We start from the raw sequence: 55,216 nt of genomic DNA, 5'->3' as shown, positions 1-55,216 counted from the left end.
CGTGAATCGTGTGAAATGGTTTGTCGCCTTTTGGTATGGGATACAACTGGCCTTGCTTTTGTTTAGCAGAACTATCTTTGTTATACGCGCAAGATATACAGTTATCCACGTATTTTTTTATAAAACGACGAAGTTTTGGGAACCAGTATTGCCCCTGAACTCTCTCAATAGTCTTAGTTACGCCAAGGTGTCCGATATCGTCATGGTTCGCGTGACAAATTTGAAACCGCGCGCTTCGTGGCACTACCAAACGCAAATTATCGTCTACTCTCCTATAAAGCTTATGATCTTTGAACACATAGTTTTTCTTAATGTCCCTAGCCTCCTCGTCATTTTCCGGCTCAAGAATCTTCACGATACGTGCTACATCAGGATCGGACAGCTGTAGGGTCAAAAGCCAATCATCTTTTTCTATGTTATAAACAGAGTACGTGTGTGAGTCGTTGTCGTTATCTGTCAACCTAGTATTACGACTAAGAGCGTCAGCATGGGTCATTTGTGTACCAGGCCTGTACTCTATATCGAAGGTGAACTCGCTAATTTGGAGCCACCATCTGGCGATTCGAGGTACTAAGTCGCGCTTGGTCAACGTTGTCCTGATGGCGTTACAGTCTGTCACAACCTTAAAGTTAATTCCTAATAGGTACACTCTAAACTTTTTTAAAGAGTTCACTATCGCCAAAGTTTCTAGCTCATACGAATGCAAGTGACGCTCTTCCGGAGTGGTCTGCCTACTAAAATAGGCTACTGGTTTCAACACACGAGGATTCTCTTGCCACTGTAGCAGTATTCCAGCCACTCCAAGAGAACTTGCATCCGTATGAAGCTCGGTGTCAAGTTTAGGGTCGTATAAAGCTAATATTGGACGATCGATCAACATACTTTTCAACGTGGTGAAAGCATGAAGCTCTACTTCAGACCATTTGAATGCCACATCTTTCTTCAGTAGATTTGTGAGTGGTCTAGCAATCTCGCCAAAACCTTTCACAAATCTCCGGAAATACCCAGCCAGGCCTAAAAACTGCCTAACCTCGTGCACTGTCTGAGGGATAGGAAATGTCTTGACTGCCAATATTTTATCTTCATTGGGCCGAATCCCATCAGCCGAGATTTCATAGCCAAGGTAATTAATCGTGTTGTCAAAGAAGCGACATTTTGACAGTTTAAGTGTAAGACCATTCTGCCTGATGAGTTTCAAGACATCTTCTAATCTCTCAATACCTTGCTCTAAATCACCAGATGGCACAAGGATGTCGTCCAGGTATGCTAATGCAGATTCAAATCGCTTTGATCCAAGCATTCGGTTAATAAGTCTCTGAAAGACTGCCGGCGCATTAGCAAGGCCGAACGGCATCCTCTTAAACTCATAGTGCCCATCTGGTGTTACAAAGCCTGTGAGACGTCGACTATCTTCCGCCATGGGCACCTGATAATAGCCAGACGCGAGATCTAGAGTGGTGAAAAAGCGGTTACCACTTAAGTTTGACAACTGGTCTTCGATCAGAGGGAGCGGGAAGCAATCTTTTTTTGTTTTATTGTTCAAAGCCCGGAAGTCGACACATAATCGTTGTTCACCCGTTTTTTTCTTTACCATTAGGATGGGACTAGCATAGTCCGAGTTCGACTCTTGAATAATATCATTGCTCAAAAGTTCTTCAATAGTGTTGCGTACCTGCTCCCTCTCAACATGCGACAGTCTATAAGGCCTGTAGACTACTGGCCGGTCATCTAGTAAGTCTATTGTCATTTCAACATCCTTAGCCGACCCTATTTCGCTCAGATTTAACGCAAAACAATCACGGTAGGACTGAAGAAGCGCATGTAACCTATCGACAAACTCTGTACTGACGTCCTTGCCTACCTTGATATCGTTCTTTTCAATTGGCTCTAATGACGAGATGTCGCAGGAAATCCTATTTACATGGCGAACTTTCTTTTCTACAAATGGTGAAGCCCTGGCCAAAAGAACCTTGGAGTCCAATGTCAACACATCTTTAGCTAAATTGGTCAACACTAAATGACCCCTCCCATCCTTGATACTATAGGCACCATGATGTAGATGATATTCCTTCCCAGGTTCACCGCAACTATGCCCTTCGACATAAACATCACCGGAAAAAGAGGAATCTTCTGAATACACTTCGACAAGGTTCACCCCCTGTATCTTGGTAGAGTTAAGGGTCAATAACTTCACAGAATTATCCTGTTGCATTTCATTTATTGGGCTCTTATAAAAAAACAACTTAAGGCTGTCCTTCAAAACCGTTACGAAAGGTAACTCTGTGAAATTCTGCCCAATCAATAAGGGCGCCTGTAACAACTCATCACTAACCACCAGTACTTCAATAGAAGCTTCGACTTCGTCAATTTTTACAGTCACAAAGCTCTTATAGACAGGAAACACTAACGACTCTCCAAATCCTTTTATTGCAGGTAGTTCCGAATAACATTTTGTCAAATTAAGTTTCTGGCCCTCGGATTCTCGTATCAAGCTACACTCACTACCAAAGTCTACGTACGCTACATAATCGCCGCCATTGACACCAATCTTTCTAAAAAACTTATCATTGGTATTGCGGAATGTGTAGATCCTAAGAACTTTGCGCTCTTCACCACCCGTGCTCTTTTTGCTATCATTCCTAAGTTGTAAAGGACTAAGCTTGCAAGATGCAGTATCGTGACCTACCCGTTGGCATTTTTGGCATTTTACTATGGGTTGAGGACATTTACTAAAAGAATGCCCCTTCCCACGACAATTGAAGCAAGTCATAGAGGTAGAGGTTTCGCCCGAAGGACCCGAAGAGTTCTGCTTGGGCCCAGCTTCACTACGTTTCCTATTAAAAGACACGTCAGGAGGTCGTTGCGAATTGAGATAATCCAATAAATCTTCTGGTTCCTCACAATTTAAAGTTTGAGCACCGTTCCTAACGGACTTATCTAATATGCCGTGTACTATACACTGTACCGCTTTCTTTGCTCGGATCTCACATCTGTTTAGTAAAGTTAGCTTATCGTAGAAATACTCGCGATAATGCTCACCAGCACGCGTGGTCCGAGCTAGCATTTCTTCGAGAAGCCGACCATAATTTTGCTCGTTTGGGAAAGCCTTTTTAAGTTTCGTTTGCCACTCCTCCCAGCTATATACTACGGATGATAAGGACTCGAACCATTTCTTAGCAAGTCCCGCGAGTTTTTGAAGTGCAAAATGTATGGTCTGCTTCTCGTTCCAGTCATATATTTTAACACATTCATTGACTTTATGAATCCAGCTATCTATACTTTGTGCTTTACTGGAGGGATCAAATTCTGGCACCACATTATTTAATTGACTATTATTCAATTGATGTGCCTTGTCTTTGTTCCCTCCTTGCAAAGAACTGATAAGCTGTAGTACCTCATTGAACGTGACTCCTTGTGGTGGGACTACCTCAACTGGTGGAGCTGGCTGTCCTTCTGGCACCTCAGTATGTTGCTCAAGTACCGGCGTAGCGGCATCGGCTGTGGAGACATCCTCGACAGTCCAATCTGCCGGTGGAACAGTCCTGCGGGTCTTCTTCCTTGGTCCTTGGCACGAAGACAGCATCTCTAGTCTCCGCTTCTTCCGTGTAGCTTTTGTGTGCTCGCGTCGTTGACCATCTGATGTCTCATCTTCGGTATCGGATGCCATAACCTCAGGATAAAATTTAAAATAAGTTACAGTTCAATATCCAGCTTTCAAAACTCATGCTTCTAAGGTACCAGATTTCCGTTTCAAACTAAAGACTAGATTCCAAAATGAAACCCCCTTATTTAGTCTATCGTCGAGTCTACCATCGAGTCTACCATCGAGTCTACCATCGAGTCTACCATCGAGTCTACCATCGAGTCTACCATCGAGTCTACCATCGAGTCTACCATCGAGTCTACCATCGAGTCTGCCATCGAGTCTGCCATCGAGTCTGCCATCGAGTCTGCCATCGAGTCTGCCATCGAGTCTGCCATCGAGTCTGCCATCGAGTCTGCCATCGAGTCTGCCATCGAGTCTGCCATCGAGTCTGCCATCGAGTCTGCCATCGAGTCTGCCATCGAGTCTGCCATCGAGTCTGCCATCGAGTCTGCCATCGAGTCTGCCATCGAGTCTGCCATCGAGTCTGCCATCGAGTCTGCCATCGAGTCTGCCATCGAGTCTGCCATCGAGTCTGCCATCGAGTCTACCATCGAGTCTACCATCGAGTCTACCATCGAGTCTACCATCGAGTCTACCATCGAGTCTAAACTCGGAAGTCCAAGTCGAACAATTTCAACTAACTACCCACGCACCCTGCAACACACGTGGTCGCGTCTTAGCAGTCTATCCAAAAAAATTCAAGACACTAACTATTACGAAATATACTATAGGCACACATGGCCTTCCAGCAGCAACACACATGGTCGCGTACTAGCTAACTATTCATTGTTATACTACAGGCACACTTGGCCCTCTAGTAGCCACGCACATGGTCACGTCCTAGCTAACTATTCATTGTTATACTACAGGCACACTTGGCCCTCTAGCAGCAACACACATGGTCGCATACTAGCTAACTATTCATTGTTATACTACAAGCACATATGGCTCTTTAGCAGCAACACACATGGTCACGTACTAGCTAACTATTCATTGTTATACTACAGGCACACTTGGCCCTCTAGCAGCAACGCACATGGTCGCATACTAGCTAACTATTCATTGTTACACTACAAGCACACATGGCTCTTTAGCAGCAACACACATGGTCACGTGCTAGCTAACTATTCATTGTTATACTACAGGCACACATGGCTCTTTAGCAGCAACACACATGGTCACGTACTATCCATATACTCGTATCTATTCCAATGATCAGCAGAAACATACTAACATCACTACACACATGGTTACTGGATTATGGTTAGCGACTCTAATCAGCTAAACCACTTAATGGTAAGGTTCACTTTCACAATTATTATCAATTTTAAGAAAAACAAAACTAAATGTCTCAATTTCAACGTAACGTACCTTGCTCACTTGTTGTTCGTCCCCTCTTCTGAGATTTTAAGAATTCAAACTCAATTATAATAGTAACCGATTTATTTAAATTAAAGATAACAAATATCGCTATTCACTTTGCAATACAAGTGCACTCGTCAAGCGCTGTCACCATAATGACCGCCTTTTGCGATCATCATGGCGCCCAGAAACCGGACCGGAAACGAGTCGGATTGGCGCCTCATAATACTCTTCTGTGATTGGCTGGTTAGAAGCGGGCTGTCAAAACTGACATTAGTGTTGCTAGCCATAATAATTGTGACATTAAGGTCGTAAAATGTTAAATTATCATTAAAAATCATACCAATATTACATTATCAATTAAAAATCATAACACTCCTTTCCTTCTCATATCCTCTTTCACACAATCCATCCATCATTTTTTGGGTCTACCATACGCTCTCCGTCCATCAACATTCATCCCTAACATTATTTTGCCTATATGGCATTCATCCCTCCTCATTACATGCCCATACCACGACAACCTAGCACTCCTCATTTTCTCCGTTACTGGAGCTACTTTCAAACTTCCTACAAATACAGTATAATACCCTATAAGCGTTTTCATAGATGACATTATTTCTAATTTCCAGCAAATATGTCAAGCGTGTGGGTGACGCCTGCCAGTTACACCGACGATGGCAGATCAGTGACGGAGTTCACATGCCACGCATACCTGCAAGCTACTGATATATTATCATGGTTTCAAGTTATAGGTAAGTTAGGTAAACTTAGTAATAGGTACCCCAAACACAATTAGGTTTCGTTGTTTTATCACAGAGTTCCTATGGCCACCTCCTGTCTCCATCATCAGATGAGCTCGATGACACCATAATATTGCGTTGTCACCCGACTCACGTATGTATGCAAAATTTCAGCTCAATCGGAAACCGGGAAGTGGATCAAATTTAACTTGCAAGATTTGATTACAGACAACGGTCAGGTGAAACTAAATAAAAGCTTGTCATAATACCTTCAATTATAATACTCTCATTTTTAGGGTTCCGTACCCAAAAGGTAAAACGGGACCCTATTACTAAGATTCCACTGTCCGTCTGTCTGTCTGTCTGTTACCAGGCTGTATCCCATGAATCGTGATAGCTAAACAGTTTCTGCATTTAACAACAAATACTAAAAAGTATTCCCTCGGTGGGAGAGTACGAATCGCACTTGTTCAGTTTTTTATTATTTATTTATTCAGAGTCCACTGTGTCCCACTGCTGGGCAAAAGCCTCCCCCCTCTTCATCCACTCGCCTCTATTTAGTGCAATATCTGGCCAGCCTCTCAAGAAGGAGTCCAAGTTATACCGCCATCGCCGACGAGGCCTGCCGGCTCCCCGGTTAGACTCGTGGGGCTCCCACTCTGTGGTTAACTTGGCCCACAAGTCGTCCAGATTTTTAAATCTCTCTATTTATTTTAGATTCAAATAAAACAGAAAGGCTTGTAGCAATTCAGCAAGACGAGAAGCTAGGATATAAAGATCTCAAGCTGCTAAAAGATCTGGGACTATCAGACAACAATACCCTAATATACTGCGCCAAAGAAACCGTGACGTCAAGTGGCATCTTGAAGGAAGGACCAAGAAGTGATAGGATTCCGATTTTGTTTCGAAGAGGTAATGAAATATATTAACGGTGCTAGTTAATTTTTCTTTTTGAATAAGCTGGTGGCCTAGCGGTAAGAGCGTGCGACTTTCAATCCGGAAGTCGCGGGTTCAAACCCCGGCCCGTACCAATAAGTTTACGGAACTTATGTACGAAATATCTGATATTTACCAGTTGCTTTTCGGTGAAGGAAAACATCGTGAGGAAACCGGACTAATCTCAATTAGGCCTAGTTTCTCCTCCGGGTTGGAAGGTCAGTTGGCAGTCGCTTTCGTAAATACTAGTGCCTACGTTAAATCATGGGATTAGTTATGTGGACCCCAGGCTTCCATGAACCGTGGCCAAATTGCCGGGACAATGCGAGGAAGATAAGAGAGGCCTAACCTCTAACGTCAAACCTTGCCAAGCAAAATGTAATTTTATTTTCTTAACACAAAGTTCAAATTAGAATGGAACATGTGACCTTTTTATAGGTCTCTGGGCGGCTATAAGCTAAACGTATATTTTTCTTTTTTTTCTTTCTATTTGCAGAAAAACCATACGTCGCCATAACACCAAGCAAAGACATTATTATATTTAAAGAGAAAGAAGTAAAGTCATTGGTTTGTAGTGGAAGTAAGCCTGTCAACAATAGAACATACACATGGTATATAGAAGGTAAGCTCCAGACATATGGCTCGATTTATAAAATAGTAGGTAGCACATGCAGTAGTACATCAAGTAAAGTCCTGATAAGCTAATTGTTACTTATCTGACGAATAAAGTCATCGTTGGCGTTTCCAAACTTAAAATAAGCTTACAAACTAAAATACATTTATCTACAACTTAAAGTAGTTTTATCTGGTAAGTAGTTATTTGTAACTCCATTTTGGATTTCACGGACCTATAAATCCCGGTCTTTTGATAGATTTGTGTGGGGATATCCGACACGTAGAGGCCCCTTGGAGAGCTTTAATGTCATGTAGAACGCCTGCTGGAACCCGTTCACACCGTTTACCGAAAATTTATTATTAAGAAAGTTCGCTAACATATTTCAATCAAAACTGTGATTTTTTTTAGGTCCTCATTCCCCCAAATTCGAACTTAAGAATCAATATTTCGAAGAACATGAAAATCAAAACCACCTACAACTGATCGGAGATAAATCCTACCACGAAGATCGACTCTATTGTGTTCAGGAATATAAATTATATCTGAAACTTACGGGAAATGGTCACAAAACTATTAATTATGGTGAACTGGTGAGATCAAACATGATCACATTGCTATACGAAGGACTAGGAAACTTGAAAGGTAATTATTTAGTTAAATTAATATTGCATTAAGTGGAAAAAATGAGAAATGGATAAAATCGCTGTATTTTTTGTTTTGCACTATTAGATACCTATTAATATTTAAATTCACTGTTGCATTTTGACAAAATGTTTTTTATTTTTCGTTTTTTATTTCATAACTTTATAAATTTACCCCCTTATTCATAAAAGTTTACTAAAGTTGACAAGCCGATAATAATCGTTTGTCCCTTTCCGACGTATTGGTATGATGGAAAGGGACAAACGATTATTATCGGCTAGTCAACTTTAGTAAACGTTTAAGAATAAGGGGGTTAAGATTTAATTTTGAGTTTAAAATAAAATGATATTATCGTTGTCTAAGTACCCACAACACAAGCCTTCTTGAGCTTGCCGTCAATTTGTGTAAAAATGTACTATAATATTGTATTTAAATTTTTATTTAAAATGGCCCATGCGAAGTAACGAAAGGAAAAACTACATTAATTATTACTTTCCTTAACTGCAAAATATTTCAACTATTTCAAAGTAACGGCTAAGTTAAAAAGATACACAATACTTACAATACGTTTATTATACCACGTCGATGACAAACAAGCATACTGCCAACCTGATGATAAGCGGTTTCCATAGCTTATGGACGCTTGCAACTCCAAAGAAACCCTTTCCGACCCATTAAAAACCTGTACCTACACTCCTTAATTATATGTACAGTTTTCTTTTAATATATTTTTGTGGTTACTTTACAGATAAGCCGCAAGTGTCCCCAAAAAGTTTTGTGGACAAACGCATACCTTACATGGAGTTCACTTGCTTCGCTTTTGCAGAGCCAGGAGAGGTGTTATCTTGGTACCGGTCTAAAGGTGATAATTCCTATTATATTTGTGACGTTATCTATGAAAAGGGACCTTACTGTCGATGGCGTTTATGCCATTATTAACGATGCTCCGATATAAATACAATGCCGCGCGACGCTGTGGGGCGTGAGCGCCATCGACAATAAGGTCCCTTTTCATAATGCCCCATTTATGTGAAAATAACATTATTTGTCTGTCTAACTGTTATTTGTTCACGTTTAAACCACTGAACCGATTTCGATATTTTGGTATGGAGATAATGGAGATACTTTTAGGCCCGAAGAAGAACTTACTGCCCTATTCGAACTTTAAGATACGTCAATTAATAGATCTAGAAACGATATGGATTAGATGTGTCAGTGTCAAAAGTGACGTATTTGTTTGAAAAATAACGTCACATTTGACACTGAACTGACACATCTAACCCATAGCGTTTCTACTGTTTCTAGATTTTTGTTTTTTTTTTTATTATGAATGGGCTTACTCATGGCCACAGACTAGCCGAGGCGTAGACGTGGCCTACGATGGAGCGAGCTCGCCCAGGTGCCTGTTCACTCTTAATTTGAAGGTTGCCGGGTTATTAGACCACGGAAATATAGACGCCGGCAAGGAATTCCATTCCTTGGCAGTGCGCATAAGGAAAGTAGAAGCAAAGCGCTGGTGGAATATCTACCAAGTAAGGATGGAAACCGGCCGTGCGTCTAAAAGTCCGATGGTAGAATGGGGACGGTGGAATGAGCTCGTGTAGCTCTTGGGCACACTCCCCGAAGTGCAGAAAGTCGCCAGCCTGTCGGTATTCTACAGGTTGCAACCTGTAGAATACCGACAGGCTGGCGACTTTCCGATCGACCGATTCTAGATCTATTAATTGACGTACCTTAAAGTTCGAATAGGGCCGTTAGGATAGTTTTTAACAATCATCATCTATATACTATTCTGTATTCTTGTTTGGTTATTAATTTCTCACAGACAATGGATGGTTATTTGCTTATACCAAACTTATACATAATTAAGTGTGATGATGGTACTACATCCTGCTGATATTGTAAAATAGTGTTTTGAAATGTAATGCTGTGTTCAAATTTATTTCTTTTTTCTTCAGGATCAGATCAATCAGAAGACACATTACTAAAAATGGTTCAGCTTCAAAACAGTGAATACACAGGACAGTGGATGGAGCTCACTCTGAATAAGACCCTCGAGGAATCAGACAATAACAGGGAAGTATACTGTGAAAAGCAAAAAGTGTCGGAAGACGGAAAATTTTCAAAGGGATTGGAGAGTCAACGGATTTCAATTAGAGTTCAACAAGAGATTAAACCCTTAGGTAAAGCTTTTTACTGCTATCTTCCTCGCAATACCGGCATTTTGCCACGGCTCATGAGAGCCTGGGGTCCGCTTGGCAACTATTCCCAAGAATCGACGTAGTTTTTACGAAAGCGACTGCCATCTGGCCTTCCAACTCAGAAGGGAAGGCCTTATTGGGATTAGTCCGGTTTCCTCACGATGTTTTCCTTCACCGAAAAGCAACTGGTAAATATCAAATGATATTTCGTACAGTTCCGATAAACTCATTGGTACGAGCCGGGGTTTGAACCCGCGTCCTCCGAATTGAAAGTCGCACGTTCTTACTGCTAGGCCACCAGCGCATATTACATGAATAAATAAGTTTGAAATTTTGTTCTCACAGCGCCCTCTATCAGCATAGAGCCAAACACAGATGTATTCTACGAAGCCAATGCCTCTCTACTCTTCAAATGCAACGGAAGCGACCCTGTAGATGGCAGGAATTATACGTGGTTCAGGATTGGTAAGATTTTGTAACCTACCTCATTGAACCAGGATCTTAATTCGTCTTCTTTCCTTGCCGTATCCGGCAATAGCGACTCCATCAACAATTCTTATCCGGATTATGAAATGCCCTATTGGCTCGCAAAACCAAACTTTGTCTTGAAGATGCGGTCACACGATGCGCAATGGAGTTGTCCAGTCGAGTTGCGGGTGTATGTGTAGGAGGGCTTAGGTCGCGTCTTGCGGATATGACGCTTAGCATCTAGGTCTTCCAGACGCTGCTGCTCAAATTGTAGTAGTAAGAGACTCACAGTAACTCTGGAGTACCAAGTGGCCGAAGGCCCTCTGAACGTCCTAGGTACCGCTGGAGAGACGAAGTGCAGAAAGACCTTAGCGAACTCGGCGCCGTCGACTGGACATAAACGGCTTTGGACCTCTGTCACCACCATGCTACTCTTAGCATCGCCGTCTTAAACTATGCTGGGGCCCATTGGGCACATAAGAATTTGGCGCCCTTTTGGAAAGTAAAGAAAGCGAATTAGAATTATTATACCTAATCAAATATACTGTTACTGTCTGTCCTTCGGGGCCTCTCGAGGATGGGGGCCCGGGGCACGGGCCCCGTGTGTCCTTATGGTAAAGACGGTACTGACTCTTAGCATGGCGGTCTTTGGTGTCGGAGGGTAAGATCCACTTCGGGTCGTTGCGCCACAGCAGTAAGTAAGGTTCTTAATTAATTGGGATTTTTTTTATGAAGTCTGCTGAGATTTAAGAGTATAGTAGATAGCCGCTGCTCCATACAAACCCAGTCCCCACTTTTTTCCCTGGATATATTTTTCATAAGTAATTAATTACGAACGAAGGAAAAGCTACTCTTTCCAAATCATTGCGAAAACTTATAGCCTTCTAAGGCCCAGCCATATAAATGAAACATCCTAAATTTGCCACTAAATTTTGGACCTATAGTGTAGGAAATAGAGTTGATTTTGCGTTGTTGGAAAATTGAACGAAACAAAGCAAAAGCGACTCTGTTGCACTTATACAGGTGTTAAATTTCCTCTAAATGAAAAGGTGCTATAGGTAGGACCTTGGGTTTTAGAAGGATAGTTGGAAAAGGGAAATTGTTACCTTTTTAGGGTTCCGTACCCAAAGGGTAAAACGGGACCCTATTACTAAGACTCTGTCCGTCCGTCCGTCCGTCTGTCACCAGGCTGTATCTCACGAACCGTGATAGTTGAAATTTTCACAGATGATGTATTTCTGTTGCCGCTAAAACAACACATACTAAAAAGTACGGAACCCTCGGTGGGCGAGTCCGACTCGCACTTGTCCGGTTTTTTAAGGTTTTTCAGGAATTAGAGTACCTCTAAAGAAAATAACGCTAGCTACTTCGATAACGGAGGGGCTTCGATAGCTAAGAGTGGAAATTAATAACACAAGCAGTTGACTTGTTACTACTAGATTTTATTGTTGTCAATGCGTTAGAGTGCGTGTTCAGATATTGTGAACACCTTGGCCGCTCCGTTATATCTGATGGCGACTGGACAAATACACCAACAACTTCATTTTCAGATTCAGATTCCAAACTTACAGTACCCGAAGGTCAAATCGTGTCAACAAACCAGAACATTTTGGAGGTGCCCCTCAACGAGTCATATCACCGCAACCAGCTGTTCTGCGCTCAAGTATTCGTCACGAACATTCGTCACGAGGGTGATTCGTTAACGAAGCATTATGGCGAGCTGGTGGCTTCGGAAAAGATCACTTTGTTTTTACGTCAGGAAGAAGGTGTGGATGAGAAAGGGGATAGAGTTATAAATCTGCAATGATTTTGATAGCACACGCAGTGCAAGTGTTATTTATATGTCATAATTTCATAAAATTTTGAAGTTTAAAAATAACACTTGCACTGCTATCAAAATCGTTGCAGGTTTATCTTGGTCTAACTTTATATATGTTAAGTCGTAGATGGGCATTTTCACTTAAAAGTGTACCGTTTACTTTTTTCGAAAAGCCATTAATTTTTGGGTTATTTACTTATTTCTACTCAGTAAGTTCTCGACTTTCGATTTAAGGTGGTTCGCCTAGGTTACTCAAAACTCCTGGGGAGGGGTTGTAGCGTTACACAATCCCTCCTCCTTCGGCGCGAGGGTACCCCCGGTAAATTTGCTGGGGCAGCCGGGGGAGCATCGTGGTAGAATACTCGTGATCTCACGATGCTCCCCAAAAACGGCAGAGAGGGTAACGCCGCAGGGGAAGTTAGTGGGTATTCTCCTCCCCTCCCTCTGAGTAACAGAGGGAATACGGGAGGAGCGAGTCCCACATACCACCCCGTCCCCAACGGGCCTCACAGCCCGGGGGTGAGATACGTAAATGTATTTACCCCTGCGAAAAAAAATAAAAAAAATAAAAAAGGTTACTCAAAACTTAACTCTCGCTAGATGGCACCACTTTTGCAAAATTTCAGATTTAATTTTTTTGTGAAATGGTCTTGGTATTTGTATACTTAAAAGTATGTTTCGCGCACTCTTTAAGTAAATATTGAACTATTAAAATAAACATTGAATACTTCATTGTGCAAAAACCACCTTTTTAATTCGACGGAATGTTGCTGTCACGTTTTTTCCTACTATTACTCACACATGCAAACAGTGTTTCCGTGATCCTTGTAGTAGACAATTTCACACAACGTAAGTATGTTGCAATGCAATAGCGTAACGGTATGTTCGTGGAAATACGTGCAAGAGGATTGGGGTTCAAGACTGGTGCGAGTAGGTAGTTTCTTTTTGTTTCTCCTTTGTGTTATCTTACCTTTAAACGAGCAATTATTAGATATATAATTATTTATTTATATATTTGGATGGTATCAGAAACGGCTCTAACGATTTCGATGAAATTTGCTATAAGGGGTTTGATCTCTTAGCTAGGTCTATGAGAAAACGCGCATTTTTGAGTTTTTATGTTTTGTAAGCTTTGGTCGGTCTCCCAGATATTCAATCTCCGCTTGGCAACTAATCCCAGAATTGGCATGCGCACTAGTTTTTACGAAAGCGACTGCCCTGACCTTCCAACCCAGAGAGTAAACTTATTTGGATTAGTCCGGTTTCCTCACATTGTTTTCTTTCACCGAAAAATAGGTATCGGTGTATAAATAGGTAGGTATCAAATGCTATTTCGTACAAAAGTTCGAAAAATCATTGGTACGAGCCGGGGTTAGAACCCGCGACCTCCGAATTGCTTTCCGCTAGGCCAGCAGCGCTTCCCCCACATACTCAGTGTTATCAGGTTTTTTAAAAATCAAAAACGATTACTTATGAAAGCAGAAGAATATAAATGATCGTATTAGATTTATAATTGTTACATATTTGCCGTAACTTATTTTTAAAATGTGTTTTTCAATTAAAAGACACGTCAAGATTGTTTACCTTATTTCTAATGCTAAAAAAACAAACTATAGTAATAATTGTGTTTTTCATTCATAGACAAAATCCATTATTTTTAACCACAGGAAATTTTATACATTTCTTTTTAGGGTTCCGTACCCAAAGGGTAAAACGGGACCCTATTACTAAGACTTCGCTGTCCGTCCGTCCGTCCGTCTGTCACCAGGCTGTATCTCACGAACCGTAACAAACAACAAACGTGATTTTTGACCAAAGTTAAGCAACGTCGGGAGTGGTCAATACTTGGATGGGTGACCGTTTTTTTTTGGTTTTTTTTGTTTTTTTTTTTGCATTATGGCACGGAACCCTTCGTGCGCGAGTCCGACTCGCACTTGCCCGGTTTTTATTGCAGTGAGGATGTCCTGATTGTAAAAATCAGAGAGATTAGGTAGAGTATAATTTCTAATTATCTTTGTAAAAATAAAAGAATACGTAGCCCATACTTAATAATCGATTTATGATAATAAGAAAAATTAAATAAAAATAAAAAAACAATACGAAATTTAGGTGTAACAAAAATACAAAAAGTTATGTTCCAGCATACAATATGACTGGGGATCGAACCGGGAATCTTCCGTTTGCAAGCAAAAAAGCGACTGTTTGCATAACACGCCATGATAGTTCTTAGCTAAGCTGACGAACTTCTCGCTTAGGTCAATTAACTACCTGTCAAGTATCAGTGTCAACAAAATTGCACTAAACATGACGGCACTCCAAATTCGAGCCGTGGTCAGCCCGGCAACGTCGGAAATGGTATGGCAACGTCGCATATGTATCTGTACACGACATTTGTGACACACACATACGTAAAATTGATGAAAAGTTAACTATGATTTTTGCATGATTTCTGTATGAAACATTGTTTTCCTGTTAATTTCGCGCAAACGAATATTCGAAAGAAGATAAATGCGGAAATATTTGTGTACTAATAGTGTGTAGTTACTTAATGAGCTTTGATTGAATTTTGTATGAAAAGCGAACCACCTTAAAAAGAGAAAAAATGTGTCCTTAAAAATGTCATTTTTTAACGCAATTTCACATACATTGTGTATGGACCGTTACAAAGCTGACACCCAAAATTTGTATGAAAAACTGGGGACACTTTTTTTCTTTGTCTCATTCAATAGTACTCATGATTCTGAGTCTAAATAACCCAAAAGTTGATGATTTTTCATAAAAAAGTAAATAGTACCATTTTTTCTGAAAACCCCCAGTATGATGGAAAGGGACAAACGATTATTATCGGCTTGCTAACTTTAGTCAACGTTTATAAATAAGGGGGACAGACTATATATACTTTGTAAGATGCATATGTCTATAGTTTTTTTTTAGCATTAGAAAGAACTTGAAAGAAGGTAAGCGATCTTAACATGTCTTTTAATTGAAAAACGGTTTTTAAAAATCAAAAACTATTACTTATGAAAGCAGAAGAATATAAATGATCGTATTAGATTCATAATTGTTACATATTTGCCGTAACTTATTTTTAAAATCTGTTTTTCAATTAAAAGACACATCAAGATTGTTTACCTTATTTCTAATGCTAAAAAAACAAACTATAAATCCGACATACAGCTAGATTCCAAAAACTTTCAGGCGTACCCCTCGTCACCATACTGGCCACCGCTGTATCGCTGGTGCTAGTGGTGGTAGTGGTGGTCGCGATCGCGGTGGCCGTCTGTGTGGTGCGCAAGCGCCGTGCCCCGCGCCCCGCGCCCCACGCCCCGCCCGCCAAGGAGGAACACTTATATGCCAACGTGTCCAGAGATATGGTAGGCTCCATTGCTTTTATTTAATTCCTTTTAGGGTTTTGTAGCTCATCATCATCATCTCAGCCATAAGACGTCCACTGCTGAACATATAGGCCTCCCCCTTCATCATCATCATCATTTCAGCCATACGACGTCCACTGATGAACATAGGCCACCCCCTTATGGGGGGTGAATGCCATAATCGCCACGCTTGGCAGGCGGGTTGGCGATCGCAGTCGAGTACACCTAATTTGAGGGACGCTGCTGCCCGTCCACCGGTGGTCTTGGACATGGTTTAAGGACATACCCGGGTCTGTAGCTCAAAAGGAAATAAAACCGAACAAGTGCGAGTTGGACTAGCCCACCGAGGGTTCCGTACTTTTAGTATTTGTTGTTATAGCGGCAATAGAAATACATCATCTGTGAAAATTTCAACTGTCTAGCTATCACGGTTATCACGGACAGCGGAGTCTTAGTAATAGGGCTCCGTTTTACCCTTTGGGTACGGAACCCTAAAAACGGAACCCTTATAGTATCCGTCCTTCTGTCCGTCCGTCTGCCTATCAAGGCCCTTTATCTCAGGAACGCGTGAAGGTATTGAGTTGAAATTTAAATCATACACCCAGGTCTGCGGTCCCTTGAAGCTGTGAAAAAATCAAACTTCTAAGTTTCTTTCAACTTTTAAGTGAAAATGCTCTAATACGACCTTCAATTTCGCCCATCTGAAAGGCCAGCAACGCACTTACAACCCCTCTGGTCTTGCCTCGAGTGTCCACGGGCGACTGTAATCGCTTACTATCTTTTAGTGAAAGCCTTTGTTTTATCCTTTTGTGTAAAATACTGTGTCTTTTTCTTTAAGAAATTAATAGGTATATCGAATCTAGTAATCTAGAGATGCCCCGAATAGTGAATTTGGCCGAATACCGAATAGTCGGCCCTCCTCTAGGCCGAATACCGAATATTCGGCATGACATGCTCGAACATTTTGAATCACAATTATTACGAAAACTGTTCGCCAACAGAGCACAACCTTTGCTAAGATATATTTTTATGTTGAACATAATTAATGAATGTAGTTAGAGTCAATCATATCAGACCCATGATGAAAATAAAATATTTAGGAATCAACAAATGCTCTAAAACGTGTCTTCGTATTTAACCAAATACATTTTAAATATTAAATATACCTAGTCTTTGGTTATTTTTTTGTGATTTTTTTGCTCGTTTCATTCCTATATCATAAAACAACATGATTTTTCAGGCTTCGACGGAGGTAACATACGCTGAGCTGCAATTCTCGAAGCCTGGACCTAGGACCAATACAGACAGACCTAAAGTAGATGAAACGTGTGAATATGCTACTATCGTGCCTAGGGCGGAGCGCTAACCTAAACCTTGAGCTCGATTCTAATTTTAATAATTTGTTTTGGATTTGATACGACCTTGGGGTCATTGCTGGAAAATCTCATTCCCCTGGCAATACCTATTCGCGAATTACCAGGAGGTTCCGCTTTATTAGAAGCTCATTTTTAGGGTTCCGTACCCAAAGGGTAAAACGGGACCCTATTACTAAGACTTCGCTGTCCGTGTCCGTCCGTCCGTCCGTCTGTCACCAGGCTGTATCTCACGAACCGTGATAGCTAGACAGTTGAAATTTTCACAGATGATGTATTTCTGTTGCCGCTATAACAACAAATACTAAAAACAGAATAAAATAAAGATTTAAATGGGGCTCCCATACAACAAACGTGATTTTTGACCAAAGTTAAGCAACGTCGGGAGTGGTCAGTACTTGGATGGGTGACCGTTTTTTTTTGTTTTTTTTTTGCATTATGGTACGGAACCCTTCGTGCGCGAGTCCGACTCGCACTTGCCCGGTTTTTGGTGACTGTGTAACTCGTGCCAAGTTCCATCTTCAACTAAAACTGCTTTGCGGAATCTCCTAGGTACAGTCGCCATCAGATATATCGGAGCGGCTAAGGTGGTCACAATATCTGAACGCGCACTCTAACGCCTTGACAATAGAGGCGTGTTCAGATATTTGTGAGCGCCTTGGCCGCTCCGATATATCTGATGGCGATTGTACCTTTTTGTGAATAGGTATAGCCAGGGGAATGAGATTCTTGAGGAATGACTTGACGATTGTATTGCTCATGCTTAAATAAAAAATCTTTCAATTAGTATGAAAATTACATCAGTATGAAATTATTTTTAGTTTAATACTTAGCTGGTAGTTGCCAGGAAACTCTGTATATTTATTTTAAGATTATAAGGAAATGTTTGCACATGTAGGTATTTTATTATTATATTATAAGTGTTGTTTTGTGTCGTATCGTGTCACTATACGAGTATTATGTATTATTATGATGTTACTGTAAATTAAAGATAAAATTTATTTCATTGAAAAAAGTTGAAGTTATTGAAAGACTGTTACTGTTTTGTATCGTATCGTGTCACTATACGTATTATGTATTATTATGATGTTATTGTAAATTAAAGATAAAAAATATAAAGATAAAATTTATTTCATTGAAAAGAGTTGAAGTTATTGAAAGACTGTTACGGCTTATTCGGGTCAATTTCTGAACACGATTTTTTTTCTGTCCGTGATGAAAATCGCGGGTTAGCATCAGATAATACTTACCATTTTTTTTTACATAAAGAAGCCACACTTTCACACCGGGTTCCATATGAATTCACTGATTAATTGGTTTTTAGAGTACACTTAAAAATACCTAAAGGCTCAAATTACTACTCCCGTGCCTTGTCCGGAATCTACTTTTGAGCATAATGAAAAATCCTACGAAAAATTCTACATTAGTATCACTAATTTAGTGTCAAATGTCAAATACTTAAACTAGATGACATTTACTATCACTGAGCACATACACTATTAACTTCATTGTGGTAAATAACTCGTGATCGAAGTTTAAATTTTGTCCGAGCGCGCGAGTAAAATTTCGTCGGCAAAACTCAAAGGGCTCTGACAGCCGACGTCTGTATCTGAACCGCCTCGTGTCCCGCCTCACCTGTACTGGCAGTATTCGGCTGTTTCTCAAAGCAAGCGGATGTAAGCCAAGCCGCGGCGTGTTCGAGCAAATCGCATGAGTATTTCGGAATCCGGGTGGGCGACAATTTTTTTCTAATTTCGATGCCCCTTATAAATTTTATTTCCCACATAGCTTTTCAATAACAATTGTCTTATTTTGGAGCCCTTTATGTATCTTTATGTAAGCGATAACATAACAGTTTGGTTAAACACGATTTAAATTTTTGGCGAATTTTTTTATTACGAATGCTAATTTCCGTGCCCTAATTCCCATGGAATATTTACCTAAAACAGCTGATTAAGTGGCACGGGAATTAGAAAGTATTACATTTATCGTCAACAAATTTTTAATTGGGGGCACTGTAAGTTAATTGGCAATGTTTACGTCATATTATTATTACATATATATATATATATTGGCATTGAATATATATTATATGTAATAATAATATGACGTATATCTTTCTATTTTACATTTAAGGAAATCTCAAAGAATGCACAAAAATCTATGAACGGTTTTTTAGTATAAGTACTATAGTACATACTTACAGGGTGGACCCGAATAACCCGGGCAATTTTAATATGTAAGGTAAGGTGGGGTAAGACGACACTGGGGTAAGACTATCACTTGTATGGAATCCTCGTACTGTTAGTCTTGCGCCACCTTACCTTATTCATTGTCTCATTGATCATATTATAACATTAAAATATTATATAAACATAAAACTATTTTTGGAATTATTACATATTATAATACCCGTACCTAAGGTTGCATGAAACAAAATGAATCAAATTTACAATGGTTTTTCTTTGTAAATTTGACAGCTGACAGCGTAAGCCGTAATAAGTTTAAATATCTGGGAGACCGAGCTTTGCTCGAAAAACCTACCTAAAAACTCAAAAATGCGCGTTTTCCCAGAGACACCTAGCTAGATCGATTTTTCATCCCAGAAAACGCCCATATATGATCAAATTTCATCGAAATCGTTAGAGCTGTTTCCGAGATCCCCGAAATATATACCAGAATTGCTCGTTTAATAGATTAGTTGTTATAAATTAGCTTTTCTAATAGGTACAAGAAAAATTTAATATATCCTATTCTTACTATATTATAAATGCGAAAGTATCTCTGTCTGTCTGTCTGTTATCTTGTCACGCTTAAGCCGCTGAAACAATATCATCTTGATAATACATATTTGGTATGGAGATAGTTCGAGGCCTGAAGAAGGACAAAGGATCTGGGGGCACGGCAGTGCCGCCGCCAAGTCGAGCAAAACAAAGTGGCAAGGCCGTGCCATCAAATCTCAATAACATTCTATCTAAATAACATTTAATTTGAGTATGTAGTCTAAGAATTAATACACTTTAAAATCCCTTAGTTTTGTCACTGGCACAATCACTCTCAATCAATATTATTTTAAGGTACTTCTAGCATACCCACAAGTTCCAAATTAGAAACGTAATTAGGTTTTAGCTTTTTAAGCCAATAAAAATCTAATAATACTGCAATATTAGTCACGTTCTAAAGATAACTGCATAATTAAGTTTGTAATCCTATAGAAATATATGCGATAACAACGTTACCTTTTAGTTCTTACAATTAGTAGGGAAAGTAAAGGTACACTACGATGGACGATGTGAGTATGAATAAAGATGTATTATGATATGTATATACATAGTATCAGTATGGTATGGGTATGATTACCCGAAAAGAAGGACAGCCTACAAAAAGAGATGGGATCCTATCAAAAAGAATTCATGTAAAAAGATGCAAATCTCGCAACGCAGTTCTTCTACTCTACTACAAAAAAGTTTTGGGATGTAATGTGAAACCAAGTCGGTTATTTTAGTCAGTGCCAGGGGGTATTTTTTAGCTTTTTTTTTAGGAAGATTATGATATTTTTGAGAAATTACTTAACCAACCTACACCTTGAAGATTTTCCCGCAGGGCAGGGACACCCCGTATACCTATGTGTAAAGTAAGGCGGGGTAAGACTAACTTAGTTTATTTTGATCGGAGCAAGACTAACAGTATGAAGATTCCATACAAGTGATAGTCTTACCCCACCTTACCTCATATGTGTTCAAACAATTTTTTGGGTTATTAATTTATGAATGCAGCATATTCGATTTCTTCAGATTAACTTACACAATAACTTCTTCTCACTGTGCCCCTATTTATTTCTTAGTATCATTTCCTATAAGACCATATACCAGATCATACACCTTGTACCTATCTACATGCAGATACATAATGACACTTTTTAATGGATAGTTTTGTATGTAAAGGCGGACAAGTTTACGAAACTACTCAAAGTATTGTTTTGAAATATGTACATTTTACTAAGAAAGAGAGATTAGTTGCCATTAAAATAAAGGAAAGGATTATTCAAATACGTAGTTTTTAGTGTAAAATACTTTCGTAGATTTGTCGTTCGAAACTAAAATTAAAGAAGGTAAATATGTCCGATGCCACTTCAGTATGGTTGCAGTATATTATTGTAGATTAAAATATACATAAATAATAGTTTTAAGTACCAAAATAAGTTAAGAAAACAATTCCCGTGCCGTGTTCTAATTTCCGTCCTAGTAAAATCTAATTTCCATGGACACACTAATTCCCGTGCCCTGGCCAAAATTTTAAATTTAAATAACTTTTATAGTTTTATGAATATTTATCCCATAAGAAAATTAATATTTATTATATTTTTTATCAAATTCTCAGCATTTTTTTTTTGTGTAATGTTGGTATTTCAAAATTCCATGGGAATTAGACAAAAATGCTCGTTTGGTGAAATTGACCCATTCGACCCAGAATCAATTGGAACCCCTCAGGCACTGGTCCCACCGCGAGCTAGTAAGCTATGAGCTATCGGCTATAAACACTAACAAAAGATAAGCACTCCCGTGTAAATAAAAGAGACACGGCGATATTTATAGTTACTCGCCCAGCGGTGAGCTATAAATATCGCCGTGTCTCTTATAGCTCATAGCTTACTAGCTCGCGGTGGGACCAGTGCCTTAAGGTGACAGTCCATTTCCAACGACAGCTGCATTACTGTTCATTTTACTATGGAAATTGACAATAACAGCGACGCGTTCAGTACTAGGAGTGCAGCTGCGGTTAGAAATGGAATGTTACCATTAGTTACATAATAAAGGCCGAGCCACACCGGCTTGCGTGTGCGTGACGTGCGCGTGTGCGTGCGCTAAAATGTTGGAGTGCACACGTCACGCAAGCGGTGTGCCGTCTCTCATAAGGATCTGTATGCTACAACGCCGCACGCACCCGTGCACGTCACGCACACGCAGCCGCTGTGCACAGGCCTTTAAAGTCCAAAATAGATTTTGGAATATGCACAAAAAATTGTACGCAGGGTCTTAGGAGGTTAAATATTATGTTGAACTAAATTGTCAGATTAGTGTACGAAAGAAAAGAAAAACAACTTGTTTGATTATAAAAAAAAACTTTTATTCTTATCTTTACGTATATTTTACTAATGGTAACCATAATTTTCCACGTACACTTATTTATGGTCTAGAAGTGCACTTATACTTATATTAAAACTTACTTATAAACACAGGTACCTATTAATATGTAATATTATACAGGGTGACTAAAAAATTACCGCACTCCCGTTGCCAGGGAGGTTTTGGGATTATACTGAGCTTCTTTTACTACGGGACCAACCCCGAAATAGAGAAAATTTACCCTCCCATAGAAAATGGACCAGCCAAAATGTATAAAAAGGCCAAATTTTAGGGTTCCGTACCCAAAAGGTAAAACGGGACCCTATTACTAAGACTTCGCTGTCCGTCCGTCCGTCCGTCTGTCACCAGGCTGTATCTCACGAACCGTGATAGCTAGACAGTTGAAATTTTCACAGATGATGTATTTCTGTTGCCGCTATAACAACAAATACTAAAAACAGAATAAAATAAAGATTTAAATGGGGCTCCCATACAACAAACGTGATTTTTGACCAAAGTTAAGCAACGTCGGGCGTGGCCAGTACTTGGATGGGTGACCGTTATTTTTTGCATTTTTTTTCCGTTTTTTTTTTCATTATGGTACGGAACCCTTCGTGCGCGAGTCCGACTCGAACTTACCCGGTTTTATTTAATGCGATTCCGGGGTTGCATCTTTATTTAGCCACCATGTACTGTCGACGTCAAATATATGTTTACACTTTTGCACCTTACTCCTTTGTAATAAGGCGAAAAATGTAAACATATCTTTAAAGTCGACTAAAACACAGGTACCTAATTTATTGTATAGGCAATTTATACATCATCATCATCATCATCATCATCTCAGCCATAAGACGTCCACTGCTGAACATAGGCCTCCCCCTTTTGGGGGGTGTATGCCATAATCGCCACGCTTGGCAGGCGGGTTGGCGATCGCAGTCGAGTACACCGAATTTGAGGGACGCTGCTGCCCGTCCACCGGTGGTCTTGGACGTAGTTTAAGGACATACAATTTATACAGCTTAAGATAAATTAAAAAGCCCATTGATTGGCACCATAATACCAGTCAATGGCACTCAAAATTTTGCAGAGAATTCACTGGGCTAAAATAATATTTTTCACACTCAATAAAAGGCCCTGATTTTATAATCATCATCTCAGCCGTAATACGTCCACTGCTGAACATAGGCCTCCCCCTTGGACCTCCATACGTGCCGGTTGGAAGAGACCCGCATCCAGCGTCTTCCGGCGGCCTTAACAAGGTCGTCCGTCCATCTTGTGGTGGACGTCCTACGCTGCGCTTGCTAGTCCGTGGTCTCCACTTGAGCACTTTTCGACCCCATCGGCCATCTTCTCTGCGAGCAATGTGGCCTGCCCATTGCCACTTCAGCTTGCTAATTTTATAATACCCTTAAAGTATTTTTCACCTCAGCAGCTCGAACAAGGGTACTTTGCTTCTTAAAAACAGTGTGCAAAATGCGATTTTGCTCACTGAGTCATTTTGTCTCACTCAGTGAGCAAAATCGCATTCTGCTCACTGAGTGTGTGTCACTGAGTGAGACAAAATGACATTCAAGTGACCTTTATAGTCACATGTCATTTCAACATGCGGGGTCTAATACAAGTTCGATATACTTGGGTTCTGTTAACTCTGTCCCTCTAGGTATGTTCTCACTGCATAGGGTGAAAAATTTACGAGATCAAAGTTAGTTACATCTCGTGTGCTTTTGAATCCCTTACTACGCTCAAGATTCTAAATTAGATTCACTCGCTACGCTCGTGAATCTATTATAGAATCTTTCGCTTGCACGGGACTCAAAATAAGCAGTCGAAGAAATATCAAACTTTGATCTCTTGTTGTACAAATAACTATATAATACTCCGTAGTTTTTTGCCTTTAAGTTAAGTGGGATATGTCATAAGGCACTGTTTTTTTTTAAATATACTTAATGTCATGCATATTTTATTATTCTATAATATAATTATTTTCTAAAATAGATTGCTTTAAATTTTAAATAATACTTAATTAAGGACGGATAATACAGACTTTTCAAGTATAATTAATAATTAAGAGAAAATACATGGGATCCTATTCATTCATTCGATCTATAGAGAATATTGTTAGGTAGTCGTTTTTGATTTATTTTAAACCATTTATAACTGAAACAGAATGATCGTGTTATGTAACACGATCATTGATTTAGACAACATCAAAATGATTTAGACAAAATGATAATTAACCATAAGGGGTCATCCATTAATTACGTCACACGAATTTCAAGGTTTTTTTACCCCTCCCCCCCTTGTCACACTTGGTCACATTTGGCAAACCCCTCCCCCCTGGTGTGACGTCACATTGTGTCAACGAAATCGGCAAATCTAATTAAGTATTATTATTTTTTTGTCAAAATATTAATAAATTTATAACCCAAAACTGATTATGAAAAAAAAATTAAAGTAATAAAAACGATTAACTCCACTTGAGCACTTTTCGACCCCATCGGCCATCTTCTCTGCGAGCAATGTGGCCTGCCCATTGCCACTTCAGCTTGCTAATTTTATAATACCCTTAAAGTATTTTTCACCTCAGCAGCTCGAACAAGGGTACTTTGCTTCTTAAAAACAGTGTGCAAAATGCGATTTTGCTCACTGAGTCATTTTGTCTCACTCAGTGAGCAAAATCGCATTCTGCTCACTGAGTGTGTGTCACTGAGTGAGACAAAATGACATTCAAGTGACCTTTATAGTCACATGTCATTTCAACATGCGGGGTCTAATACAAGTTCGATATACTTGGGTTCTGTTAACTCTGTCCCTCTAGGTATGTTCTCACTGCATAGGGTGAAAAATTTACGAGATCAAAGTTAGTTACATCTCGTGTGCTTTTGAATCCCTTACTACGCTCAAGATTCTAAATTAGATTCACTCGCTACGCTCGTGAATCTATTATAGAATCTTTCGCTTGCACGGGACTCAAAATAAGCAGTCGAAGAAATATCAAACTTTGATCTCTTGTTGTACAAATAACTATATAATACTCCGTAGTTTTTTGCCTTTAAGTTAAGTGGGATATGTCATAAGGCACTGTTTTTTTTTAAATATACTTAATGTCATGCATATTTTATTATTCTATAATATAATTATTTTCTAAAATAGATTGCTTTAAATTTTAAATAATACTTAATTAAGGACGGATAATACAGACTTTTCAAGTATAATTAATAATTAAGAGAAAATACATGGGATCCTATTCATTCATTCGATCTATAGAGAATATTGTTAGGTAGTCGTTTTTGATTTATTTTAAACCATTTATAACTGAAACAGAATGATCGTGTTATGTAACACGATCATTGATTTAGACAACATCAAAATGATTTAGACAAAATGATAATTAACCATAAGGGGTCATCCATTAATTACGTCACACGAATTTCAAGGTTTTTTTACCCCTCCCCCCCTTGTCACACTTGGTCACATTTGGCAAACCCCTCCCCCCTGGTGTGACGTCACATTGTGTCAACGAAATCGGCAAATCTAATTAAGTATTATTATTTTTTTGTCAAAATATTAATAAATTTATAACCCAAAACTGATTATGAAAAAAAAATTAAAGTAATAAAAACGATTATCGTTCTAAAAACTTGTTTTTGAACTGTACAGTAAATAAAATTATTAAAATAGAATTTTGGTTACTGATGAAGTTAAAGTGACGTCACAAAGTTTGTGACTCCCCTCTCCCCCTTGTCACAACATGTCACATTTTCTTGACCCCCCCCCCCTAAACGTGTGATGTAATTAATGGATGACCCCTAATAACCAATATGATAATTAATCGTAATGATTTTTTGTCATTTTGCCTGTCTGACAGGACATAATAGCAGTAAGAAATAGTTGATCCACCTATATTTTTTGTGTTGAGCATTGGGTTATTTAGATACATTACATACAGGGTGTTACTGACCATGGGGCTTTAAATCCAGGGCTCGATTCTGCTCGCTAAACTAAGCTACTTTTATTATGGCACCAACCCCGAAATCCCGATTTTTTTTTTACTTTTTCATACATGTTGGCTGATCAGATGTCGACGTTTTCTATGGAAAAGCCAAATAATTTTTCCCGATTTTAGGGTTCGTCCCATAGTAAAAGTAACTCAGTTTAGCGAGTAAAATCAAGCCCTGGAATTAAAGCCCCATGGTTAGACACATACTGTATAGTTATGAGTTCTACCGCAATCGCCCTGCCAGTGCCCTGAAGAAGTAATACCCGGTAGCTGCTTGTAGTATCTTGTAAACCCAGTAAAGCCTGAAACAAACATAAATACATAATAAATAAATCAGCAGTTTTTAAATGCGAAGGCCGAAGGCCGAGCGTCGGGGAGAGGCGCGCTTACACGCGAGGCCTAAGGCCGAACTGCACGAGGTTAGTGCTTTAACACAGAACAAGTAGCACAGTAAGTGCCCCAAGTATGTGAAGTATGTAAGTAAGTGTACCGAAGGCCGCTCCGCTCCGCGTAGAGCCGCAGGCCTGGAGCATTCGACAGGTGCGAGGTTTCTCCAACTTCCCCAAGTAACTATCTTAACTGCGAAGGCCGAAGGCCGAGCTCCGATTAGGGCCGAAATCCCGAAGCGTCCGAAAGAGGCCCGTCTTTGGTATTCAAACACAGAACAATAGTAAAAGTTCTGCCCATTTGTCTCTCAGACAGACTATCTGTTATTTTTTCGCTGAAACTAATTTAGATATCCATAGAATATTGACTTTTATGGTGACACCTTCACACCTTATCATTGCAAAGTCTGTGTAAGTACTTAGGATTAGCTTGGTCTGAATCTATATTTGTCTCACCTGTTTAGCTTGGTCCTGGCGTGTTGAAGCGAGTCAGCACTATCCTTCAATATAAATTTCCTAATCCCCATCATATAGGTCGCTATATATTGGTCCCAGTCTATCTCAGGCCAATGAGGAAAGTTGTCTCCGTCCGCCGCGGCGCTAGCGTCGCGATGTAAAGCGGTTAGTTGTTCGATGGCGAACTGCCATTCGTGGTTCGCGAAGTATTCGCCCGTGGCAGCGGCCATTTGGAAACGGCGGGCTAGCTTCATCATTCTGGAAAGTAAATATAACCATATTTATTTATTATACTAATGCTAGAGTCTGTGCGGAACACAGACAAAACATCCTCCAGACTGAGCATAGTCGCGCTACCCCCCTCTGCCACGCATACGGTAAATTTACTCCATGTTCGAGTCGAAAGTATCTTTCTGTGACGTCCGTGTCTTTGAACGGACCAATCACGGCACGGGATCTAGCTCACCTCGTCCCGCGCACCCCCGTATTTTTTACATCATCGGCTACATGAAATAATTGCTCTAAACTCGGTCTAGAGGACTCCTAGTCTATAGACTAAACCTAGCTGGACGGGTCACGTCTGCTGCATGCTCTGTCTGGGCTAGTATAGCCACCAAGTGGATGCCGCATTAGAAGCCCGGACGTGGCAGGCCCAGACGGAGATGGCGGGACGACTTAGATATAGACAAAAAGAATAGATTGTATAGAGGGGTCCTGTCATTGTAAATTTTGTAGTCACAGTACGTTTAATGCCATCTATCGACACACGACTAAAACTCAAAATGAAATCGTATAAAATTATCAAAAAATCTATATACATGGATAAATGATTTTATTATTTTTATATCATTTTGATCCATGTTCATTCACTGATATCTATGTGTTAAAATTGTTAAATATGAAACGGTGTCGTCACGCCATCTAGCCGAGGATAGGCTAAAGGTGTGTGCAGCATCTATACGAGAATGACTTTTTCTTGATTTCCGAGGCAAGTTTTTTCCTTAAAGTGACATTCCATTTCCAACTGCAGCTGCAATACTGTTCATTTTCTATGGAAATTGACAATGACAGCGACGCGTTTCCATAGTAAAATGAACAGTATTGCAGCTGCAGTTGGAAATGGAATGTCACTCTTAGACTTTATTCATCTTATACGAAGTTACATATGTCTTTGACAAGACACCATCAGTAACTGGCCGGAAAAAGTACAACAACGGGAGTTAAGCATTAAAAGGGAGAAGTCTTAGCCCAGCAGTGGGACACTATAATAACGGGCTAAATAAAAATAAAACAGGTCCTAAAACTCCTAAATAATCTGATTTGATTGTTTTACAGTTTTACAAATTTTCTTCGCGTTGGTGTGGCTGAAGCAAATAGCTCTCGAGCCTTGAAACCCTCGCAGCGCTCAAGATTAAAAATGTTAAACCACTGATGGCTACGCTTGTCGTTCAATTTTGCAAATTTTGTATCTTGTTACTGAGTTGTGGCGATAAATGGTATTCTCTCTATCTCTATCTATCACTTAAACCATTAACCCAGTGTCAAATTGTGCTGGTAACTATGGTAAATTCAGGTTTAACCTGTTATCCCCAGGTTAGTGGAATGGCGAGCGTGTATGAGGAATGTTATGAATGTGAAGGAAGCGAAAGAGGTATGTCAGGATCGTAGCAAGTGGAAATCCGTGGTCTCTGCCTACCCCTCCGGGAAATAGGCGTGATTATATGTATGTATGTATGTAGTGGAATGGTGCAAGCGCTTACATAGCCTTCCGCCCCTGCGCGCGCAGCAGCACATCGTAGAGGAACGCAGGCAGCAGGTGACAGGTCACCTCCCAGAAGGTGTTCAGGAACCGGGACTCCGTGAATGAGAAATTGGGGTACCACATCACATATCTGTCAAAAAGAAGTTTGAAACTCATTATTAATAATAGTCGAGAAATTGGGGTAGGTACCACATAACGTATCTGTCAAAAAGAAGTTGGAAAACTCATTATTAATAATGGTCGAAAAATTGGGGTACCACATCAAGTTATCTGTCAAAAAAAGTGGAAAACTCATTATTATTATTTATTTAAGTTCGCCTTTGTACTAATGACGAATGTTATTTTTCCTGTTTTGTTTTGTTTTTTGTAGAATAAAGTGTTTTACTACTACTACTACTACTTAATAATAGTCGAGAAATTGAGGTATCACATCACGTATCTGTCAAAAAGAAGGTGGAAAACTCATTATTAATAATAGTCGAGTAATTGGGTACCACATCGCGTATCTGTCAAAAGAAGGCAGAAAACTCTCATTATTAATAATAGTCGACAAATTGGGGTACCACATCACGGGTGTGTAATGATCGATATAAAAATAATTAATATATTTTCTGTAGATATAACAACATTTAATATAATTTCAGAAAATATAATAACTCATTTTGTATAATATACATTTGGTATATTATTAAAATGTTTCATATTTTGTATAATTATATTTTGATATAACACTCATTTATTATAACGATCATGTGATATAATGCTCATTTATTATACAAGTATTATTATATAAGCATTATTCGGTATAATATGTACTATACTAAAGGTATTTCTATGACGACATATGTAAATGTTTAACGCAGATTAGGTAGTGGTTTGTTTTGTGTAATGGACGCAATTCTAACCTAACCTAACCTACTTTTCTGGTAGCGGTTCGTTTAGTGTAGGGGTCGCAGTTCTTAACCTAACCTAACCTACTACTCTGGTAGCGGTTGGTTTTGTGTAGGGGTCGCAGTTCTTAACCTTACCTACCTAGTTATAAATAGCAGTTCGTTATATGTAGAAATAGTCGTTTTTTGTAGTGTGTAATAGAAAATGCGGAATTATATATCTAATACATTATATCAACCATTCTACTTTAGATGAAATAACTTTATATCATAAATTCAGTATAGAAAATATGCATTATACTTGAAAAATGTTATGCTAAATGTTATTAGATCAATTAATCTTTATATAAAATGATAATTTATATCATATGAAAATATATTAAGTGTTGTTATATCATTTAATAATTATACTAAATAAGCGTTATTACAACTGATATTATAATAAAAATGTTTATAGCCATCGATATGCACCCCCACATCACGTACTTGTCAATAAGTTTTTGGCAAAAAAATAATTTTTGGTATAAGCTTTTATCGCCGACTGTACTTTTTTTTCCACAGGCAACTAATACTCATCGAGACAATTCTAAAAACCCCAAACACAATTAGGTTTCGTTGTTTCATCACAGAGTTCTTATGGCCGCCTCCGGTCTCCATCATAAGATCAGCTCGGTGACACCATAATATTGCATTGTCACCTGACTTACGTATGTATCCAAAATTTCAGCTCAATCGGAAACCGGGAAGTGGATCAAATTTAACTTGCAAGATTTGATTACAGACAGACAGACAACGGTCAGGTGAAAGTAAATAAAAGCTTGTAAAAAGTGTGGAAAACTCATTATTACTAATAGTCGAGTAATTGAGTACCACATCATGTATCTGTCAAAAAAGTGGAAAACTCATTATTACTAATAGTCGAGTAATTGAGTACCACATCATGTATCTGTCAAAAAAGTGGAAAACTCATTATTACTAATAGTCGAGTAATTGAGTACCACATCATGTATCTGTCAAAAAAGTGGAAAACTCATTATTACTAATAGTCGAGTAATTGGGTACCACATCATGTATCTGTCAAAAAAGTGGAAAACTCATTATTACTAATAGTCGAGTAATTGAGTACCACATCATGTATCTGTCAAAAAAGTGGAAAACTCATTATTACTAATAGTCGAGTAATTGAGTACCACATCATGTATCTGTCAAAAAAGTGGAAAACTCATTATTACTAATAGTCGAGTAATTGAGTACCACATCATGTATCTGTAAAAAAAGTGGAAAACTCATTATTACTAATAGTCGAGTAATTGAGTACCACATCATGTATCTGTCAAAAAAGTGGAAAACTCATTATTACTAATAGTCGAGTAATTGGGTACCACATCATGTATCTGTCAAAAAAGTGGAAAACTCATTATTACTAATAGTCGAGTAATTGGGTACCACATCATGTATCTGTCAAAAAAGTGGAAAACTCATTATTACTAATAGTCGAGTAATTGGGTACCACATCATGTATCTGTCAAAAAAGTGGAAAACTCATTATTACTAATAGTCGAGTAATTGGGTACCACATCATGTATCTGTCAAAAAAGTGGAAAACTCATTATTACTAATAGTCGAGTAATTGGGGTACCACATCACGTATATGTGGGAAATTTTATGTTAATCATTTTAGCAATCATGGTTCTTTAGGTGACATTTGGACAAAGACTGCACCATTAAATTACAGTATCAGTACTAAAATGAAGTCATCCGTCAGAGAACTAAAGTCGTCGACATAGCCCACCGGATTAGCAAGCTGAAGTGGCAGTGGATCGGTCATATTAGCCGTAGAACCGATAACCGTTGGGGTAGACGAGTTCTCGAGTGGAGACCGCGCATCGGCAAACGTAGCGTAGGACGCCCTCAGACTAGATGAAGCGATGACCTTCGCAAGGAGGCTGGCAAGAGCTGAATCAGAGTTGCCGCAAATCGTGCTCAATGGCGTGCAATAGGAGAGGCCTATGTCCAGCAGTGGACGAGAGTAGGCTGATGATGATGATGCTGATGACTATAAGTAGTGTTTTGTTTATCTTTCTGGCCCACCCACTTCAGAGACTACTTAAAAATACAAAAAAACCGGGCAAGTGCGAGACGGACTCGCGCACGAAGAGTTCCGTACCATAATGCAAAAAAAAAACAAAAAAAAGCAAAAACAAAAACGGTCACCCATCCAAATACTGACCACTCCCGACGTTGCTTAACTTTGGTCAAAAATCACGTTTGTTGTATGGGAGCCCCATTTAAATCTTTATTTTATTCTGTTTTTAGTATTTGTTGTTATAGCGGCAACAGAAATACATCATCTGTGAAAATTTCAACTATCTAGCTATCACGGTTCGTGAGATACAGCCTGGTGACAGACGGACGGACAGCGAAGTCTTAGTAATAGGGTCCCGTTTTACCCTTTGGGTACGAAACCCTAAAAACAAGTTACCTGAAAGAAAAATATGAGCTAGAAGTAAAAATAATAATTACTTGGTGGGGTTCTCTCTCGCCCATTTGACACATAGCCGTGTGAAGGCGCCCCATTGTAGCGGGCTGATTGAGCCTGAAGTCACGTTGTATACTGGACAGCGTCCCGCCCTAGAACACAAAATAATAACATAAATACGCATTACAATGATATTTTCTCTTCACAAAATTCATAGTAAACAAAGACATCCTACAAATGGAACGAATGGAACAATTTCGCACGAGCCTGGCGGTAAGTGCTTCCTAGCTGAAAACTGACGCAGTAAACATATGTGGTTGGGGGTCATCCATTAATTACGTCACACCAATTTCTAGGTTTTTTGACCCCTCCCCCCCTTGTCACACTTGGTCACATTTGGCAAACCCCTCCCCCCCTAGTGTGACGTCACATTTTTTCTACGAAATCGCCAAATCGAATTAAGTAAGTACCTAAGTATTATTAATATTTTATCAAAATATTTTTGACGATATAAATATTAGTAATTTTATAACCCAAAACTGCTTAGGAAAGAAAATTAAACGAATAAAAACTGTTTTCGTTTTAAAAACTTGTTATTTAAATGTACAGCGAACTAAATCTATACATATAATAAAGCTGTAGACAGTCGAAAGTCTGTACATGGAAGATATTTGAAAAAAAGTTGGCTGGGGATACTTAGAATCGATAACAGAACACGTTATAACAGTTTTTAGAATTTTTGTCTGTTTGTCTGTTTATCTGTTTATCTGTTTGTCTGTTTATTTGAACGCGCATCACGTGAAAACGGCTAAACGGATTTTGATGAAAACTTTACTAATCTGTCGAGAAAATCTCCGGCCAGGTTATAGGCTATAAAAATTTAACCCATATAAGGGGGGGTAGCCACAATACTCGCTTGATTTAAGTTTGCCCCTGAATCTTATGGCGCTACTTAGGAAGGAGGGGCAAACTTTTTCGCGCCTGGTTGGAACTAAAAGTAAAAAAACCGGGCAAGTGCGAGTCGGACTCGCGCACGAAGGGTTCCGTACCATAATGCAAAAACAGGCAAAAATAAAACGGTCCCCCATCCATCAAGTACTTGACCCCGCCCGACGTTGCTTAACTACGGTCTAAAATCACGTTTGTTGTATGGGAGCCCCACTTAAATCTTTATTTTATTCAGTTTTTAGTATTTGTTGTTATAGCGGCAACAGACATACATCATCTGTGAAAATTTCAACTGTCTAGCTATCACGGTTCGTGAGATACAGCCTGGTGACAGACGGACGGACGGACAGCGAAGTATTAGTAATAGGGTCCCGTTTTACCTTTTGGGTACGGAAAACCCTAAAAGTGTACAACTGTCTATCAAATGGCGTTTTTTATATCGAAAAATTTTCGCGCTCGCTTCACTCGCGTTTTCACCATTCTATGATATGATAAAGGTGATATTCGGTTGGCAACTGCAGCAGCATTACTCTGTTGCAACGTTACTGTCAATTTTCGTCATAAAATGATGTGACTGATTTCCATACTAAAAGTAAGAGAGTGAGGGTACGTATGAAAATTTCCAACGTAGGCATTCGATTTGACCTTACGCGGACGCCCTTAAAGTCATGGAAAGAATCTTGCTTGCGGGCTTGCGGCCAGCCGATTTTTTCGACATAGGTTACCGATTTTATAGCGAATTTTGCTCTCTTGCACGGCAGATTTGTCGGCCAAGGCGAGTTGCTACTTAGCCGCGATCCTGTCAAAGTGATAACACTTTGGCAGTTAGGTCTCAGGGGCCCCGTGAAAGCCGAAAACTAAAAGCATCCTATCAAGTAGCGCTTTCGAGTGAAGCCAAAGAGCGAGCAGTAGAAGAGTCGTGATTACATGCATAGATTCGATTTCAAGCCACTCTATTGCAGTTCGGCGTGAGGTCTTATGCAAGGCATTCTCCCTTACGGCAAAGTTGATCTTCTGCCTTAATTACACTTGGGCGTGGATGCAAATCCAAGCTTTCCTCTTTCGCAGCTGGGCCTTCTGCCTTGCTCACATTTCGCCAATACAATTCACTTGGTCAATTCCAAGCTCTGCTTTCTTGCATCTTTTCTCTATGAAAACAACGTCGCTGAGACCCTTAAATATCGAGCCCTATGCCAAGCTAGGCTGATAGAAAACTGTCACATCCATTCTCTGTATGAAATCCTGGATTAGCGCCTGGTTGGGACTAAAAGTAAAAATGTACAACTGTCTATCAAATTGCGTTTTTTACATCGAAAATAGTACTCTGTTGCAACGTTACTGCTGCAGTACTGTCAATTTTGGTGATAAAATGATGTGTCTGATTTCTATACTAAAAGTAAAAACGTACAACTGTCTATCAAATTGCGTTTTTATATCGAAAAATTTTCGCGCTCGCTTCGCTCGCGTTATCAATTATATTCTTAAATATGTATTCGGATGGCAACTGCAGCAGCATTACTGTGTTGCAACGTTACTGTTGCAGCACTGTCAATTTTTGTGCAAAAATGATGTGACTGATTTCCATACTAAAAGTAAAAATGACCAACTGTCTATTAAATTGCGTTTTTATATCGAAAAATTTTGACGCTCGCTTCGCTCGCGTTTTCAATTACATTCTTAGATATGATAAAGGTGATATTCAGGTGGCGACTGCAGCAGCATTACTCTGTTGCAACGTTATTGTTGCAGGACTGTCAATTTTCGTGATAAAATGATGTGACTGATTTCCATATCCAGCTCTAATGCGGCAATGAACGTCACTCAATTGACCAAAAAAAAAATTCAATATAATCTTGACGACCCTAGGGAGGGGGGCACCATGGTCTAGAAATGCTTAGGGCATCAAAATATCTTAATCCGGCATTGGTCGTTTGCGAAGTCAAACGATTTGGGACTCGAATTTTATACGCATTACCATGCCTTCCCCAAAAAAATCGAATGATTCGCGAAAGTCTCGCAACGCATTGAGGTTACAAAGGGCACGTGGTTTTCCTCAGGAGTCTGAAGAAGACCACGGTGAGTGGCGCTTTAGCCAGGCAAGCCGCTTCGCTTTTGCTCGCGCGCGTATACTTTACTGTATCGTCCGATATACACCTACTACTCTGTCGTTTAAATCACGTGTAAAATTTGTATAAGGGCGCAAAAAGCTATTGATTTTGGAGTGTAGTTTTATTTAGTGGTACCTAATTGTTAAATATTTTATCTGGACTACAGTCCTCTAGCATATCCATCTGTCAACTTTACTTCAAGTTCCGCCTCCAGGGGAGAGGGAGAGAAATAGAACAGACCGAATTCCACGCGGGCGGAGCCGCGGGCACAGCTATCTATACATATAATAAAGCTGTAGACAGTCGAAAGTCTGTACATGGAAGATATTTGAAAAAAAGTTGGCTGGGGATACTTAGAATCGATAACAGAACACGTTATAACAGTTTTTAGAATTTTTGTCTGTTTGTCTGTTTATCTGTTTATCTGTTTGTCTGTTTATTTGAACGCGCATCACGTGAAAACGGCTAAACGGATTTTGATGAAAACTTTACTAATCTGTCGAGAAAATCTCCGGCCAGGTTATAGGCTATAAAAATTTAACCCATATAAGGGGGGGTAGCCACAATACTCGCTTGATTTAAGTTTGCCCCTGAATCTTATGGCGCTACTTAGGAAGGAGGGGCAAACTTTTTCGCGCCTGGTTGGAACTAAAAGTAAAAAAACCGGGCAAGTGCGAGTCGGACTCGCGCACGAAGGGTTCCGTACCATAATGCAAAAACAGGCAAAAATAAAACGGTCCCCCATCCAAGTACTTGACCCCGCCCGACGTTGCTTAACTACGGTCTAAAATCACGTTTGTTGTATGGGAGCCCCACTTAAATCTTTATTTTATTCAGTTTTTAGTATTTGTTGTTATAGCGGCAACAGACATACATCATCTGTGAAAATTTCAACTGTCTAGCTATCACGGTTCGTGAGATACAGCCTGGTGACAGACGGACGGACGGACAGCGAAGTATTAGTAATAGGGTCCCGTTTTACCTTTTGGGTACGGAAAACCCTAAAAGTGTACAACTGTCTATCAAATGGCGTTTTTTATATCGAAAAATTTTCGCGCTCGCTTCACTCGCGTTTTCACCATTCTATGATATGATAAAGGTGATATTCGGTTGGCAACTGCAGCAGCATTACTCTGTTGCAACGTTACTGTCAATTTTCGTCATAAAATGATGTGACTGATTTCCATACTAAAAGTAAGAGAGTGAGGGTACGTATGAAAATTTCCAACGTAGGCATTCGATTTGACCTTACGCGGACGCCCTTAAAGTCATGGAAAGAATCTTGCTTGCGGGCTTGCGGCCAGCCGATTTTTTCGACATAGGTTACCGATTTTATAGCGAATTTTGCTCTCTTGCACGGCAGATTTGTCGGCCAAGGCGAGTTGCTACTTAGCCGCGATCCTGTCAAAGTGATAACACTTTGGCAGTTAGGTCTCAGGGGCCCCGTGAAAGCCGAAAACTAAAAGCATCCTATCAAGTAGCGCTTTCGAGTGAAGCCAAAGAGCGAGCAGTAGAAGAGTCGTGATTACATGCATAGATTCGATTTCAAGCCACTCTATTGCAGTTCGGCGTGAGGTCTTATGCAAGGCATTCTCCCTTACGGCAAAGTTGATCTTCTGCCTTAATTACACTTGGGCGTGGATGCAAATCCAAGCTTTCCTCTTTCGCAGCTGGGCCTTCTGCCTTGCTCACATTTCGCCAATACAATTCACTTGGTCAATTCCAAGCTCTGCTTTCTTGCATCTTTTCTCTATGAAAACAACGTCGCTGAGACCCTTAAATATCGAGCCCTATGCCAAGCTAGGCTGATAGAAAACTGTCACATCCATTCTCTGTATGAAATCCTGGATTAGCGCCTGGTTGGGACTAAAAGTAAAAATGTACAACTGTCTATCAAATTGCGTTTTTTACATCGAAAATAGTACTCTGTTGCAACGTTACTGCTGCAGTACTGTCAATTTTGGTGATAAAATGATGTGTCTGATTTCTATACTAAAAGTAAAAACGTACAACTGTCTATCAAATTGCGTTTTTATATCGAAAAATTTTCGCGCTCGCTTCGCTCGCGTTATCAATTATATTCTTAAATATGTATTCGGATGGCAACTGCAGCAGCATTACTGTGTTGCAACGTTACTGTTGCAGCACTGTCAATTTTTGTGCAAAAATGATGTGACTGATTTCCATACTAAAAGTAAAAATGACCAACTGTCTATTAAATTGCGTTTTTATATCGAAAAATTTTGACGCTCGCTTCGCTCGCGTTTTCAATTACATTCTTAGATATGATAAAGGTGATATTCAGGTGGCGACTGCAGCAGCATTACTCTGTTGCAACGTTATTGTTGCAGGACTGTCAATTTTCGTGATAAAATGATGTGACTGATTTCCATATCCAGCTCTAATGCGGCAATGAACGTCACTCAATTGACCAAAAAAAAAATTCAATATAATCTTGACGACCCTAGGGAGGGGGGCACCATGGTCTAGAAATGCTTAGGGCATCAAAATATCTTAATCCGGCATTGGTCGTTTGCGAAGTCAAACGATTTGGGACTCGAATTTTATACGCATTACCATGCCTTCCCCAAAAAAATCGAATGATTCGCGAAAGTCTCGCAACGCATTGAGGTTACAAAGGGCACGTGGTTTTCCTCAGGAGTCTGAAGAAGACCACGGTGAGTGGCGCTTTAGCCAGGCAAGCCGCTTCGCTTTTGCTCGCGCGCGTATACTTTACTGTATCGTCCGATATACACCTACTACTCTGTCGTTTAAATCACGTGTAAAATTTGTATAAGGGCGCAAAAAGCTATTGATTTTGGAGTGTAGTTTTATTTAGTGGTACCTAATTGTTAAATATTTTATCTGGACTACAGTCCTCTAGCATATCCATCTGTCAACTTTACTTCAAGTTCCGCCTCCAGGGGAGAGGGAGAGAAATAGAACAGACCGAATTCCACGCGGGCGGAGCCGCGGGCACAGCTAGTAATTTAAATAAATTTTCGGTTACTGATGAAGTTAAAGTGACGTCACAAAGTTTGTGTCTCCCCCCTCCCCCATGTCACAATATGTCACATTTCCCCCCATTTTCCCCCTAAACGTGTGACGTAATTAATGGATGACCCCTTGTAGGCTGTAAATATTAAAGCTGAAAAAGAGGGTCACGCCTAGCAATCGGTCCTCGCTAAGAATACGGGCGGCCGCTAGCAGGACATTGCATTACAAGGATCGGAATGGCGTTCTAGTGTTAATAAGAAAGTAGATCAATTTGCAGCATCAGCGTCTGGAAAACCTAGATGCTAAGCGTTATACCCGCTAGATGCGACCTGAGCCCTCCTTACACCGACTCGTCTGGACAATACCATTGCGCATGGTGTGACCGCATCTTCAAGTCAAAGTTTGGTTTTGCGAGCCAATAGGGCATTTCATCCGGATAAGAATTGTTGATGGAGTCGCCATTACCGGATAAGGCAAGGAAGGAAGAGAGAGAGATATATGTATACGTATACTAACTTGTTGTTGCCCTGTCTCCAGGCTGCCAGTAAGCAAGCGTTGACCACCAGGTCGACAGGCACAAGGTCGACCACATATCGCTCCCGGCAGAACCATGAGTGGTGCTGCGATATATGTATTTATATACGTATACTGACTTGTTCGTGCCCTGTCTCCAGGCTGCCAGTATGCAGGCGTTGACCACCAGATCGACAGGCACAAGATCGACCACGTATCGCTCCCGGCAGAACCCGGAGCGGTAGGTGCCGCGTGAGATTTCCATTACGATCCCTGGAAAAAACATTTGTTTTACTAGTACAGTCGACGTCAAAGATATGTATACATTTTTCGCCTTATTACAAGGGAGTAAGGTGCAAAAGCGTAAGCATATCTTTGACAGTCAGCAGCAATATGCGATTTTGCTCACTGTTTTTAAGTGACAAAGTCCATTGTTCGAGCTGCTGAGGTGAAAATTCTATTTGTTCCTGTATATTATTTCAATAGTAAAAGTAATCCATTTTCCGATTTTTTACTTAAACTTACTTAGTATTTTAATTTATAAAATTTACATTTATTTTAAGACGAATTTTATTTTGTCAACGTAAAGTTCAAATTATAAACAAATACATTTCATCACATCTAAATCTTAAAATGTTATTTAAGACGGAATGTCGGAAAAGCTGGATTAGCCCGATTGTGTGTGATTTTGGGCAGATTTTTTTTGGAGTTTATAATTGAAAACTTTATCATTAGTAATATCACAAAACATAAATATAATTTAGGTTATGCAACTTCTAACACATTTTCGTAGTAAAAATAGATGTATTATATTACCTATTTTACTATTTTTCCTAGAATCAGCAAACAATTATGTGACAGATGGCAGAAACCATATCTCAACGGTGGAACCGTTCTCTAAGCACCATACTGGGCTGGCTGAGATGTAGGATCAGTATCGCCGTTATACGCGCCACCAGCATGTGTATCCGAGGCACACGCCACCGTTTTAAGTCGACCGCCAGGTGGCTTGGGTTCGACGACGGTGCCGCCCTTCCACACATCGATTGAAACCACTTTTCTACCCTACCCACATATGTATTACCTACCCCTTTGCCTATGTACTTATGATTGTTTTAATGTAATAATTTTTTGTGCTTTTTTAACAATTATGTGATACATATATTAATTTCGGGCAAAAAGAAAAAATCATGCATTTAAGGGTTAACTTACCGGTGACTCCGTAGATATTGTCTATCCAGCCTGGGAAAGGCTCCTGCAACGCGGCCGTCACTAGAAAAAAAAATGGGTTAACATTAGCACAATATAAGGAAGATTTTATCTTCGTTACAATCAATATTACCACCTTGTGATACAACGGATCCTAGACGTCACAAACATTATTAGGTACCATCTTGTGATGCAACGGAGCCTAGACGAATTGTAAACTCAATAAGTTTTTGACAAAAATTTAATTTTTGGTACAAGCTTTTATCGCCGACTGTAGTTTTTTTCCACAGGCAACTAATACTCATCGAGAAAATTCTAAGAACCCCAAACACAATTGGGTTTCGTTGTGTTATCACAGAGTTCTTATGACCATCTCCGGTCTCCATCATCAGATCAGCTCGATGACACCATAATATTGCATTGTCACCCGACTTACATATGTACTTATGCAAAATTTCAGCTCAATCGGAAACCGGGAAGTGGATCAAATTTAACTTGCAAGATTTGATTACAGACAGACAGACAGACAGACAATGGTCAGGTGAAAGTAAATAAAAGCTTGTAATAATAAACAAAATATAACTAAAGGGATGCCTTAAGTATATTATAATACAAATTATTGTGTCAATTGCGTGAATTTAACGAGATATAATAGTTACGTTATAAATAAAATGTTGTAAAAAACTATTTGCGTAGGTATAAAGATGTAAATAGACTAATTTAAATATCTACTCTGTATACTAACTAGATGAGCCATTCTCTAATTAATATACACATTAAATGCAATATTGTTGCAACAATTTCCGCGATGCACTTTTTTTATATTCGATGCATCCATCCATCCATCCTTTCGTTTTGTGTCATTCATTGTCATTTTGTAGGGTTCCGTTCCGTACCCAAAGGGTAAAAACGGGACCCTATTACTATCTCCGCTGTCCGTCTGGCTGGCTGTAACTCGAAAACCGTGATAGCTAGACAGTTAAAATTTTCACAGATGATGTATTTCTGTTAAAACGGTTCATGGGATACAGCCTGGTGACAGACGGACAGTGGGGTCTTAGTAATAGGGTCCCGTTGTTACCCTTTGGGTACGGAACCCTAAAAATGATAGGCAAACTACTTATATAACTTGAAAGTTAAGTTCAAACCCTGTTATTTGAGTGTTGTTTAACTATTTTGGGCGCAATCAATAATACCTTAACAGTCACATTAATTATTTACTACGAATAGGTGTTTATTACAGGCTAAAACTTGATATTCGAGAGCTATTAGAAACAATTTCTATGACATATTCATAGAGAAATATAGTAAGAATAGAGTGCTCACTCCGTACATCACTTTTGATATCAAAACAACTATTATTTTCGCAGATGGCGTTTGGACCACAGACAAAACATTCTCCAGACTGAGCATAGTCGCGCTACCCCCTGTGCCCCGCATACGGTAAATTTACTCCATGTTCGAGTCGAAAGTGTCTTTGTGTGACGTCCGTGTCTTTGAACGGACCAATCACAGCACGGGACTTCACTCACCTCGTCCCGCGCACCCCCGTATTTTTGGCATCATCGGTGTCATGAAATAATTGCTCTAAACTCGGTCTAGACTTCTAAAGGATTCCTAGTTTATGGTTTGGACATACAAGGTTTGCTTCTTCTAAGATTTATTGTATGGGAAGTTTCATACATAGTTCTAATTACTGCAACTGACCCTTTTCCATTATTAAATTTGAGATTTCACGGGCCTACAAATCCCGATCTTTTGAAAGCTTGCGTAGGGATATATCCAACACGTAGAGGCCCTTTGGAGAGCTTTGATGTCATGTAGAACGCCTGCTGGAACCTAACAAGTGCATCAATAAACATCCATGACCCGGTCTCAGGAGGCATTAAGACTTGTAGAAAGAGTGAATAGTATACCGGTCTATGGATTGATATTGGTTGGACAATGAGACGTCCACTGCTGGACATAGGCCTCCCCCAAAGAGTGCCACAATGACCGGTCTTGCGCCACCCGCATCCAGCGGACTCCCGCGACCTTCACCAGGTCGTCAGTCCACCTTGTGGGGGGCCTACCCACGCTGCGCCTTCCGGTACGTGTCGCCACTCGAGAACCTTGCCGCCATATCCATCCCCATCCATCCACCCATCCAGCCATCCAGCCATCGGTTCTACGAGCAATGTGCCCCGCCCACATCATCATTAAATATTATTAACTGGTCAACCAGAACTGGTTTTGTAAACATAAGCTCTAGTGATCCAGTAACCCGACGTAACGATCGGAACCGCGTGTGCCCGATCTCCACTCGGTCGGATCATTGCGAGTTGGAAAGTGCATACAAAAAACAGGCCAAGTGCGAGTCGGACTCGCGCACGACGGGTTCCGTACCGTTTCGCAAAAGTGGCAATAAAATCACGTTCGTTGTATGGGAGCGCCTACACTCAGACATTTGCGTCAAACGTATAACATCCCTCTTTTTGGGTGGGGGGGGGTTTAAAAACCCCCCCTAATCGAAGGTAAGACAACAGTTGTGCTTTCCCGCGACATTCATAAAATAATCAGTAGCCAAGTGGACGTATCGATCGAAAAGATAAACTTATCAATTATAAACCATGTGTTTCCTCGCAGACATGACACACTTAAGTAGGCCAAGTGCATGTCGGGCCACGCATAACGAAGTGGATCCGTAGCTTTATAGTATTTTCCAAGCTCTTGGCAAGGCTTGATTTAGTTATTGATTCAATACATATATGAGGGTTTAGATACTTTTTCGGTCACCCACACCTAGTGGTGTTAACTTAACCGTTTACGAATTTTTTTGTTTGTTACTCTATTGATAGGTGAAAACCGCATGAAAATCCGTTCAGTAGTTTTTGAGTTTATCGCGAACATACAAACAGACAGACGCAGCTAGGCACTTTGTTTAATAAGGTGTAGCTATATCACCTTATACATAATTCTTACTTACTTTCTATTAGCCATACTTAAAGTTTCTGGATTCTGAATGAGCCGACTTATTTTTTATAAGTGGCCAGTTCCAGGAATTTTCAGTATGCCCTAAGTACACTTACCGATGGAGGGTCGCACGATGCAAACGGGTAACTCCTGATGACCGTACACAATGGACTCGGCCAGCGCCTTCGTCAGTGTATACGTGTTGGGATGTTCACCCTGTAGAATAAAGAAAACGTAATATTAAGTTTTTGGCAAAAAATTCATTTTTGGGACATTCGCCATCAGATATATCGGAGCGGTCAAGGTGCTCACAAATATCTGAACACGCCTCTATTATCAAGGCGTTAGAGTGCGTGTTCAGATATTGTGAACACCTTGGCCGCTTCGATATATCTGATGGCGACTGTACAAGCTTTTATCTCTGACTGTACTTTTCTTACGACAACTAATGCTCATCGAGACAATTCTAAAAACCCCTAACACAATTAGGTTGCGTTGTTTCATCACAGAGTTCCTATGGCCACTTCCTGCGTCCATCATCAGATCAGCTCGATGACACCATAATATTGCATTGTCATCCGATTTATATATGCATGCAAAATTTCAGCTCAATCGGAAACCGGGAAGTGGATCAAATTTAACTTGCAAGATTTGATTACAGACAGACAACGGGACACAACACGAGACAACGGGACAGGTGAAACTAAATACTTAATAATTCATAATAAAATCTTGTAAAAAAACTTGTAATATTACTTGAAGGATGACTCACGCTAGACCGGACCGTGTCCGGGCCGGAGCTTCCGGCGCTTACTTTTCTATGACATGACAGGCGACCACGTGATGCTTTCCATAGAAAACGATGCGCTGGACGCTCCGGCCCGGACTCGGCCCGGTCAAACATAACGGTCATCCTTTAAGGATGTCTCATACTAATAGTCCGGATCCTTCTTTTGATAGTGAATGTAGCTGTATATAAATATGTAATACCTGTAGTCTCTGCGCCAGTACTTTGACGGTGTGCTGCCGTAGCGTTTTAGCACATCTCACTATGGAGTCAGGGTTAATGCGAGAGATAAGTAAAGGGAATGACTGATGGTATACCTGTAGTGTCTGTGCCAGTACGTTGACAGTGTGCTGAGGAAGCATTTTGGCACACCTCACTATGGAATCAGGGTCAAAACGTGGAAGATAAGATGAACGACTGATGGTATATCTGTAGTGTCTCATGTATAACTCATGGTAAATACCTGTAATGACTATGCCGGAACGTTGACAGTGTGCTGATGCAGCATTTTGGCACATCTCACTATGGAGTCAGGATCATAAAGCGACAGATAAGGAAGGGTACCTGTAGCGTCTGTGCCAGAACGTTCACAGTGTGTTGAGGCAGCATTTTGGCACATCTCACTATGGAGTCAGGATCATAAAGCGACAGATAAGGAAGGGTACCTGTAGCGTCTGTGCCAGAACGTTCACGGTGTGTTGAGGCAGCATTTTGCCACATCTCACTATAGAGTCAGGATCATAAAGCGACAGATAAGGAAGGGTACCTGTAGTGTCTGTGCCAGAACGTTCACAGTGTGTTGAGGCAGCATTTTGGCACATCTCACTATGGAGTCAGGATCATAAAGCGACAGATAAGGAAGGGTACCTGTAGTGTCTGTGCCAGAACGTTCACAGTGTGTTGAGGCAGCATTTTGCCACATCTCACTATAGAGTCAGGATCATAAAGCGACAGATAAGGAAGGGTACCTGTAGTGTCTGTGCCAGAACGTTCACGGTGTGTTGAGGCAGCATTTTGGCACATCTCACTATGGAGTCAGGGTCGTAAGGCGGGGGGTACACGCGCTCATCGATGTTCGGCTGCGGCGCGTTGCTGTAGGCTGTTGATACGTGCACCAGCGCCTACATGGAAACAATGTAATATGAAATTTAAACTGTTGTGAGACATACTAACATTGAATAGTTTTACGGTTTAGACTCACATGTATTAAGTCAATCACGCGACATGTTTCGGAGAGCCCAGGTCTCCTTTCTCAAGCACTAACAGTGCGAGCAGCGTTAACGTACTGTACGCGATACACGGCCGTCGTAAACCGTAAAATTAGGTATTCATATTCAATGTAATATGAGTAACTTGTTTCAATATCCGGCTCGAAGGACCATTTTATTTAGAGAGAAAGCAAAATGGCTTCGTTGAAGTTATATTGAGAAAGCAATAAATATGGGCCAGTATATTTTTATCGTCTTCTATTAATTTTGTCATTGCTCCTTTAGCCTTTTAAAAGATCAAGCTATTTCAAGGCGCTAGACCGGGCCGGGCCCGGACCGAGGCGTATCGCGTGTAAAGTACGACTGTCGAACTTCGACTATCATTCTTGACTTTTGTATTGCTTTGATACAATATATGGGTCCCATATAGACATTAAATAAATAAATAAATATTATAGGACATTCTTACACAGATTGACCAAGCCCCACAGTAAGCTCAAGAAGGCTTGTGTTGTGGGTACTCAGACAACGATATATACAATAACAACGATACACAACGATATACATTTGATCCTAAAAACAAACCTGATCGATGATATCATGAATGAAAATTTGTCATCTAGCCCTGAGGTCTCCAAACTTTTTTTACCTGGGGGCCCTATTGCGCCTCAGAAACTTTCGCGCGGGCCACCGTCGGCGCCGGGAAGAGGGGGGTGTATTTGGTTCCTCCTGTTAGGGCAGAACCCCTAAAGCCTGGCTCCCGCGGGCCTGATGCAGTGTTGGCAGGCCGTATTGGAACGCGTCATCAAGAGCCGTGGTTTGGAGATCCCTGAATGCCCCTGATCTAGCCTATTGTATGTATTCTTATAGGACCTACCTTGAGCTTTGGCATGTCTTGAGCTAGCGTGAGCAGCGATGCAGTGCCCTGTACGTTCAACGCCGTCGCTGCATGCAGAGGCTCCGTGAACCTGTATACAAATATATTTTAACATGACCACCATAAAAGACTTCATCTGAGAATGGAAATCGAAAATTAGGTAGAATCTGTGCGGAAAGAGAAGAATCGTGGAATGTAAATCATAAATCATTTATTTTAAGTAAACTAACAAACGTAACATGATAGGTCAGACATACATATTTACATATTGTTTACCACGAAATAGGCTCACCTCAGCATAATGCCGACCCGAGAGTCAGCGCTGATCTTCCAGCGAGTCCATTTGTATGAGTCGCGAAAAAAATTTACCGACCCCTAGAAAATGACCACCCAAAATGTATGAAAGATCCAAATTTCTTTTTCGCGATTTCGGGGTTGGTCCCATAGTAAAAGTTACTCAGTGTAATCCCAAAACCTCCTTGCCAACGGGAATTCCGTTATTTTGTAGCCACCATGTATAGCATAGCACTACTATTATTATAGAACTAGGTTTGTGAACATGATAGTTAGGATTCTTACCTGATAGTCGCCGCAGAATGGAACAACACTGTGACTTGGCTTGGCTGATGATGAGATACGCGTCATACTCGTGAACGGGTGCTGTTTGTGGAGACTGGTCTGTTAAGCTAACACGAGCTATTATACTTAGTAACTTTTATTAATTAATTACAGTGAGACGCCTCATTCTGTTCTCGTATGTTTCTTTTCTTTTAATGAATGTATTAATTATACAGGATATTGACTCTTGGAGACCTTATACATCTCTAAGGATAACTTGATAAACTATATAATCTTATAGTTCTGACACCTAGAGACATTTACACCTCTAAATATTATAGATTTTTTTGTGTGTGTTTTTTTATCTGTATTTTGTATGTAATTCGACATTAAGAGACCATATACATCTCTTAGTAATTGTAATACGTTAGATTGAATTGTTAGTTTTATTTTATAAAATTGTTGATGTTATTATTTTTGCTTTTATGTAAATTCAATGTTGACGTGTAAAAGTGCCCTTGTGGCCTATTTGCTGAATAAATGTTGATGTTTGATGTTTGATGTTTGATGACTTCGGTCAGCAGTGCCTTCTGCTCGAGACCAACCCCGAGACCTGGTGCGGAGCCATCGCCAGTGATCTGAGACAGTTTGCTGAGCCGCGCTAGGTACTGATGATAGTTAACTGACCTGACAGTGGCCGCAGAATGGAACAACACTGTGACTTCGGTCAGCAGTGCCTTCTGCTCAAGACCAACCCCGAGACCTGGTGCGGAGACATCGCCAGTGATCTGAGACAGGTTGCTGAGCCGCACTAGGTACTGATGATAGTTAACTGACCTGACAGTGGCCGCAGAATGGAACAACACTGTGACTTCGGTCAGCAGTGCCTTCTGCTCAAGACCAACCCCGAGACCTGGTGCGGAGACATCGCCAGTGATCTGAGACAGGTTGCTGAGCCGCACTAGGTACTGATAATAGTTAACTGACCTGACAGTGGCTGCAGAATGGAACAACACTGTGACTTCAGTCGACAGTGCCTTCTGCTCAAGACCAACCCCGAGACCTGGTGCGGAGACATCGCCAGTGATCGGAGACAGTTTGCTGAGCCGCACTAGGTACTGATGATAGTTAACTGACCTGACAGTGGCTGCAGAATGGAACAACACTGTGACTTCGGTCAGCAGTGCCTTCTGCTCAAGACCAACACCGAGTCCAGGAGCGGAGACATCGCCAGTGATCGGAGAGAGCTTGCTCAGCCGCTCCGGCCAGCGGGTGCGGATGCGGTCGAAGGCCTGATTACAAGAATTTGTTTAATTTTTGTGATATCGGGGTTTTAGAGTCAATGATACATTTCTGACACGGTTTAATACACATTTGACACGGTTATAATTAATATATCTTTGGATAAACAATTGCAATTGCAAAGTGTCACAACATATTCCTAGAAATATGACGTTTTGGCATCACTTCACTCTGTAGTGAACTCTGTGTCCATCACCCTCGCCGCGTTGCCACGTTGAACGGCGATAGACAACGTTTGCATAAGGAACAGTCCCGAGCGAGGGTCATGATGTATCATTTGTTTACGTCCCACTGCTCCGCCAAGGCATGTACCTTGATTTCCACGTCACCCGTTGTTGAGCTTTTCCGGCCAGTTATTAATGAACTTTGAACTATAACTATAGTGGTGCGCGTGCCGCGGCCGCTGCTAGAAACCATCGCGAGCGCGGACTTTTGGCCGAAGGGTGTGGTGTTTTGGCGGTTCCGTGGGAATCTGCCAAATCCTACACCGGATAATGCGACACAACTGAAAACCGCCGTGTCGCCGAAATAATTTTTAGCTTGTAAGATTTTATTATTGTATGTATGTTAGTTTGTAAGGTTATGTATCTATGGGCCTTAGTTGCCTGATAATAAATGATATTTGATTTGATATAACCATGTATTAAAAAAATTGTTACATTTAAAATACCTGATTCTTCAGCAGTTCCTTGTATCGCTGCTCGACCGTGAGTCCTCTCTTGGGTCGCAGTAACAAATAGATGGTGTTTATTCCAGGGCAGGAGCGCAGCAGTTTCTCCAGCAACGCCTACATCACGAAACAAAAAATCAATGAATTTTTTTATCCTCAGCCCAGAGACCTTTAAAAAGATCTCCTGTTCCATTCTAATTTGAACTTTGTGTTGACAAAATAAAATTACATTTTGCTTGGCAAGGTTTGACGTATGGGCGGAAGAGGTTATTAAAGGAAAAAAGGAAAAATGTACACTTCCGCCAGGACTCGAACCTGGGACCATTTGAAAGCAGGTCCTACCGCTTCTGATAACTGAGCTCAAAGATTTTTCTATTTTTCCTTTAAGTCGAACCACCTTAAAAAGAAATTGTAGAGTATCGCTCGCAGACGTTTAGTGCTGGATAAAAAATAAAAAAAATCAATGTCTAGTATCAAAGTGGGAAAAAGAAAATATTGACGAAAAATACTTTTCAATGAACATACGATATGAATTATTTATGACTATGACCAGCTGAACTACTGACTGACTGAGACCACGGACTAGCAAGCGCAGCGTAGGACGTCCACCCACAAGATGGACAGACGACCTTGTTAAGGTCACCGGAAGACGCTGGATGCGGGTCGCTTCCATTTCAACCGGCACGTATGGAGGTCCAAGGGGGAGGCCTATGTTCAGCAGTGGCCATCTTATGGCTGAGATGATGAACTGAACTAAGTCTTCGGGTCGGGCTCAACGCAATGTTCCAGTCTCCCCACACTCTCCAGTGCAATCCGGAACAAGATTGAGCCGCCATTTGTAACCATTTTCATTATCATATACATACCTCCAGTGACCAATAGCACAGCGCCGTCATAAAAGTCGGCGATGCCTTCGGCCTCACCAGCGCGCAGTAATGGTAACTCTTGAACGTCCAGGTCAACTCTTACCTTGCCAAGAAAGCCCGTGCCCCCAGTGACCAATAGCACAGCGCCGTCATAAAAGCCGGCGATGCCTTCGGCCTCACCAGCGCGCGGTTCTGGTTACTCTTGAACGTCTAGGTCAACGCTTACCTTGCCAAGAAAGCCCGTACCCCCGGTGACCAATAGCACAGCGCCGTCATAAAAGTCCGCGATGCCTTCGGCCTCGCCAGCGCGCAGTTCTGGTAGCTCTTGAACGTTCAGGCCAACTTAAGGAGAAAGTCTTACCTTGCCAAGAAAGCCCGTACCCCCAGTGACCAATAGCACAGCGCCGTCATAAAAGCCGGCGATGCCTTCGGCCTCACCATCGCGCAGTTATGGTAACTCTTGAACGTTCTGGTCAACTTAAAGTGAAAGTCTTACCTTGCCAAGAAAGCCCGTACCCCCAGTGACCAATAGCACAGCGCCGTCGTAAAAGTCAGCGATGCCTTCGGCCTCACCAGCGCGCAGCTCTGGTAGCTCTTGAACGTTCAGGTTCGGAGTGTGGACGTCGTTGCCATTCGCTTCGCTCTTGCTGCAATGTTCACAGATTTTTAAAAAAAGTTTTGAAAAATAAAACCCGAAAGCATTAGCTTAGCATTAGATCGTTTCGTTGTACCTAAAGAAAGGCCCCATACATAACCGTTAACCACTATACAAGTTGTCACCCGGGAGGTGATTGGTCATGGAAATCTGTTCCTGGCCCGCGGACCCCGCGGTCTATACTGAGTGGTTCACTCAATCTCTTCTTCTTCCTCGCGTTATCCCGGCATTTCGCCACGGCTCATGAGAGCCTGGGGTCCGCTTGACAACTAAAAATATATGTAATTACTCACGTGTCGTCCATCTTGGTATCTGCGACCGCGGCCATCGCAGGGGATATTAAGCTTCCTCTGAATTAACTCTGAAACAAAGATAATAAAAATTTTTTCACCACACTAGCTCGGAAAGGCTTGCACTTCAAAAACTGATAGCAAAGTTGCATTGTATTCACATGCGAGGCAAAGTAATCAAATGCAAATTTTGAGCTGTTTCCTTATGTTTGCTGGTAGAATTGACTTTTAAATGTTGATTTTGGATGATAAATATTTAATAACATTCATTTGGATTTGATTTTGTTTGATATTTTACATTCAATATTTGCTTCGGATTGGTGTGGTGAAAAATTTTGTGTTTCACTCGGGGGCAAATTTTGTTTAACCTTCCTGCTTTGAAACCCTCGCAACGCTCAAGATTCCATTTTTCGAACTCGCTACGCTCGAGGTTCAATTTTGGAATCTTTTGCTTGCTCGGGTATCAATATCAATATTAGCACGAGCGGTTAAACAACAACTTTGCCCCCTTGTAAAACAAATAACTATTTATGGTCTTCGGACTGCATATAGGGTGTTTGGTACATCGTTTGCCAAATAAAAACGGCAGATAGGTTGAGTCATTTGCTATCGTCTCAGGCCTAGAATTTTTTAATTCTGCACACGTTTTTTTTTCCAGCTCTATGCCAGTTTTTCGTAAATTTCAAATTTTTACTTGCGCAGTAGTAAAAGAAACCATGGCCAAATTTGTTTTTCTAGGCATGAGAAGGTAGCAAATGACTCAACCAATCTGCCGTTTTTATTTGACAAGCGATGTACCAAACACCCTGTATATGGCCTTCCGGTTATTATGGTGTTCCAGCTGTATCACAATAGGAGTGTGGACACGTGTTGAATGTTTCAGAGTTAATACCTAGGCTAAATTTTAGCCTAGATATTTATTAATGAGAATGGTTTAGAAGTAACCTGAACCTGAAGCGCTGGTGGCCTAGCGGTGAGAGCGTGCGACTTGCACTCCGGAGGTCGCGGGTTCAAACCCCGGCCCGTACCAATGAGTTTTTCGGAACTTATGTACGAAATATCATTTGATATTTACCAGTCGCTTTTCGGTGAAGGAAAACATCGTGAGGAAACCGGACTAATCCCAATAAGGCCTATTTTACCCTCTGGATTGAAAGGTCAGATGGCAGTCGCTTTCGTAAAAACTAGTGCCTACGTCAAATCATGGGATTAGTTGTCAAGCGGACCCCAGGCTCTCATGAGCCATGGCGAAATGCCGGGATAACGCGAGGAAGAAGAGGTTTAGAAGTAACCTACAGCTCCAACTCCAGGGAATTGGGCTGAACGCAACAAGCGATCGACATCTAGGCTAGGATCTACCTATATCTATAGTTCGTTTTTTTAGCATTAGAAAGAACTTGCAAGAAGGTAAGCGATCTTGACATGTCTTTTAGTTAAAAAACGCTTTTTAAAAATCAAAAACTATTACTTATGAAAGCAGAAGAATATAAATGATCGTATTAGATTCATATTTGTTACATATTTGCCGTAACTTATATTTAAAATATGTTTTTCAATTAAAAGACACATCAAGATTGTTTACCTTTTAATTTCTAATGCTAAAAAAAACGAAGTATAGGCTAAAATATTACCAATTAAACTAGAAGCACATGGTGGAAAAGCTGTAGTAGGACGGAATTAGGGTGTATTCCCATTCGTTCATTATTTATTTTACAAGAGGGTTGGTCGAGCTTAGGAGGCAAAGTTGTTGTTTTACTCGTGCTGATATTGATACCCGTACAAGTAAAAGATTCCAAAATTAAGCGATGCCAAGTTTTCCCGAGAGCTAAATATATGTATAGGTACAGTCATCAGCAATAGTATCTTACACAACTAAGCCGCAAAAATATGTGACACGTTCTTATTTGGAGCGCAATAAGAGCGCGTCATATATTTTTGCGGCCCTAGTTGTGTAAGATACTATTGCTGATGACTGTCCCTACTTTGCTACCGAATAGCGCAGAGTATTTCACCCCACGTGAAGAAAATTGTGAGTAAAATACTGAACAATCACAGTATGGATGCTTCACGGTTAGCTTGATATCGACCGGGATATGGACTTTGTGTTGTTTTCTAGCTCCCGATGTTTCGATTCAGTAATCACGGTCCATATCCCGGTCGATAGTATATTTTTATGCCATTTGGGGTTGAGACCACCCGTGGGCTCCTAATGCTATTACAACTTTTTAAAGCGATATCAAAAAATAGACTTCAGTGACCGAAGAGCTGACAGTTTTCTCGCACAACGCAGCGGGGAAATATTGCCATCGTCCTCGGTACCATGCCAAACGGAGCCAATTTCTTTGATGTATTATAATTATATTTAGTATTATATTTTAGTTTTAATTTAGTTTTATTTTGTAGATAAGTCAGTTTATTTTTTCTTTTTAATTCTAATTAACAATCATTTTTATATTGAGCTCATTAACAATGCATTACTTTGTACTACATACGTTCTTCGCATCACGTTTGTAACAGTACGCACTCATTTCTTTGCCAATGAGTTAGCGGTGCGTGAACTTATACAAACATGGAAACATTGCGTAGCTAACATCAGCTCTTACGTCAGGTGAAGTTACTATTTACGAAACGTTCTATTGATAGCTTTCTTTCTATTGATTCCCTAAGCAAACATTAAATTAAATGGTCATACAGAGTAATTAGGGTCAGTTGTGTAATGACCGCTTTCAAGTTAAAGACGACGCACTTATCTAAAATACCACCACCAGGGTAATGGCTGCGTATGGACGCAAGTAACTCCAACAGTAACTTGCACTGTTAGTGCTTGAGAAAGGAGACCTAGGCTCTCCGAAACATGTCGCGCGAGTGATTAAAAACAAGTAAGTCTAAACCGTAAAATTATTCAATGTTAGTATGTCTCACAACAGTTTAAATTCAATTAACTCCAACAGTGTCTAAAAATCATTAAGTACTAACATGACCGCGGGTCAGGAGCAAAAATCGTCAGTCATCGCCTCCCGCTTGATACTTTGTCAGATGATATTTAGTTTAAAAGATGCTCTATCATGAATTAAAAAAAAATATTTTTGCAGTGGGAGGATGAGAACATAAATTGCAAGGGTTATGTATGTAGCATAAATACTAAAATCAAATTTCCTAAGTACAGTCGCCATCAGATATATCGGAGCGGCCAAGGTGCTCACAAATATCTGAACACGCCTCTATTGTCAGGGCGTTAGAGTGCATGTTCAGATATTGTGAACACCTTGGCCGCTCCGATATATCTGTTGGCGACTGTACGAAATTCCTAAAGACAGAACATCGAAAATCAAAATGTGCATGCACGAAATTCCTAATGACGCATGTCCTAATTAATTAAACTAAAGTATAATGCGAGTGTACGAAAATAATAACGACCTTTTTTTCTACGTCCAGCTGATCTAAGTTTAAAATGTATAAATAGCGAAATTTCTAACGACATTTGTCCTATTTTTAGCATACCTTAGTAATTATATTTAATTAAAATACAGTATCCTAGGCAAATCCACTCCATAGCAAATATCAAAATTTTATTTAATATTTTCGTTTAATTTCGTGAAGTTTAATAAATAAATCTGGTTTCTTTCTATCGTTCCTTTACCATATACCTGATATAACTAACCGCATGTGTATTTGTGTAGGTACCTTTAATATTTAAGATAAGATAAGATTTCTTTATTGTCAAAGCTGTGTTGGTACATAGGTCTTATAATATAAATATCACAGAAGTCCATCAGCTTGCCCATTTTATTTTTGTTTAGTTGAGTAAGTCATATTTTTAATGCAACAATAAATAAAAATATATAAAGAAAATATTATTTGGTAGCAAAAGGCGCTCTTATCACTAAAAGTGATCTCTTCTAGACAACCTAACTAAAAAAATTAGATAATAGAATATTATCCTCGTAATTCTAAAATGCACATTAAAATTTTTAAAATGTATATATTAGTTGCAATATAATTTGAACCTTTCATGAACGAAATAAAGTAGCTTTTCTATTGTTTCATTGCGTTTTATAATAAATGAAATACGTTCCAATTTACTTATAGAACAAGGTTCAAATTATTAAAAAGTAGAAAACTTTCTATGTTGGGCCTTACGAGGATTTTGAAGGGATATTTTATTAACCTTTAGTGTTACAAATTTTTATTAATTATAAAATTTTTAGTAATAAAAGCATTTTTTTACTAAAAATTTTTTTAGTAAAAAATAAATAAATAAGGGAAAACACTTTTTAGTCAATTTTGAAGGGGATGTATGTAAATAGGTAGTTGGTATAGATGACCACCAGGACGAAAGGAGTTAAAAAAAAACTTACCAAGAATAAAGGGAAGCGGTTCCAGTAGTTGTCTAGTTGGGCATCGCGTGCGCTGGTCGCGGCGGCCGGGCTTTCACTGCGGGTCACGTAATAGCGCGTTTACCTCACGACTTGTAAGTTCGCGGGAAAACGCCGCGTCTAATGGTCGTTGAAGAAATAACTTGATGATTAGGTTAAATTACATATATTTATTTCTTAAAGGCAAAGTCACAGTATTTTACACAAAAGATAAAACAAAGGCTTTCACTAAAAGATCGTCAACTTAACATTAACATTAAAAACAGAAAAGAAAAAATAAAAAGAAATATAAAATTTGGAAATAAAACAATGTCACAAATAAGAAAATGCCAATGTAAGTAGGTATAAAGTGACATTCCATTTCCAACTGCAGCTGCAATACTGTTCATTTTCTATGGAAATTGACAATGACAGCGACGCGTTTCCATAGTACCTAAATTGAACAGTATTGCAGCTGCAGTTGGAAATGGAATGTCACTCATACTTAGCTAGGGCAAACCTAGGTATTGTCAAATGTCAAGAACAAGAAAAACAAAAATATTTACAAAAAATACTAAGTTATAGATAACTTTTGGGACCCGGGTATGTCCTTAAACTACGTCCAAGACCACCGGTGGA

At 40.1% G+C, this 55,216-nt stretch overlaps 1 protein-coding gene across 1 annotated transcript; it reads right to left on the bottom strand.

The window, feature by feature from the left end:
* Positions 1–22,295: 22,295 nt before the first annotated feature.
* On the bottom strand, positions 22,296–54,641 carry LOC134677975 (putative fatty acyl-CoA reductase CG5065). The gene is made up of 14 exons (XM_063536405.1): positions 54,581–54,641; positions 50,226–50,293; positions 49,774–49,924; positions 48,412–48,528; positions 47,427–47,731; positions 45,882–45,972; positions 44,765–44,917; positions 43,126–43,225; positions 40,061–40,120; positions 38,989–39,121; positions 32,327–32,434; positions 28,912–29,043; positions 27,152–27,409; positions 22,296–26,611 (listed from the first exon to the last, which is right to left on the bottom strand). Exons 2-14 carry the CDS (start codon positions 50,258–50,260, stop codon positions 26,533–26,535), a joined length of 1,722 nt encoding a protein of 573 aa, XP_063392475.1. The 5' UTR covers positions 50,261–50,293; positions 54,581–54,641; the 3' UTR covers positions 22,296–26,532.
* Between the last annotated feature and the right edge of the window lie 575 nt (positions 54,642–55,216).

Source organism: Cydia fagiglandana, chromosome 27 (genome assembly GCF_963556715.1).
Source record: "Cydia fagiglandana chromosome 27, ilCydFagi1.1, whole genome shotgun sequence".
Classification (NCBI taxonomy): Eukaryota; Metazoa; Arthropoda; class Insecta; order Lepidoptera; family Tortricidae; genus Cydia; species Cydia fagiglandana.
This window is presented reverse-complemented; position numbering and strand designations above follow the sequence as displayed.

What these genes read in the sequence shown, in the direction of transcription:
- LOC134677975 (XM_063536405.1), bottom strand. Translation starts at nt 50,260, where the DNA reads ATGGCCGCGGTCGCAGATACCAAGATGGACGACAC. An exon ending in TGGAGACAGGGCACGAACAA is followed by an intron (nt 32,435 to 38,988) that starts GTCAGTATACGT and finishes TTTGTGTTCTAG; the next exon opens with GGCGGGACGCTGTCCAGTAT. An exon ending in GCGCAGGGGCGGAAGGCTAT is followed by an intron (nt 27,410 to 28,911) that starts GTAAGCGCTTGC and finishes TTTACTTTCCAG; the next exon opens with AATGATGAAGCTAGCCCGCC.